The 60,948-nt window shown below is 47.3% G+C and overlaps 1 protein-coding gene across 1 annotated transcript; it reads right to left on the reverse strand.

Moving 5' to 3' along the window:
• Nucleotides 1-17,625: 17,625 nt before the first annotated feature.
• Nucleotides 17,626-58,452, reverse strand: prdm5 (PR domain containing 5). The gene is given in 17 exon segments (XM_061825731.1): nucleotides 17,626-19,491; nucleotides 21,334-21,438; nucleotides 26,198-26,283; nucleotides 38,648-38,741; nucleotides 43,358-43,518; nucleotides 45,743-45,836; nucleotides 46,378-46,535; nucleotides 46,610-46,694; nucleotides 47,898-47,977; nucleotides 48,719-48,840; nucleotides 50,158-50,321; nucleotides 50,969-50,980; nucleotides 51,428-51,480; nucleotides 51,483-51,582; nucleotides 54,563-54,685; nucleotides 55,637-55,720; nucleotides 57,994-58,452. Coding segments are annotated over 17 exon segments (1,794 nt in total). The 5' UTR covers nucleotides 58,102-58,452; the 3' UTR covers nucleotides 17,626-19,326.
• Nucleotides 58,453-60,948: the final 2,496 nt, after the last annotated feature.

Here is a 60,948-nt window from a genome sequence, read left to right on the forward strand (position 1 = left end):
ACCCCCTACTTTTGGTGTTGCAGTGTCCCAAAAAGAAGCAAAACTGTCGACGTCGCACTTTCCTTGAACATAAAGTCTGAATTTGACACTTTCCTCAAAAGGAGACCAAATTTGGACTTTCTCAAAAAGAAGACCAAATGTGGCGTCAAACTTCCCTCACAATAGACGGTAAAAATGGTCGATGTGGTACTGACTGAAAAAGGAAGCCCAAGTCCGGATCCGGCACTTTCCCAAAAGGAAAAGATTCACTCTGGAGTTGAGACTCTTCAATCTAATAGAGAATAAACTGTTATCGTTTTGAATATCACGCCAAAGAACAGCGGCTTTATGTTTTGCGTTTTGTTTCCGTACTCTCCCCGACGTGAACGGACCCAACCGTGGCCTGAAAACCAAGTTCTCAACCAAAGTTCTTTAGCTCGGGATGTGGCCCAACCCGAGGTTGGTACGACCTCGGGGGATAAACGTTCCAAAACAGTTCTGGAAACCTTCCGTCTTCAATTGGGGCCTTGCTAACACATTGACGTCGCTTCGTGTCTTCCCGCGCTGCGAATCAATGACAAATGTCTCCAGCGCAAGGCCTCGTCGAAAACGCCGCAACCTCTGGGAAAAACGCTTCTGGAAGGTTCCACGTGAAAAGCTGGTCGGTGGGGGAGCGAGGGGGGAAATTCCCATCTCGCCAAAAATGTATCCCGGGAGCGCCATCGCCTACTGTGTAATTAGCAGATGAGAGAAGCCACGTTAAGACCTCACACACGCGTGGAACGAAAGAAAAAAAAGAAAGAAAGGAAGAAAGAAAGTATCGGTGTCGATAGACGGACGCCAACGCGAGCTCGACTGGGCCCGTGACAAACGGCGTAAAGGAAACAGACGCTTCCCCCGAAGGCGCATGAATCACATTGCATGTTATATTCATTAATGTGTCAATCTCGCCGAGAATTTTCGTTCCGGGCTCGTAAATATCATCGGTGATAAATTACGCTTGAAATGAACTCGTGTAAGACAAACACTGCACCCCCCCCCCCCCCCCTCCTCCCCACCGCCGCCGCCGCCGCCGTATATTAAAGTCGAGCAAAAAGTGAAACATGTTGTCAAAGATATCCGGTGGGAACGTCCTCGGGGATTTGCGGGTGGGATTATTTTGGCTTTTTTTTTTTATTATCTGTAAGGAAGTTCTCGTTGGGAAATTTCACAAAAAGTAATCCCTGCACTTTTGATTATCATTTCATTCGCGCAACGTGAGATTGTTTTGTTGTTCCCGTACCACAAAGTGGCCTTTTTTTTGGGGGGGGGGGGGGAGAAGGCTGCCCTAACCCTAACCTGACCCTAACCCTAACCCTAACCCCCAAGACCTAACCCTAACCCTAACCCACCAACGTATTGAAGTCAACTCTTCAGATATCTGTTATCAAATGTCGGGAATAAAGTCCATCCATCCATTTTTCTTAGCCGCTTATCCTCGCAAGTGTCACGGGAGCGCTGGAACCTATGAACCAGAGTGCCTGGAGAAACCACGAGGAGAACATGCAAACTCCGCACAGGCGGGGCCGGGATTTGAACCCACAGTCCTCAGAAGTGTGAGGCCAACACACCGCCGGAGTAAAAGTCAAATGTCGTAAAGCCCACTTCTGTATGAAAACTCTTGTGTGTGATGGAGTATTTGTACTCAGTTACTTCGAAGCGCCGCCACCGATTGAGTGCTGGCGCTCGCGACGATCCAGATGTTCCCGAGTGGATATTCGATCCGTTGCTTATTAAAGTGAGCTTATGTGTAATTAAGCCTTTTGGCCGGGGGACGGGGGGCTCATTTTTAAGCCCCCCTCGCTCCGGCTGTCGCCCGCCAGCGTCGAGTGAGGCGCGATCGGTTTTATCGGGTGGCGGCGGGAAAAAATGACAGGCTGTTGAAAAGCCGGCGGCGGGCGGCCGTGGGGAGGATTTGCCCGCCGACGCCATCCACTTACTCCCGAATTGTCCTCAATTCACCTGAAAAATAGTCACATTCCACTTCCTGTTTTACTGGGTCTCGGACTTACAAGTACTTACGACAGTTTTGGTTACGAACTCAGTTTTTTTTATGAATTATTTGCTTCGTATTGTAGACAAAAGCTGAGGATTGAGCAAGTTTTAGATATGCCGCACTAGGGATGGCGTGAAGTTTCTTGAGTGCTGATATCGATTGTTAGTTATTAAGTAAGCTAATAACTGATGTTTCCATTCAATACTCATTTGGAGTTGAAGACGGAATCCAAAATAAAAAAAGTTTTTGGACTGTTTATTTATTCCTTTTTTTTTTTTTTTGATTTGTGGGAGAAATTTTGACCCAAAAAAAGTCCCGCAAGCTAGCTAGCATGTGTGCTGTTTGATGCGCTCTTTGATGTTTATTCCGACGTGAAGAAAAGTGCAGGAAGTTCCCTGGTGAGCTCTTTTCCATTTCCATACTTATACAAAGGCGCTCCTGAAGTCGTGACGTGTGTCTTTGTGGTCCTTTTTTGGATCATGTTTCATTTCATTTTGTTTTCAGCTCCCTCCACCTGCCCGTGTCTTGTCCAGGCGTGCCTCGTTGTTCCGTCACTTTGCTTGTATTTAGTCGGCCTTTTTCTGTTTCTCGTCGTTGTCACTGGCGCTTCCTCGGCCGTGTCTTGTTTCTACTTTTCGTGAGTTTATCATCATTGTTTATTACGTTAAATCTTTTTTTTTTTTTTTTATTGTTGTATCTGTCTTGTTGCCCTTGCTCTTTTTTTAATTTTTTTTTTAAATCTCCCGTCTTGACTTTGTCACCAGTTGGTTCACCAGTTTCAAGCTTGAATTCAATCTTCTGCTCCTTGTTGTCAGCACTCACTTTCTTAGGTTCTTTGCTTCGAATAAAGAAAATTCCGATTCAAAAAAAAAAAAAAAAGGAAAATACGAGCGCAAAACTCAACAGTGGACTGATAGGGACCTCGTGCTGCGAAAGTCGCTCATGGAAGGAAATATCTGCCACCAAGATTTGAATTTGAAATGGAAACCGATCACATTTTCAGTAGTTGTATTTCAGTGTAACTTTTCGGTGTCAACAATTCAACCGGCTACAATTCGCTGTCTAAAATTCACCGTCTGTGCCAGCAGGCAGGGTTACTTCAGGTCAGAACCGAAGTAGTACGTGACGTAGTTTGTGATGTCATGTGACCAAGAAAGCGGAACTGCGATTGGCTGGCTGCTCGCTTCTGACCTCAGGTAACCCTGCCTGCTGGCACGGACGGTGAATTTTAGACAGCGAATTGTGGCCGGTTGAATTGTTAAGACTGAAAAGTTCAATTGAAATACACCTATTGAAAATTTGACCACTTTACATTTCAAATTCAAATCCTCTTTCCTGCTGCATTTCAAATTCAAATCCTGACGGCACAGATTTACTTTACTTATTTATTTACCACGGTCGCAGTTAGTAAGCGAATGTCAACCTGCAGTCAAACGACTTGGATGGGGGGGGGAGCCACTGAGAAAACTAACTATAATATAATAATTCCCTAATTTCAGGAAAAAAATTGAACGGAATAATTGGATATGTGGTTGATTTAAAAAAAAATGTCAGTCTGCCCATTGGTTGTCGTGGTAACAAAAGCTGTATTCTGCAGTAAGAGGATGGCGGGGACTGGCCCCTCGAAACGGGCTAATTTCTGCAACGCAAGAAAAAGAGGGTGAAAAGTGTACGTCCTTTTTTTTGGGACGACAGCGAGGGACACCTGTGTTCTGTCTGAAACTGCGGAGAAAATTGCATAATACGTCTCCTTTCGGTTGACGTCAGAAAATGGACTCTTTTGCCGAGCCTTCCCACGAACCCGACGGCCGGCCGCACCTGCTGCAGCGAACTTTTTTTTCTTCTCCTCCTTCTTCTTATCGCTGGCATCAGCGCTACGCCCCGGTCGGGCCGACAAGTGCGGCTTTTTCCGCCTTTCTGTTTACAATCAAGCGGACGTGAGCAACTGTGAACAATTTGGCTGTTACGCGCGCAAAGCAGCTTTGGCCAGAACTCCGTCGCTAACGTCAACTAGAGAAGCGGCGGGTCGCCAGAACTGGACCGGCGTGTGACCATTTCGATAGTCTGTATGAGAGCATGAGAGTGAGCATTAAAAATATTAGTGTAGTGTAGTATGCGAGTGCACGTTGTATGAGAGCATTTTGCCAGTGTACGTGGGCTTGAAAAAAACGTTTGATAGCATTTAGCTAGCGTATGAGAGCACTTCCTGTCGTGCCGTGAAGGTTAGAATTCAAAATTTCAGCTATGGCGTTCACGCGACCATTTTAGAAGTGCACGTCAGCGTCACGTATGAGAGCATTACAGTAGTTCGCGAGAGTGTTTTTTGTCGCGTAAGATTGTTTCGGTAGCACGCATGTGAACATTCAAATTTCCGAAGTGAAGAAGTTTCCGTAGCTTGCGCGGTTTTGATCCCACATTTTGGGCGGGCGCCATTCGATCGCTTTTGCTAACGACATCCAGCGTGCGTCCGTGCTGACGGCTTCCATGCTACACTTTGCTTGCAATTATTATTATTATTATCTTGCCGGGTGTCTCGTTCCCTTGCCGCAAACGCGCCACTCGAGTGTCTTTGGCCACAAAAAAAGGAAGGAAAAAAAAACATGAAACGCAAGCAATTTAATAGTTTCTAATCTAGCCACTTTTTTTTTTTTTCTTGAAACACGCAGTTTATTTTTACAATCTCCAGCTGGACTTGCGCTGGAAGTGTGTGGAAGCAATCAGCAAACACACAAAAGGGGTAATGGGGGGCGGATGGGTGGGGGCGGGTTTCGGGTTTTGGGGGGTGCGGTGGGGGGGGGGGGGGTCAGTTGGTGGTAGGTTGCGAGGGCGAAATGTTCGCAGATTCAGATGTGACGTTAGCCTGAGGGATAAAAAGGCACAAATTCATCCCGGCTCAGTTTGACAGCAAAGCAGCTCACATGTCACACAAAGCAAGTCACATTTTATTTTAATAAACTCCGCTGCGAACACTTGAATATTTAATGCAAATATGACTTTTTTTTTTTTAAGAAAAACTCTTGATTAACAAAGTAGAATCAAGAAAAATACCTTTCTCCAAAATGAGCACGAGAAGCAAACTCATCCGGGACTAGCAGTCGACTAGCTGACGTTTGGGTTTCACTGTCATTCATTTTTCGTTCATTCATTATTCATGTGATCGTTTTTGAGAGCAAATATTCGATGTGAACGTGCTCCGTAAATCTAAACAATTCCCAAGAAGCCGCAAATTCGCAGGTGGCTAACGTGCTTACAAAGCTAATTCATGTTTGCATGATACGTTAGCATAAATGTCATCATTCAATCATTTCATCATAAAATGGTTGGAAATGTTGTTTCAAAATCCATCCGTCCATAATCTCCAGCGCCTATAAAACGTTTGCTTTGTGTTTTACAGTAAACCTAAAGCCCCGCTGACAACGAAAAGCATGATTTTATTTTTTTTTTTTTTTGGTATGTTTTTAATAATTAAACAAAGGCAGCTTTTTGTAACTCCCACCATGAAAATCCTCTCGAGGGATTTGTTTTCGAGAGGAAGCAGGAAGTGACGTCGTGGGCAAGAGTGCACTCGGGCGGTCTCGTGTGTTTCTAGCAGTTTTACCTGCGGGACGGTAGCTCTTTGTTCCTTCGCGTTAGCCAAAAATGCCGGCTCGTTGTATTGCTGGATATTGTTCCGGAGTTTCGTGGGTCCCAAATGACAGGTAGGTGCATAAAGAGCTATTTGAAAAAAATAGTTGGGGGGGGGTGACGGAATCTTCTCAGAAGTAACAAAAGATCCGCGTAGGTAAGTCACGCGTGCTAAGCCGCGCTCGGCCAACGTGGACGGCCTAGGCGGCGCTGCGTCTGCCGCGGACGGCTTCCTTAGGATTAGTTGGAAGTGATCCGCATATCATCTAAACACGTCTGGAAACAGGAGGGCAATATTGCCCCGGTCACTTCACTCGATTGTGAGACGTTCTCTTCTTGGAAAAGAGCTTCCGTGTCCCATCGTAGGTGCCACTCCATCTTCACCACGGCGGACAGAAGATGCAGGCGACGGGGCGACCACTCGGATGTCGAATGAGATTTCCGCAACTGTGCGCGTGGGTGACGGGCTCTCCGCTCGTATAGACATTAAAGTGAATCATGTTATACTGTGTGTATTTGTCATGACAATATCTATTTTCCAATGTATATGGGGACGTGAGCGGCGCTTGAAGTAAGTCGGCTTCGCACCTTCCGACCGTCTTCTTTTGAGCTGAGATTAGCATGAAGCTCGGCTGGAGCTTTGCGCGCAGATGACGTTGGAGTATTCTTTCAGCCAAAGCCTCCCGGAAACATTTATGCCGTCTCCTTGATTAACTTAACTGAAGCTCGCACGAGCGGGCGAAAAGTAGCGCGAGAACCGGAGCAAATTTCACTGACGAGACAAAGTTGTTGTACTGACGTGATGAATTGTCTTACTAGTGAGGACAAAGAGGATACTGGTATCTCCATTTTTTTTTTTTTTTCTACTTTGCTTCGTTCAAACTTGATTTTCCTTTCTTTAGATTTGGATTAGTAAATCCATTTTGCCAGGTCCCACCGCCCGTTTGCCTAAAATCCACCACGACTAACGCGTGGACATTCAAGTCCCGACAAATTGTCAATATGTCTTTGAAATGTTTCACACCACGGAGAAGTATGTTGCTCGCAAAACTGCCAATTTGTCATCGTTAAATATGAAATGAGGCCTCAAAATGGTGAAAAATTGAGCCGTTGTGTCCGCCAAACCAATCAAATATCAATTCTATGGCCTGGAAAATGGATACTGCTTCGTCTCGCATCTTTCTTATGCCTACTCATAACTGCATGATTGAACTGAAAAAATACATCTGCTGGCGAGAACATAGCATATGGAATATACGGGTTCCCGCACCATGACAATGAGGCGCTCTAAAATGGCTGCACGGCAAGTCTGGCTTTTAAAAATAAATAAAAAACGTTCCCGCTTTTCCGCCTTCCTCCCCAAGTCGTGCGCGCACTCAGGGCAGACTACGAGGCACTCTCGAGTATAGCGACCCCAGCCTGGAGCCCCCGGTCCACATGCAGCTGTTAAGTCCGTCTGTCTTTTTTCAGGTCTCCCTTTCTTTTGGTCTCCTCACGCTCCCCCGTTGTCACTCCGACACGCGCACACTCACAGGCGACCACGAGGCGCTCTACGAACTGTCCAAAGGGAAGATGCATTTTCCAGTGAACGGATAAACTAATCTCGCTAACTGCTGATGCAAGTGAACCCGTTCAAGTTTTTAAATGATGAGGGAGAGGATGACTTGAAAAAAAATAATAATTCTGTCTCTCCACAATGAAGTACTACATAATGTACTGTAGTTGTAAGACTTTAGACATGTAGCATGTATTCCGAAAGACATGTCTGGACGCACTTTAGACGGTCTCTCAACGGGGTACCAAGGACGCGCGCGTCCCCCCCCCCCCCCCCCCCGGCCCACCTGATGGATGTGCCCCGTCGGCCCCCCGAGCGGCCCGCCACTTTCGTCGTCTGCCGAGACGGAACATCGGCGGGTTCCCCGGTGCCACCGGGGACAAAACTGCGTTCACGCTTCTGCACGGGTCGTCGTACATCAGCATTATGGAGGGTCTGATGGCGGGGAGCAGCAATGCATGCTGGGAAGGTGACGGCGTTTTGGAAGGTTTCAGCGGGACGCTCGCATCGTCCTCGGAGATGTTTCGTGTGATGTCACATGCCGATGAAGTCGCCACAGAAATGTCATGCGCAGCCTTAAATTGTCGTATTTGTGTCACGGAATCATATTCATGCATATTAAAATTGGGATTCTTTATTTAACCAATCTGATTTCTGATTGGTCAGCCTGCTTACCGATCCTCTGTGACATCGACATCTTTCCGTCCTCTGATTGGTTGGGCCTCTCGCAGCTCACTCAGTGCACAGCGTGTAAAATCGGCCCTGACGTCCGACTTGAACCCATCCATTTTCTTAGCCGCTTATCCTCACGAGGGTCGAGGGGAGTGCCAGAGCTTATCCCAGCTGTCAATGGGCAGGAGGCGGGTGGGGTACACCCTGAACTGGTTGCCAGCCAATCGCAGGGCACATAAAGCCAAACAGCTGCACTCACAATCACAATCAGACCTATGGGCAATTTCGAGTGCCCAATTAATGTTGCATGTTTTGGGGATGTGGGAGGAAACCGGAGTGCCCACCCGGAGGAAGCCCACGCAGGCACGCGGAGAACATGCAAACTCCACACAGGCGGGGCCGGGATCGAACCCGGGTCCTCAGAACTGCGAGGCCAACGCTTTCCAGCTGATCCACCGGGTCGCCCCCCGAACCATGCAGTGCTTTTTAGTTGTTCTTGCAATTCAAGACCACCCCTGCTGAAGGTGAACTCTGTGAAGTAGTGACCACATTTTTCTGAGGTCCCAGGTTCAATCCCAGACCCGCCTGTGTGGAATTGGACGCTCGAAATTGCCCCTAGGTGTTATTGTGAGTGCAGCTGTTTGTCTCAATGTGCCCTGTGATTGGCTGGCAACCAGTTCAGGGTGTACCCCACCTGCCTCCTGCTCGTTGACAGCTGGGATAGGCTCCAGCGCTCTCCGCGAGCCTTGTGAGGATAAGCGGTGAAGAAAAATGGATGGATGGAAGAATCTCCTCGTTCTCTTATTGATGCCCTTCCCACACTCATATCAACCTCTGCCATACTCTTAACATTTTCTATAGTACACACATTTTAAACTCGTATATATGCACACGACATACAATAAAATGTACACTCTGTACATTTTAATCCTCGTGATGTTTTGATTTTTTTTTTTTGTCAACAAAAAAATTGCATTTAACTCAAAACCTGAAAAAAAAAAAAACGAAAAACCTCAAAGAAGTACTGTTGGAAAAATTGCGATCCACCTGTAGAGCACATTGAAATCGTCGTTTCTGCCTCACATCACACAGATTTCCTGCACTGGCAGCGTACGCAGGCTAAAGTCTGCATACTGAACGTCATTCCCAGGATCCCGAGCGTGCGAGGGGTGCGTGCTCAAGTGTGCTTTTGCGGTGCGTCTGCGGGGCCATATGGAACCAAACTGCTCAGCGGCCCCCGCGAAAAAAAAAAAAAAACAAAAAAGTGGAAACGCAGCTGGATTAGCTGGAGCCTGCTCGGATGCCCCCCCCAAAAAAAATTATATTGGACGCCCGGCTGGGAACGACCTGGAGCGGGCTGGCACGCACGTGGAGGAAAGCCGCGGAAAACTGGGGAAAGATGGCTGCCGACTTTCGGAAATTAGAAGAAAAAAAAAAAGGAATCATACAGAACCCATTTCTCAGAGTTCTCCGGAAAGAACTGGTCGACAGTTTGCCAAAATTCTGTTCAGTGCAACCGCGCGGTGCTCATATCGCACAAATTTTCTTGCACGTAAAAGCAAAACAATTTTAAAAATGGCTCCTGTAATTCGCGAGTCTGGTCGCTCGTATCTCAAGGCACTTTTCAAAAGTTGTTCCAAATCATCTTTTCTGGTTTTTCACTTGCGTAGGAACCCTGTGGACCCCCCCCCCCCCCCCAACATGGACTTTGGAGTCCCTTCAGCACCTGCGCGCCAGATGCACACGACCCTTCAAAGAAACAATCACGGCCACTTATCGGCACAAATAAATGAATTTTATCCACGATTAAAACCGTTTGCGCCGTCCAGCTGTTTGTAATCCTGGCGGAAAGCTGTTTATACGAGAGACCCCCGCGGCCCCCGAGCTCCCCGACCCCCCCACCGGCGAAGGCATCTGTCCCTTAATGCCGCTTTAATGAAGGTCATTGGTTTTAATAGCCTCGTTTCAAACGCGGCTAATTAGAGCTGGCCCGGCCAGTCGGGCGCGAGCTCCGTCGGCATCTGCAAATAAACGACCCGACGCACCAGGGGGAAACTGTTACGCTTTTGAAAAAGCCTTTCCGACACACGCTCAAGTTGTCTTTTGCTCGGTACAAGCGGTTTCACGTTGAGAAAAACAGCAGTGAAGAACGATTCCAATCCCAAAGCGGATTTTTGCGAGTTTATTTTGGGTCTAAAAGAACCCGGTCTCCAACAACGCCAGTATTGTCGACACAATCTTCTGCAGCAGATTCGAAGACAAGTTCCCATTGAAGTAATGATTATTTTTCCTGTCATTTCTTGAGTGATCTACTCATTTACGCAGAGAGGCTGTCAATCACTAAGTCACCACGACCCCCCCCCCCACACCCCCCCCATTCCATCCACACACATACACACCCTCCCGGCTCGTCCACAGCGAGTGTCGCTGACGCTGACAACGACCCATCTGGAAGCTCTTCCCTGAGACGTTTCGGCGCTCTCGCCCTCCCGGGAGGCCCGCTAAGCCCTCGCCTCGCCTCTAATGATGTGAAAAAAAGGGGGGTTTTGGGGTGAGGTGGTGGATTTGCAGACATGAGCAAACGATCCCTCTCTCGGATCACTTTCCCCTCACATCAAAACGGGAGCAATTTGCCGAGGGATCCGTCACGTCGGCGGGGGGCTCGCTCCTTCGCCGCCGCGTGAAAAGGTCGGAAAAGCCAAAGCCGAGGTGACCCGTGCCAAGTCAAATTGTCATCAAGTGTGTGAGACGGAGACGTTCTTTTGGTGGGCTGGGGTGGGGACGCTCATCGCGAGTCGCGTCTGGAAGCGGCACCGTTAGAGCGCTTCCTGTCTGGAAAATCTCTGCAGAAAGTTCGGGCGAGGCACAGCGACATTTACCTCGCAGCCAGTCAAACATTCCTTGAGTGACGGCACTCCCGTGGAAATTCTGCACACATAATCAGCACTTTGGGTCATTGAGCAGGGACAGCATGACCTGACGGATAGGTAAGCGGGAGGGTGGGGGTGGGGGCAATAACACAAGACGAGGACAGCTGTTGGAACCCGGTTTCACAACTTGAAAAGGGGAAAATAGACCACAAAAAGCAATAATAAAAGACAAGAACACCTGTCGGAGCCTGCGCATGGAGTCTTGGGTTAAACAAGGTGAAAAGACAGAAGGAAAAGTAACACGACGACCATTTTTCTGCCTTGAACATCTTGGGATAAACAAGGTGGTTTTTTGTTTATACCGTAGATACCCTGCGATTGCCCGGCGACCAGTTCAAGTTGTACCCCTGCCCAGAGTCAGCTGGGAAAGGCTCCAGCGTACCCACGGCCCAAATGAGGAGAAGCGACACGGAAAATGAATGCGTGGATGGATTCTGGATAGGGATAGCGAGGCTAAGAAAGAGTACAAAAAAGCTCCCAGTGAAGACGAGAATCTCAAATGACTGAACCTGGTTGAGGGGAACGAAAAGAAGGAAAGCTGCAAAAGAAAAACCTCAAGACCAACACGAAACCAGTTGGAACAAGGTTGGAGTAAAGAAGGTGAAGAGAGAGTCCAAAAAGCAATAAACCAACAACCCCAACAACGGTTAAAACCAGGTAGCAGAACCTTGTGTCCAACAACGAGAAAAGAGTATTATAGCGATAAGACAAGACGATAACCTCAAATGTTGGAGCCTCGTTGGGGTGCCTGAGGCTAAATGTGGAGAAAAGAGAAAAAACTGATTTTTTTTTTTAAGGCGCAGGACAACGTCAACAACAACTGGATGGGGAAGCTCCCGATGAAATAAGAGCACAACAAGCTACAAACACAAGATGATAACCTCACCTGTTGGAACCGGCTTGTGGAACCTTGTGTTGAAGAAAGAGGAACGAGAACTCAAAAATCGAAATCACGAGACAACGGACACAAGAACGCCTGTTGGAACCGGATTGTGGAACCTTGTGCTGAAGAAAGAGGAACGAGAACTCAAAAATCGAAATCACGAGACAACGGACACAAGAACGCCTGTTGGAACCGGATTGTGGAACCTTGTGCTGAAGAAAGAGGAAGGAGAACTCAAAAATAGAAATTACGAGACAACGGACACAAGAACGCCTGTTGGAACCGGATTGTGGAACCTTGTGTTGAAGAAAGAGGAACGAGAACTCAAAAATCGAAATCACGAGACAACGGACACAAGAACGCCTGTTGGAACCGGATTGTGGAACCTTGTGCTGAAGAAAGAGGAAGGAGAACTCAAAAATCGAAATCACGAGACAACGGACACAAGAACACCTGTTGTGAGCTGCTTGGGCAGCTCGGTGGTCAACGAGGAGAAAAGAGGGCACAGAAAGCAATAACCCGGCCTTCCACGAAGGTTCTGTTCCGATCTGCTTCCAGTTACCTTGCACCGCCGTTCACGTCAGCCGTCGACAAAGAGCCTGATCCGATTTCAGGACGCTCTTTTCATGTAACTCACATCGAAACATGTTTTTCAATCGGAGAACAAAGTTGCGAGACTCGGCGTTGTTACCCAAGGTGACCCGTGCTTCAGAAGGTCCGGCTTTCCCAAAACAAGGCCCTCGCAAAGTCTCCAGTTTCCAGCCTGACAAATTTAGCCCAACCTTTTGGTTCTCGTGCTGTCTCGAGTTTCATCTTGTTTGGAAACATTTGGTCTAAACAAGCGCTTGGGTTTCCTCAGAAGTCCAGAGATGAAGAGAATGTGTAACAAAAGGTACAAAAGCCCGTCGGTCAGCAGAGTCACGGTTTTAGAGACAGAGGAAATAAAGCTAGCTAAAACGGACTCGAGTACAGTCATCAGATGGATGGACCGACAAGTAAAAGGGAGGTCATTTCGACATACTAGAGGTTCGCCGGCAGATTGGCACCAAGATGGATCTTAAGTGCTGTAGTTCGTCGGGTAGTTTGGTTGACGTTACGTGTCAAACTGATTACTCAGCGAGTCGATTTTACTACTCTGCACTGCTTGAAGTCCACATAGATTGTTTTTGTTCTCAGACGAGAAGACAAAGTTCTAGGCATCGGCTGTCGTCTGCCAGTTACAGTCCTGACGTCGCCTCGTTCCACCAGTGAGCCGTTGCGCCGCAAGACCGGTGAAGGGCGCACCCACTGAGCCATAAAGAGACAATCGAGAACCGAAGAAGCCTTTTGGATTACGGGGAACATCTTCAAGAAACAAAAGCAGTCCATTTGCGTTGATTCAAGCTTTGCGGGTGACCGAGGCCTTTTCCACTTTCAAATTCAAATGACGCGGTACGACGCAGAGCCGCAGCTCTAAATTCAAAGTCGCGGGTTTGCCAAGTCAACTTGGCCACCACAGAGCGTGCGCAAGGCCATCAGTGCAGGAGTTACAACGTCTGGAATCCGGACCCGGAGCGACCGGTAACTCCTGAGATGTTGCCGCCCCGGCAGAATTTCAGGCCCCCCTTTTCCCGCTTTATTTATAACAAGCATGTAATTTACGAGCCCGTGAAGGTCCCGACTGGTGCGGACCCTCATCCTTCAGTCTGACGCGTGACTTATGGGATCAAGGCTGACGCGTGCCACGCTATCTTCCGACTTCCTGATTCCATCAGCCTTCGGGAGGACCGCCGAACGGGCGCGATAAATCTCGCAAACTGTCGCCGGCCGAAATTGCTCATCTGTGTCGCGCGCCTCGCTGCCATTTTGCTCGCGTGGCTGCCATTTCTGCGAGCCGAACGCTTCTCGCTGCCTCGTCAAATTCAACATTTTTCGCGATGTTTGCCAACGACGGACAATCGGGGACTCGCCGCACGACCGCTGACTTGAACTGAAAACACATCCAGGTACTGTAAACCCAAAAATATGTGGCACGTAAACAAGCTGTGCTCATATTCTCCATTGAAATATTAAAAAAAAAACCTGCTTGGCTCTGATTGGTCCGTATCACTCGCATAACTAGGTCAAAGGCTGTTACCATCCACCTGTTTTTTTTTTTGTTGGCATTTTCGTTCAATCGGGTAGAAATCAAACTTAAAATATGACGCAGGCCCATTTTGAGCTCCAGGGTGTTAAGCATAAAGCGGTGGAGAAAAATAGATTCAAACTGAAGTTTGTCAATTGATGAAAACTGTGAAGAGAGACGTCTCTTCATGTCCAAAAAAAAAATAACAAAAAATGGTGAGATTTGAATGAGAAATATTGCACTCTGCAGTATTTTACCAGACTTCATAAAAAATCATGCGTTTGTGCATCACGATAATTCAATGGGCATGGTGCCGTTCCTTCAGATGCAGGCGACGTAAGACGACTTCAAGTCCAGTCAGTGTGAATTCGACGCACCGCCGTACCGAAAGCACAAATCCACTCGGACTTTGTTACAAGATGCACGTTTGTCAGACTGTCAGCGCGTTTGTGCGTCTTTGCATGCGGTCAACAAAAGAAGAACGTCGGAGTCGTTTGGTTTGTTTGGCCGACGACTTCCTGTGCAAAAATCGATGTTTGGACCCAGCAGCTGGTCGCCATCACGCCAGCTGAATGAAGTCGGGTTTTCCGGTCCGCGCTAGCGTTGGGAACAAAAGGGTTGCGTTTTTGTCACGCCAGCCTCGGAGTTGCCAAGCGGAGTTTGAAGACACGGTTAGGGTTTGATACAAATTCCATATTTGAACAAAGGTTAAGATTGGAAGTGAGGGTTTGAAGATGGCTGAGTGGTCTCGTGGATCGGGGGTCTCCAGACGGCTCCGACTGAAGCCTTTTAAAACCGCAGTTCAAAGCCACAATCAAGTTTGAAACCTTGAGTTGAAGCGCGTTCGGGTCTGAAGTCCGGGTTGACGCTTTCAAGAAAAGTTAACGAGCCGAGGTTTGGCTTTCGGTTCGGAACCTGCTCTGAGGTTCGAATCCATCCCGTTTTGTGCGCGCCCGCGTGGTCCGGGTTCGGCGGTTAATTGGCAGGCCGCAGATGCGAACCGTCGTCCGGCCTCGCGCTTCACAAGGGACAAATCGAGCGGGGGTCGGGGGGTAAGGGGGTCTGGGGGCCCTCGCCGCAAAAGTTAGCACCCCCCCCCACCACCACCACCACCACCACCACTCGTGCTCATGTGTGTGGTGCGGGGGCTCAGTCGTGCGTAGCGCAAATCGGCACATGAAAGGTTGGGGATCCGTTGCCCCCACGCCGCCCCGGCACCCCGACAGGAAACGGCAGTGTTGCGTTTCGACCGCCGGCGACGGCCAAATCTCAAAACGTGACGCGATGACAAAGTTGTGTCACACAGCGCTGGCAAATTATGCAAATACACTTTGTTCATTCACGTTTTCTATAATGTGTCACAACACGGGCAAATTCTTAAAAGATTCTTTGGAATAACTGTTCCCGTTTTCAGGAAACGACGGCTCCGGGTTTCGAGCTCGCACTTTTCGACGAGGGATTTGAACCGAGGTTCCCTACCTGGTTCGGGTCAGGCTTTCAAATTGGGGTACAGATCTCCAAGTCGGGAGTCCGGCCATTCATTTCAAGCCCGGTTGGGGGGTCGGCTTTTCAAACAAAGGTTCGGACCTTAAAACCCTCAAATGCTAATAATCCCCATAAATTCCTGTTTTGTGGACTTTGTTGATCATTTCAGTGCGGGCGATTATGGATATTGTACACAATATCGCAGAACAACACCCGACTGCATGACCATAAAGTATATCTGATGCATAAACTACAGTATTTGACACTTTTGCGACGCAGTGTATGAATGAAAAACGTAATGCTAAAAGATAACCCGCTACAATAGACAATCTTTCTTCCAGATACATTTCATATAATTTGGACGCATTTTTAAATGCTGTGCATAATGGACCACAATATTAGGCCCACCTGTGCAGTCCATTTGAGGCATATCACATGTTTTATGTTTTCATAAGTAGCACTCGAGGGACGAGCGCCTCCGAATGAAGTTTGGCAGTAAGCGAGTGGGCCTCAGATTGAAAACATGTTTTGGGGTCGTCCAACCCCGCGGCGGCAAAGCCTCCCACCCCCAAACTGTTTTTGTTGTCGTTACCACGGCGACCAGGTGTCAGGGCCCAACCCGTCGGTTAACTCCGTGGCTCCGGCTACCCGTTGCCACGGCAACACCCGCCCCGCAGGCTCAGGTGGTGGTCGGGGTCGGAAAAGTGACTTTTCCACCGCAAACGTGCAATTGAAAGGGCAGACGAGGACGAGGACGACCTGCCGAGATCCCGGCGGCGGCGCGCTTGCCTGGGGAAGTACCCGCGAGGAGAAAACTACGTGTCGGCCCACCTCGTGGAGCTGCACTGCACACTCACATACCGCATGCGGTACAGTACTGAACTGCACAATTGCGCGACACAATACTTGAACGTCTTCTTCACGACACGTCGCACTGCACTACACAAAATGACACATTATTATCGACTATACTACGTGACACTCTGCTGTGCCGTACTACGCTATCGTCGGCGTTTGTATTTTGCATTCCGTCATACTTGGCTACACAATGCTGCGTTACACTTTGTGATACTACTACTACTCCGCTGCCCTGTACTACAAAATATCCAGCTATACTACTGTGCACTGCATAATACTCGGTCATACTACGCTGCTCTCCTATATTGCATCACACCTTGCTATACAATATATTTCATTTAACCGTACCACACAATATTACGTGTACATTGCTAGACGTCACTATACTGCAGTCCACTATATTCTGCTAAACTCTACTGCACTTTATGGTAGTACTTGGCCATCACTCGATACTTTGCCAAAAACACGAAACTAAACTAAACTTTCACGATACTGCATTGCATTCATTTCAGATCTGCCGCTACCGGCTCCACGACTTCAAGTCCAGAGTACTGCAGTCCACTGCGGTGACCTCGTCCCCCGATTCCGGCCCTCTTGCGGGAAGACGACATGTTGGCGTGCGTCCGTGGGAACACTTTTATTTATTTGTTGTCATTTTTCCGGTCACTGGGCTGACGCTAAGTCGGCGTGACGCATCTTCCGTCATGGCTGCCGCCGTCCCCCCGTGACGCAGACGCACGATTTATTGACGACGGAGGCGGCATCTTCTCACGCCGCCTAAATGCGGCGCGCTGGGAACTGGCGGAGATCAGAGAGGCACCTTAGCGTGACGCGGCGAAGGCCTCAATTAGTCGGGCCCGGAATAGAAGACGGATGAACAACAAGACGCAAAACGCTTTGGGTCGGGCTCGAGCCAACGCGCCGTTACGCCGACCGGGCCAAAAGGCGCGAGGAGAAGCGTCAGACGTCGCCCGTGAACGCGCCGAGCGCTCGCTTTTGCTGCCACGTAAAAGTCACATTACGACACACATTTGTGACTTTGTTCCAAGAGGTGTTCGTGTTGTAAGGTGAAATTATTTAAAATGCTAATTTGCCACGCTAGTTCCAGACGGGCCACTGATGCTGTAGTGCTACGCTTTGCCGTGCTTTGGTGCGGGCAGCGTGGGATCGATTCCCGCTCCGTGATGGGGTCGATTTGTGCCCTGCGACTGATTGCCGACCAGTTCAGGGTGTCAGCTGCCTTTCGCCCGAACCTAGCAGGGATAGGCTCCAGCTTTCCCGTGACCCTTGTGAGGATAAGCAGCTCGGATAATGACATGACAGTTCCAGATGTGACGTAGACATGCTGTAGTGCCAAAATATTTCCAGATGCAAAAGATGCTTTCACGTCATCACAAATTGATCACATTATTTCAAGACAGGCGTTGACATTTTGTCAAATTCTGATTTTATTTCAATGTTTTCACAACCTAACGTGAAATAATTGTGAAAGTAGTTCTAGGGGAGTTGTTTTCACGTTATAAAAGAAATGTATTACATTGTGACGTTATATTATGAAATTCAGCACTTTTTTTTTCCCCAGGATGTTTATTTACATGTTGCGAACGCGTCACTTCAAGATGTGTTGTTGTGTCAGAATGTGAAACTATCACAATATTTGATATGCTTTCAGGGTTATTTCACGGTTCGATGACAAGATGAACAATAAAGCAACGTTAAAGCTGCACATGAAGAACGCGGCTCATTCGCAGCGTTCAATTAAATTTGATTTCATTTCGTTCATCATTCGCTACTTCCTGCTGTCATCATTTCATAACCGTGGAAGCATCCAATCCCGAAATAACTCAAGTTGACGTGAGAAGCCTTCGTTACGACGACGAAGGTTTTGAACTGAGCTTTTCGGCAAACCGTACGCATCTGAACAAATATGAAATTCAATATTTCCAATACCTGCACGTACAAACACCAGGCACCGAGGTCCACTTGGAAGAAAAACAAAACAAAAAACGTTCTTCCGCACCGCTGAGCACCGAGCGGCGCCTTCCACAGAAAAAAAAAAATTAAAAATGTTCAGAATGTTTGTAAACAAGAGGCGCCGGGTTACTTCCGGGTGGCAGAAAAAAAAAGGGGGGGTGAAAAGAGTGACGAGCGCTGTCCAGAAATATTAAATATATATTTAAGGGTCGCGCAGACAGACGAGCCTGAAAAATAGAAGACACTGGCCGAACTCCACTTTTCACTTTGCTTTGTTGCGCTCGCCATTTTTTTTCCTGCTTCATTTGTGCAACATCGGGCCGAGTCCAATTCTCGAAGAAAGCGCGCCGTAATATTGCACTTTATAAAAACATACAGTCGTTATGTAAACCATCGTGAGCGTTCCCTCCGCCTTCCGAGCAACTTGCCTCACGCACATTTTTCTTTCATTTTCCCCACTTTATGCTTTCCAACTTTCTCTCCTTCTATGTGCGCAATTGAACCCATTTAACAGTCGACGAGTTTTTGAAAAGTCGCCCGGAAGCGTCGCGCACATGTGACGTCACGACCACAACCTCGACAATGTCACAAATTTGCATCTGCCGATTCGCCGAGACGCACATTCATTTTCTGCAGGAGGGAAAAACACAGGAAAATGCTTATTGCCGCTGATTAACGAGCGTTTGGCGATCAATAAATATTTTAAAAAATATTGAAATTTGTTTTAAAAGAGTTTTCAATGCAATTTACATGGATTGATCCCTATCTCTGCGAATAGCGGACCCCCGCTGTACACACAAGAGCCCCAAGCTGAGGAATGTAGCATTGTAGGCCCTTTTTTCGGGGGAGGGAGCATTAAATGCTTTACAGACGTCGACCTGCGATCCGGCAGATAAACGTCATCCCCCGGAGCGACGAGCACCAAAGATAAATAACAACAATAACAAGCGTCGGCCGCTTGCGTGTTGCGCCGAAAATCGGCGCTACATACTTGGCACACGTACAGTACTGTGAAAAGAGTCCGTGAGGCGCTTTGAAGGCGTCGTCAGACACTACGCCATTTCGTTGAGGATGCGCATAAAGGTGCTGATACGGGAAATTTACCTTTTCCGCTTCCGATTAGTAGTCGCAAGGAAGTGTAACGAAAAAAATGAGGCACCACGAAGGCATCGTGGTGAATTGACGCTCCCGATCGAGGACGGCGAGGCGAGGCCTTCTCCCGCGAGTCTACGCGTCCGTCTCGCCGTGGACGTTCTCCATGTGCACTTTGAGGTAGTCGTTGCGCGTGAACTTCTTGTGGCACAGCTGGCACTCGGCCATGGGCCGGTTGGGGTTGTGCGTCAGCTTGTGCCGACTCAGCATCTTCTTCAGGCTGAACGAAAGGTCGCACACCTGCACGACAGACGACGACGACAAACGTCGGCATGGCGTATTTGACGCTTATGAGCTCACGATGCCACTTTTATTTTGATAGATTTCCAGATTATCTAAGGAATGGATATTCAAATATCGGGTTGGAAATATTCCTTTTGTATTGACGTTTCAGGAAAAAAATCATCTTATTTCGGTTCATTTGCGATTGCTCAATGGGTACACGAATGCAAATTTTTCAAACGGGAAGTGTTCTGTTCCTCTGCTGAAACTTTTTGGGAAACTGAAATCGACTTCTTTAGCACTAATTCGGGATTCTAGTTTCACTTCTGAGGTTGCTCGCTTCAGTTTCAATTACACACACCACGATAACGATTATTTCCGTCATACTGCATATAAAACTATGTCCTCCATCAATTGATTCTTTCTGATTGTTGTCACCGATTTGGTCGGTAAACGGTCAGAAATTGAGCCAAAATGTCGAAAGCAGATCTTTGCAAAAGTCGCATTTCAATCACGTACAAAAGATAATCGCTGTGCTTTCATCGAAGATGGCAAAAAGTTGAAGAGATTTGACGAGGCTGAAATCTGAGGATTTAGACAATATGAATAATAAATAAAGTGGCTAAATGATTAATCGGTTCTTAAAATAATTGTCGCTGATTGGTTCCGGGTCTCACGTATTGTGACACGGCTCATTTGTACTTTCTGGTTTTGTTTCGTATTCACGTGATCGCTTTCAGCTGCATCTTTTTGTCATTCGATTCGGGAAGACGAAAAATGCGCCGTTTGGCCGCCACATGCTCGTCACTTGTGTTCCGCGCGATCCGCGTTGAGAAAAGCGTGTGCGGGGGGGGGGGGGGCAGGGGGGGGAGGGGTTCTACGTTTGGCGGTGGGTCATTTCTCCCCGCGATCACGTCGGCATGTTTACTGATCGCCATCGGTCGCGGCTCCGCCCCACATCTGGGTTGGCTCCGGAGCACGAAAAGTGCTAACGTGCTAACGGTCGGTAGGCTAATCGTGGTTTTGTGGGACGACGCGGAAATTTCGAAAAATAAAAACGGAATGAGACCTTTTCCAAGTCCTCCTTAACAAGCACAACCTGGAAAAAAATGACAATTCATAACGCGACAGCTGCACGATTGATTGATTTTACGGCCCACGCGGCTCTTCTCACCAATCATGTTCAATTGGCGCTAATTCATTTGACTTTTAGGGCTCGTGACGCCGTTTTCATTTTTTATTGTCATTTTTTTTTTTTTTTATGTCGGCCCGCACGAAGCTAAGACATTTCAGCCAGTTGGTAAATGTAAGTAGTTGAAGTGTTGTATAATAATTCAGTTTTTTTTTCAATAAATGAGATCATTAAAACTCAATTCCCGCTGTGTCGTACTTTCCAGCCATCCGCAGAATTTTGACAAAAGTCATCTTGGAGAAATCTTGTCACGGGGCTAATTCTACTCTTTTCTTCTTCTTCTTCTTTTCCTTTCGGCTTGTCCCGTTAGGGGTGGCCACAGCGTGTCACCTCAGATGAATTTCTTTGCACAGTTTAACGCTTCCGGACGCAACCCGTCTACATTTTAGCCCGGGAGGGGTTTCATTCTAGACATTAAGGTTCAAAGTTAATGTCAGGTCAGGATTAGGCCTAGATTGGGGTTAGGTCCAGGTTGGATTCGGGTCTAAGCCTCCCTCCCAACCCCCCAAACGCATTAGCAATCATTTACTCATCGCAGCAAAGAGATTTTTAGCGGACATTTGGGGCAATCTGCATTTCGACAGATTTGACATTTTGGGGAACGCTACTCAAGGTGCCCGCGTAAAGAACGGCAGCCGGCGTACGTTTGGCGGGTGAGGAGGACTCACGTCGCACTGGAAAGGCTTCTCCCCCGTGTGCGTCCTCATGTGCTCGTCCAGGCCTCGTTTCTGGCTGAAGGCCTTGTTGCACTCGCTGCATTTGTACGGCTTCTCCTGCAACACCCGCACAAACGCGCACAACGTCAGACGCCGCCGCTCTCGAGAGCGCCTCCGCGTTTCCGTGGGTATTTACGATAGTTTTGTTGAGTTCTGTCGCGCGTGGTGGCCGTTAGCATGACTCACCGGCAGGGGACAGTCACAAAAGTCACTTTTGAGTCACGAGGACCTCAGTTTGGGTTTTTCATGTTACAAGCAAGTCCCGAAGCGGTGCAATTGGGGTACTGGGAAGTCCCAACTGGATGAGTAAACTAAACCACAACAAAAACCGAAATAATTTCTTGGGGCAATAAAGAAAAGAGGGTTGCTGTTCTTGCTTGCTGCCTTACACCGTCTGAAGACCAGATCGAGAGCGAAGGCTTTCCTGTGGCAAGCGGACCAGGAGATCTCAAGTGGACTTGACTATTGTCACGGTCTTCTGACTGAGCATGAAAGAGCCTTAAACCGCCGCAGCTCGTTCAGAACACCGCAGGCTCGGTCGGGTTCTAACCAGAACAAACAGGTCAGAGCATATGAGTCCAGTCACTGGCTTCGGGTCAGTTTTAGAACAGAGTTTAAAGTTCTGCTACTGGTCTAACCGTCACTAAGTGGTTTAAGTCCTGAACACGTGAAAGAAACGCGTACGGAATACAAACCCAGTAGAGCTCTAAAATCGGCAGACATGTTGAAGCAGCGTTTAGCTATCATGTTGCAAAAATATGGAAGAAGTTGCCAACAGAGGTGAGGTCAGCCCCAAGTTTTCAAATCCACGTCGATAATAACTTTTCTTTTTTCTCCCGCTTTTAGAGTACTTCCAATTTTCAGTGATTTCACTCACACGAAAAGCCGTTTTAATTGTACTTTTTATTTTCAAATGTTTTTATTTTTGTATCTGAATGTTTTTTAATATGTAAATTGTATTAAGTTACCTTGTGTATGAAATGCACAATACAAATACATTTGCTTTGCTTACTAGTGAGGCAAAACCATGCGCTAGTTGACATCTGCGACCCACTAGTACTACGACTGAAGCGCTGAAAGAATTTATAATGCCACCGGTACTACTAAAAGCATACATTTCAATTTTTCCTTACTAGTAACTTGTACTTGTCTAACTAGGGAGGAGAAGGAGGATACTAGTGCATGGCCTTCGGCTAGATAACAGGGAAATGGGGAAAATGTTCAAACAGCTCTACAGAAAGCAGTTTGACAATTTATTCCAAATCCTTGATATCAGTCTAAAGGTACTACTAGAAGCCCAAAGGTACCTAGCGCTAATAGTAGAGGGGAAAATGTTACTCGTGAGACAAAGTCAAATTAGTTGTTTACTAGTCAATAAATGCTTAGAAGGCTCAAAGGAAATCCCTTTGAGCATTTATTTGACATCATTCATATCCAGTTTAACTGTTCTTGTAGGGCTGAAGTGGCGCTAGTAGCTTGTAAGACAAAGCCTTTGTACTAGTGCGCCGTATTTCTTCTACTAGTCGATAAACGCTGGGGAGGCTCAAAGGAAAATCCATTTGACATCATTCGTATCCAGTTTAACTGTACTTGTTGGGCTAAAGTGGCGCTAGTAGCTTGTAAGACAAAGCCACTAATGCGCAGTAGCTGTTCTACTAGTCGCTAAAATGCTTAGACGGCTCTAAGGAATTCCATTTAAGCATTTAGTCAATATTTTCATATCCAGTTTAAGGTTGTACGGGGAGGCCAAAAGTGGCCCGAATAGTGGAAAAAAACATTACTAGTGGGGAAAAAAACAAAACAAAACATCATTCTATATCTGTGCACTAGCAGTTCTACTATTCAGTTGAATTGTCTTATTAGTAAGGACCAAGACAAAATTACTACTTGGATTTTAAACTCTCGTATTAGCAGCTGAAAAGTGGCACTAGTGGTGGAAAACAAAGAAAAGAACTACTGTAGTCCATAAATACTTGGACCGGTCTGTGGAAGCTCCCTCAAGTTTTTTCCAGGAAGCCGTCTGAACACGTATCAGGGCGCAAACCGCGCCCGCGACGGCGAAAAGATTTGTAGAGCTGCGTCGTCACGGCAACGGGGCCGAATGCAGGAAGTTGAGGGCCTGGGAAAAAAAAAATAAAAGCGCTATCGCGTGGGCGGGGCACGGCCCGCACGGGATACAAAAGGCCGCGGGTGTGTGTGTGCGTGCCAAAAAGCCGCCATCTAATTCAGGGGTGTCCAAACTTTTTCTTCCAAGGGCCTCACACAGATAATTTGAGGCCACTTTGACATCGTTGACCTTTCAACTTATTTACCTCTCTGAATCGAAAGAGTTTTTGAAAATCGAGAAAACATCTTTGTGGTGATTATGTGAGCGACGACAACAAAGTCTGGCAAAGGGCGGCAAACGGTCCCCGGGCCGTAGTTTGGACACACTGGTCACAAGGAATTTCGTTTGGCCGTAAATGGAAGAAGGTGAAAGTTGAAGGGTCAGGAAACACATGGACAGGAGGGGGGGGGGGTGCTTTTAGCGTAGCCACAATGGACCCGGGCTTTTAGCGTGACCCCTGCTAACACGCAACATCTGTACCTGCTGACCTTCACTCTCCGCCAGCTGTTGGCCCGGGTCACCTTTGACCCCACGGAGTCTGTTTGTTTACACGGAATAAAAGCTGACTTCCTGGCGCGGGGTCCTCGTTTGTAAAGCGGCGCGCAAACGGGAAACGGCGACCTCGAGTCTGCGGACCTTTTCGGAATGTTTGTAAACAAATCGGCACCGCCGGGGCACTTCCGGGGTGGCAGCGAAGCGAGCAAAACCATCGGATGAATCGAAACGAGGGTGCGGCTTGTTTGGGCCGGCGGTTTTGCTGTTATTGCACCGAGCGTGCGGTGGCGCGGCTTGTCATTTTGCGGCCTTTTTTAAACATGCGCGGCGGCATGCGCTCGTCTTTAATTGAGGTCGACGCGGGTCACTCTTCAGAGTGAACAAAAACATTTGAGCCCCGCCAGCCGCCGAGGCAGCGCTGACCGTAAACGTCGACTTGTTGCGACGATGCCATTGCCAAAGCTGCGCGGGCACTTCAAAAATAACGTTATTAAAAAGCGGCCAATGTGTTTCATTCTGCCCGGCCCGCTGATGTGGTTTTGCACCCCAAACGCACGCGACAAAGCATCCCCGTCTGACTCGTGTGCGCTAACGCTACTAGCGCGCCAAATGCGGCGAACCCCCGTTCATCGCGGCGGGATACCAGAAAAATCCACAGTAAAAAAAAAAAAAAAAAGCGACAGGAAGGGCCCCACGGCTGTTCGTGGGGTTGGGGTCGCACCGGCAACGGGAAAAAAAATAATCCCGGGATAATTGACGTCTTCTGCAATTGCGCCGATCGCTCAAATTCTTGAACACGGGCGGGTGAAACGCCTCGATGCCTTTCCAGGGTTGCTTCACACCCCAGAAATGATCAAACAAAAAGAAAAATGGGAAAAATATAGCAACTGTGACAATGCGGGTGTCCACTGAGTATTTTTAAAAATCCTACACACTTTAAATTGATTAAAAAAAAATTTTTTAAAAACATAAAGTGTAGAAAATAGACGTGGAAATGGCAAAAAAAAAAAACCACTGGAATGTCCACAAGTAACCAAAATGTCAGAATTATGGCGTCTTTTTGTGTACGGGCCGTTGACATTTTCCGATGGGTCTCCTCATTATGGCCTCGCCCACCAAACGTGACGTTTACACATCCGTTTTGAATCCATAATCCCAAACGCGGGAATGCGATCGCGTCTGGATTTTCCTTCGTGCTGCTCAGTGGCTCGAACTCGTGAGGAAAAGTTCCCAGTCGAATGTTTACAACCAGGGTAAACATTGGCTACTTTTAAGCACGTCAACGCATCGCTCGACGCGCGGACCGCGTCTGGCTACTTTCCCGAGCTTGTATATACAGCACAAATATATATATATATACATATATATATATCCATGTATCGAGGTCGTGCCTCAATATGGATAAACGCTCAAGGCGCGCAAACCTCAGTTTTTTTTTTTTTTTACTTCTCCACAGGCGACTTTCTTGCGGCTCAGACGAATCTTTATTGGGGTAAATGTGCGGTGAGTCGGTTAGCGTGAATCACGAGGTGACGGCGGGGTCGCGGCGAGGCCGGGCGGACAACGAAAGTCGGGCGAAACTGATTTCCTGCCTGGCGCTCCAGGCGTTATCGCCATCATTAAATTAAAAAAAAAAAATGTAAACATCTTAAAAGGTACTGCTTGCTGTAATAAGTTTAGGTGTATTTAAAGCATGTGGGAAGGGTAAAACCTGCAAAAACAACGTAGAGGATAATGCGGGTCTGGAAAACTGCTGACTACATTTGGAATATTGCTACTGTATATGTTGGAGGTCTGTTGTGATTGGCTGGTTTAGGTTTCAGGGGTGTGGCTTAACAAAGGTCAACGCACGTTCAGCGGTTTTCAAAGGTCGGTCCGGTCCGGTCCGTCTCCGTCTGGCTTCTGATGAAGTTTTTAGCAACAACTGCAATCGTACGGCGGGCGCGTAAGGACAAACAAGACCTTGAACAAGGATTTGACCAATTCTTGGAGTCGTTAGATTTGCGATTTCGGGCCGTTTTCTGCCCGGAGCAGCCCTTGTAGAAAGTCTCTCCGTGGATTTCAGCCATCGCGGACGAATCGCTCACGTGGTGAAAGTCAACAATTCGGCCCGACGCCGCGGCGGTAACGAGACGATCCAGATGTCCGACGTCGCGTCGAACCGGCAGAAGACAACAAAGCCCAGCTGGCCCGGGGGGGGCGGGAAAAACTTACCCGAGTGTGCGTGCGGATGTGCATCTTCAGACCGTCGTTCTTGCTGAAGGCTTTGTCGCAGTACGGACACTGGTAGGGACGCTCGCCTGCGGGACGCATTGAAAGAAACACCGAAACATTACTTACGACCCGAAGTCTGCAGAGCGCCTCTTCAACCCTCCTTTAACTGGACCTGAGAAACCTCGCGTCAGAACCGCGCAGACGCGACAAAAGTGCATTCACAACGGCGCACCAGAACTTGTCTTTCAGTCTTGTCCCGTTAGGGGTCGCCACAGATGAACGGCAGAGTTTTTACGCCGGACGCCCGAAGAGGCCTCCGGGGAGTTCGATCCCCTGGTTTACCAAAACCACGCTTGAACCGCTGAGCTACGGCGCCTCTACCGGAACTCGTCCAGTAAAAAGCAAAATTGGCCTCGGAGAAAGCTTCAGATGGACGCGTGGAGAAGTCATTGAATCGATCAGAACTTGGTCTCTTTGGTCTTCGTCGGGCCAACAACATCAAACAATTCTCTTCAATTAAGTCGACACGGCCGTCGACTATCGTGCGTCTCGTTGTCGTCAAAGCTCCTCCGCTGGCCCGACGTCCCCGCTTTTTTTTTTCTTTTCCTTTTATTGCATAATAAAACTCAAAAATGTCAATAAAAACCTCAACCACAGTTGATTTGAAATCTTTCGAAAAGTAGGGAGTGAAATTCAAGTTGTCGGAAAATTAAACACTCAAGTAAAGTAAAGTTTAGCTAAGTGGGGAAAAAAAAAAACAAAACTTGTACTGAGTTACTTTCCACCAGTACACTGCAAAACTCGAAATCTCATCGGGAATATTTGTGTGATTTCTAGTCGGAATTAATTACGATAAGACTCATCACCTCTATCCACCCGTCCATTTTCCTTGCCGCTTATCCTCACTCACAATCACACCTCGGGGCAATTTAGAGCGAAGTTTAAGTGTATTTCATGTAAAAAATAATCTTGGGAAAACTATATAAAAATAGTTGTTGTTGTTTTAAGTGAGGAGTCTGATTTCAAATGGAATGGGATTGTTTTTTGTTTTTGTTTTATATTCTTGGTGAGATTTTGCAGGGTGTTGAGGAGGCACAAAAGTGAGCCGGAACAGGTGAAAGTGCGACGTTGTGCCCTGCCGCAAATCGGACCCGCTCGCTGGAAAACCAGGAGAGCTGCGTAACCTCCAGAAAGGCCGTTGGACCACAAAACGTTTTTCCATCCCAAAACGTGCGTGCGCGAGTGCGCTTTATCGCCGCTTTGAGCCGCGTCGGCCTCCGGAGAGCCGCCGGGCGAGCGTTCGCGTTGGCCAGGCGGGGAAAAAAAAAAAAAAAAAAAAGTCCCGGCCCGTCGTGCCTGCGCTTCGAGGGGAACTTCACAGGTGGGCCGAGTCGGAGCGAAAAGCGACTCCGGCGCGCAGACAAAAAAAAAAAAAAAAACGAAAGAAAATCCCCCCAACTGATCCCCATCTGAGCGCACCCCCCCAACCCCAATGATGACAAAGGGGAAGTGACAGGCTGTCAGTCAAAGGCCGCACGGACACATGGCTCTATTTTAGTCCGCGCTTGATCCGCTTGCGCCGCACTTGATTGCTGAGCTTTTAAAAAAACAAAACAAAACCAAAAAAAAAAAAAAATGGAAGCATGAGGTCACTATTTATGAGCCATGAAAACTTTTTTGCCAGCATCCACTCAGAACGATCCCGGATTGACGATTTATCGCATTGCGAAGATTGCACGCAACCACGTGTGACGCTAATGTATCAGATATGGCTTATAAACGCAATAAATGTCAGCACGGCGGACTTTCAAGCGTACGCTCGTCTGCGATGCCAGATTTGAGATCAGCGCAGCGTTTGAGTCGAGGGAAAGATTAGGGGGGGGGGGGGGGGGCAGGTTTAGGCAGATGTCGCCCCACCGGGGGCAGGTTTAGGCAGATGTCGCCCCACCGGGCCGTTCGCACCCCAAATAGCTCAAATTCACGGCCGTTAGAATTGTTGGGGGAAAACAACTTCAACTTAAAAACAAACGAAAAAAATGCTTTCGGAAGTAACCCAACAATAAATGTTTGAGGGCTTGGTTCCAACAAACCCCCCCAAAAAGGGGCAGGCAGGTGAACGCTATACACAGACAAGTTACATGTGGCGATCACAAAAAAAGATGACGCATTTCACGACATTGAATGAAAACAAACAAACAAAAAAAAAGGTCCGACGTTCAACTCGAGCCACGCGGTGCGTCGCACATGCTGCGGCTCTTGGTTGCATATCTGCACAAATGTGCCGCTGTACGCTTGTTTTTGTTGAGGTATTACAAAAGGGCGGCGCGGTGGATCAGCCTCGTGTCCTGCTCGGGGCCATCCATTATCTTAGCCGCTTGTCCTCACAAGGGTGGTGGGGTATTTTTTTTACTATGAATTATTGTTGGGCGGCACGGTGGATCCGCTGGTAAAGCCTTGGCCTCACGCTTCTGAGGTCGCGGGGTTCGATCCCGGCCCCGCCTGGGTGGAGTTTGCATGTTCTCCCCGTGCCTGCGCGTGGCTTTTCTCCGGGTGAGCACTCCGCTTTCCTCTCATATCCCAAAAACTTGCCCACGGGTGTAATTGTGAGTGCGTCCGTTTGTCCCCATGTGCCCTGCGATTGGCTGGCGACCAGTTCAGGGTGCGCCCCGCCTCCTGCCGATGACAGCTGGGATCGGCTCCAGCACTCCTGCGACCCTCGTGAGGATAAGCGTCAAAGAAAATGGATGGAAGTAATGATGAACCTTTAATTTGAATGCAGTCGTGCTGTTGCATGAAGTTCAGGGCGTGCTCCGCCTCCTGTCCGGCACTCCCCGCGACCCTTGTGAGGATAAGCGGTGGAGAAAATGGACGGATGCGTATTACAAAAGCAAATATTAGTATTTTTTCCAAATAGGTGGAATGCAGGGCTTCACTGCGTACACGTCAAGCTCCTCCCAAAAACATCTCCTCCTCCTCATCCTCATCATCCTCTCCCGTCAGCGGCTGAGCAAGCACTTTTTTGGAGTTGCGGTTAATAAGCTGCGTTCGCTCTGGGATGCGCCACGCACGCAAACGTGCTGATAAAAGCCGAAGCGTCGCGGGGGAAAGCGGTCCGGAATGGCCTCCTGGCTTCCTTCCGCACGACGCCTCTTTCACGTTATTTCATTAAAGTCCAATTAGCAAGTTGTGACGGCGGCACACGCGTTGACCTTGAAATTAGTGGAAGAGGCAGCAGCGACGCTGAAAAATATGTTTATGCCCTCCCGTTTTGCTCGCGTAGCGGGTGACGGCATCTAATTACTCAACCGCAGAAGGGAATGAACGTCTATTCGTCTATAATAATACTGTGCTATATCATCCAAAAAATATGGTGCTATCCGGGACGAAAGGCATCAAATTTAGTTCAAACATGGATTCCTCTGAAGACAAAGATGCCTTTGTATTTGCACCCGGCGATTAAGGAAATACTCATGGCAATGAAAAATGTCCCGTCCAGTCCATTTTTCTATTTTCAAACATTCTTCATCGCTGGTCTTTTCACCCAAAGCCGACAAAAGCTCGCAGGTCAGAAAAGTCGCCGCGAGACGTCTTCAAAGGAGGAGCGGCGTGGCGCAACGCCGTCGTAAAACCCGCAACCGCACGTCGGCGTGCAAACTTGAGCTTACGACGACGCACCGCAGCGTGTCCCGAAATTCCCCGTCCGCCGGTGCGCTTTTTTTTTTTTTTTTAGCTTTGTTGACAAACAGGAAAATGTGAAGTCCAGATGTGTTTCGAGTGCGAGTCAACCCGATGCCTCGCGTAGCGCGTGAGCGTGCGTGCGGACCGGGGGGTGGGGGGGGGGTTGAGTCCTGGCGAAGGACACGCACGAACGGCCTACGGGAGCCGAATCGGACCTGCTAGCTAGCTAAATGCGAAGCGCGGAACGGAAACCGGAACACGTGTAACGACATTTAAGAGAACGTGTTTGGACATTAGAAAAAGTCTTTTGCTATCAAACAGTTTCCGTTTTGATTAGTTTGTCTTCATTTTTGGAGAGCACAACAGCTACAGTTTGTCTTTTGCAACATCAAGCGTGTCCTCTTTTTAACAAAAGTGGTACATTAAGGTTGTCTCCTTTTTTGAGAGAGAGCAACGCCAATAGTTTGTCTTCGTTTTCAGAAAGTAGATCAACACTTGGTCTTTGCTGGAATAAAGTGCAAAAGTTTGTCTTCTTTTGAGGCAAGTGCAAACAAAATTGCGCTTGGTGTCAAACTGGAATCGCGCCGTAGTTTTGGCGGATCTCCCTGATCGGGGCAAACGCAGGAAGACAAACGCGAGCTGGCGAAGAACCGAGCAGGGTCGGCTGCGATGGAGCTGCGCGACGTCTGCGGCCATTTGGAAGTGAGCGGCCGTTTTTAGCAGATCGTTCGGTATTTCGAAACAAACGTACCCGCTAACCTTAAAGGTTAGCAAGCTGAGTCTTCTTCCGCATCTCGAGACGTCACCACGCGAGAGGCCGTTGTGCTACTTTTCGAGCGAATCAAAGAAGCCACAAGACTGCCACTGAAGACGGCTGTGACGACACCCACCGGTGCAGACGTCCCACTTTCGCGCCAGACCGCAAAACTGTGTTTAGCCTTCCTCCGCGCAAGTATTTTTACATGCAAAACGGCACAAAAACAAAGAATATGTCAGTTTTTCAGCAGTGTAGGTTCTCCGGAATTTACAAATGCGGAATCCCAAACGTGGGGGTGCACTAGTGACGAGATACCGCCAAATCTGCTCTGTGCGAAAATGAGCGACAGGATATTCGACGCTTCAGGAAAAAAAAAAAAAAAAAAAAGTTGTATTATTTCTTCCAGTGAGTAGCGAGGGATCCCCGTAATAGCTTTTTTCCTTTTTCCTGGCTCAGGTTCCCGGCGTTTTTCGGGGGGGGGGGGGGGGGGGTCGCCAGATCAGGGCGGAAGTAACAACTGCACCGAGGAGCTGCGACCGCGCCGCCATTTGGCGCGAACGTAACGGGAAACCTGCACTTATTCTCCAGATCGAGCCAGATTGCTCGGGGATTACGAGAAGCCGGCAGCGGCGGCGGCGGCGGCGGCTTTTACGAGGGGGCGACCACGCTAAATGATTTAGCATGTGCTGAAACGGAACACCGTCTCTTTGACCCCCGGACGTCTCCGCGCAACGAGGCCCGCGACCCCCCCCCCCCCCTAAAACCTCCACCGCTGTGGCCCTCGCACCGTTCGTCTGATGATTGATCCGTTTGGCGAAATGGCAAAAGTACTCAAGTAGAAGCGCAGATACCCGAATAAATTACATACATACACACATCCAAATATTGAGTGTAACTACAAGTGGAGTACCGCGCTCGCGCAGATTTGTGACGGGCTACAAGCGGGTACCGGTTTGGGCTCGCCTGCTTGACAACGAGTACGAAGTCCAGATGCGTCTCCTCAATTGTACAGAATATCAGTTTGAAATGAAAATGCAAAAGTACCTGAAAAAAAGTACTTAGATCATGAAAGGAGGCACTTGTATTTCATGAGCAGATCTGCCTCGCCGTCAAGATGTTGCGGGTTCGACGCTCGAATAGAAACTCAACTATAGTGTTTCACATAACAATTTGAAATAGTTCCCACGTGTCTTAATAAAATGTCAACGACGCGCTTTCGTCAAACCGGCCGAGGATGAAGATTTATGCGACTCTTCCCAGCCTCTCCGGTAACGGAGTATTTGTATTTGGTTACTTCCCGGCGCCGTCCGCGGATCTGTTTAGCAGATGCTCGGGTTCTGTCGTGCGCCGTCGTTGCGGGGAGGGTTTTCGGAGGCTTCGGGGTCTGAAAGACATTAGCGCTGTCCGTCACGATTAATCCCCGACTTCCACCGCTCGAGCCGCGGTCCTGTCGGTCGGCGGGGGGGGGGGCTGCCCGGGTAACGCGATACCCTGGATGCGAGATTGCTTTTGATGCGCCCCGAGGAACGCCCGACAACTTTTTCAACTTGACCTTCGCGCTGGAAGGAGCGCCTCCGCTTCCGCAAAGCCCATCTCGGACCCGGCACGCGCGGCACGTCCGTGTCGGACATTTGAGATTTTCTACAGCGGTGACGCCTCCCCCCCCCACAGGGGCTGTTACCGTGACAACAATGGCGACAAAACAATCCATGTTCCTGATGAAACTGTCTTTCCGTACTTTGTTTCAAGTCCAGCCCAAATGACAGCGAGATGTGGACACCGTTACGTGAACTGGCGACTTTTGGAAACCAGGACCCCCGCCGCCCCCCCCCCCCAACCCCCCCTTCAGCTTCTTTATTGGAAGTTGTGTCTCCCCAGCGAAGGGAACATTTGCACCGGGTGGCCTCGCGATGCGCCGCCAGCGCCGGCTCGACACGCAGCAGACGTTTGTGGGACACTCGACTCACTGACGAGTTTGTTTGTGTAATTATGGCGAGTTTTGCTAATCTTAAGTGGCAGCGCTTTCCTCCATTTTTTTTTTTTTTTTTGTGTAAACTCTGGAACAGCCCCGTTGAGCTTGATTTGGAAACTGGCTTTTACGCCGTGATTATGCGGCACTTGACAATGGTGCAGCGGTTCGAATAGCGATGACCCGGTTGATCATTTGGATTTGCCGATGTCGTGAAGATTTGGATGATGTCAATTACTCTCAGTATCAAATCTGGAGCGGACTAATTCCTGGGTCAAATAAAGCACTGCGTTAACCGCGGATGGACTGGCGTGCTCCGACGTGTCGACCTCAGCAAGTTGAATGCGGCGTTTACATGTTGCCGGCGGTTACGGCGAACACGTTTCGGGCCACCCGGGACGAAATGGGACCGACGTGAGCTGAGGCGACGGGCTGTGCTTTGGAAACCGTCACGAAGGTGGCGCGCAACAAGACGTAACCTGGGGGCGGCGCGTCGCGGCACGGGAAATGTTTTTATTGTGCCGAATCACTGAAACTCTTCTAAAACTCAGCCATGTGGCTTCATTTTCCAGCGTTGGCGGTCGCGTGCGATTCGGCGACGCGCTTGACGAATTCTTCTTTTCGGGGCATCTAGATGATACCGAAGATAACGACGGCACTACAGTTGCGTCGTCGTATCTTATCGATATCAAAAGGTGCCGTTTGGCAAAATGGATGGATCTGAGAGAATGCACAAGTGCTGCCAGATTACTCACTCAGGATCTCCCAAAAAAATCCCCAGATTTTATTGCCGCCATAAAATACGAAGTGTCTCTCCTGCAAAACGACATCAACGGAGTTAGCCCGCTGTAGTTCTCGGCGGCTCAATGAAGTCGCTCGCTGGCAGTCGCCTGTTCTCTGACTGATCCACGGCATTTTGTGTCGCATGACGCTATCGGCTCCGAACCAACCGAGAGAAAGAGTAGGCCATCGTCTTTCACCCCCAAAAGAGTTCTCATATTTTTCCCCCTTGTAATGTGCAGTGGAACCTGGTTTGCTTTCACCAAAAACAAAATGTTTACTGCGCTTGTAAACACATCAAGTAAAATGGCGACTTTGGCACTAACATTTGACCAGACCAAGAACGGTAAAGTGGTTTTTGTGGGGGGTACTGGTACACGCACAGCGTAGCTTGTAGCCATTTCCAAAATGGACTTTTTCACGAACATTCGCCGGCGCTTTTCGAGAGTTCCGGGAAGCACGAAAGCCCGATTTGTTCAAACGCGGTTCCCGGCCGGGGTTTACGCTGCAAGCTGTTCCCGAACGAGACTTTTCCAATGATGTCAGAGTGACATTTGAGTTACGGCCGTCCCGCTTTTGGTCGCCGGCCACGTTCTGTACAGCGCAAGCTGGGAAAATCCACCCTCGCCGCGTTTTTGATGTAGCGACGGAGCCATTTTCTGCCCCAGCGAGGGCCAAGAGGATAAATTAGCGAAAGGATAGAAAGATCCATCAGGACTACCGAGTTGCACAAGGTCGGCGTCCGGCGCTTTCTGACAGCTGGCGTTTTACGGCTTGTCGGTGATCTCATAGCGGGGCTGCCGGGCCAGGCCGCTGCGGGACGACGGCTAATTTGTTTGACTTCAGCGTGATCAAACAGCATTAAAGGGAAACCAAATCCAAGCTAAATATACAGCCACCAAGCAGAGATTTACGGCTGCGCATTTTCCCTCTGTTCCCTTCCTCGGCTCGACACGCTTCTCTCGTCGGCGGAGGGAAGTAACAAAGTACAAATACTGCGCGACTGTACTCGCTGGGGCCAAACTCTGCAAAAAAAAAAAAATAAGCCTTGCGGTACTTTTTGTACTTTCCATTTCCAAGTGCGTGCCGCAGACCAAACTCACCGGTCCAGGTTGTCGGACGAAAGCCTCATTTGCTTGGCTTGCTGCTCACCACGCATACCACCACGCGCGCTTTCCCTTCCAGCGGTTTTATGAAGCACGCGCTTTGTTCTGCCCCACACAACCGAAATGAATCGTAAAACTGCGCTCAATCATCGTCAAAATGGTGACGGATTGCCGCACCCGTTTCGAGCTTGCGTATCAAGCGACGCGGGAACCGGATCGCGCTCTACACTTTGGATTTGCTTTCATTTTGCCGACAATCTCTTGTTGTCAACTTTGAGTCCCCTGACAACCGAAGGTTAAATGCCCAAACGGCGAACGGTAGCACTACTACACCGACTCCGTCACCGACACAAGTGCCTTAGGCTGTTTCCATCTCCGTATTTTTCACGCAAGTATTTGTACTTTTACTGAAGCGGAGAAAGTGGCACCTGCGCCTGTCGTGCCACGGGGGGGGGGGGGGATTCCTCGGAAATCAAAACTGAGAAACGACCGCCGGAGACGTGGTCCCTGCGCGGCAGGAAGACAAACAAGACCGGGCTTCGGCCGCCCGCTTCCGAGGTCTTCGGCTCAGCCGGAGGCCGTCTTTGGCACGTTGCTGACGGCCGGCGATTGGTCAATGTAAGACAAACAGGGTTTCTTTTTGAAGCTTTCCAAAAGTGGTCACGTTGGACGCTGGGATGGAAAAACAATCCCTGCGTGCGGGTTGACACAAAATCTTCATTGGAGATCAGCGATTCTCCACGGGTGTGTCCATTTATTTGTACAGGATTTGTATATTTTCATGATAATGAGCACAAGTATTGACCGTGGGTCAATTTGATCCGGCGACATTTTTGCGGTTTCCGACGGAACGATGCATGCTTGCAGTATGCCCGGGTCAATCTGACCCGTCAACGTCGTTGTTCCTGAACGCCACTGAAGAGTTACAAGTTTGTTGGTTTTGAACTACATTAACTGAATATGTTTAAACGTCGCTACATTAATTTGACGTGTCGTTCCGAAGAAAACCGGCGTGTTTGCGGCTTCAACTGAAATAACAAAGGAGGAGTGTTACTATTGTGTAATAATTGTGTTTTAACATGTCCGTGTCGAATCGACCCGTGAACATTATTGTCTCTGAAGCAGAGGTTTGGTTTGGGTTGGGTTGGTTTTTTTTTTTAAACGGTATATAAACCAACGTAACAGGAGGGTTGCAAGTTCTTTCTTTTGCCCTTGTCCATTCACAAATGTTTTAACCTGCCCGGGTCAATCTGACCCGTCAACATTGTTGTTCCTGAACACCACTGAAGAGTTACGAGTTTGTTTGTTTTGAACTACATTATCTGCACGTTTAAACGTCCCCACATCAATTTAACGTGTCGGTCCTAAGAAAACCGGCGTGGAAGTGACATTTTTGGGGCTTCAACTCAAATAACAAAGAAGGATTGTTTCAGTTATTTCGTTATTACTGCGTAATAGTTGTGTAGTTTTCACACGTCGGTGTCAAATTGACCCGTGAACATTGTTGCCTCTGAACATCACAGGAGAGGTTTTTTTTTTGTTTTGTTTTGTTTTTGGTTTTACGTTGTATGTTTAAACATTCCTGGCTTAATTTGACATCTCGCGCCTGAGAAAAGCAAGAAAACAGGAGGGTTGCGAGTTCTTTCTTTTACCCTTGTCCACCCGTTTTAACATGCCCGGGTCAAATTGACCCAGGAACATTTGTGCTGTAAAAAGTTCTGGCTGCTTTCAATACGCCGAGAGTCGATTTGACCCGGGATCTGTCGACGCAAATTCAACCGGAGGCTTAAAAGTTGCTCCTAACGACACGAAGGCGAATTCCGACACGACGGACCAGGAGTCTTCCTTTTCGCCGTCTGAGAACAACGCGACCTTGTCGGGACGGGCGCTCCGGGAACGAGTCGCGCCTTTCACCGACGCCTCGCGCACAACAAACACGAGCCATAGAAGGAGGGGACAGATTTACAGCCGGCCGGGGTCGCGGGTCGTCCGGCTGGATGCTTTCTTGGAGTGTTCTTTTCTCCCTTTGCGCCTCGCTTTCTTTCTTCGAGGTGTCCCCCCTCGGCTCCCGCCCCTCCCCCCCGGCATTCCTCGCCTTTGTTTATTCTACATAAATACATTCAGAGCGGGCCACACGGCTTTACGTCGGGCCCTGCCTCCCACACGCACAAAGGAAGCCGTTGACAAAGATGCAGACCACACCGAGCGTGGCGACACCTGAAGGCGACCAATGGGACGGAAGATCCGCCGATGATTTCGGTTTGGGGTTTTTCCACACCTAAGCCCGGATGCTGGCACAACGGCGTCCCGTTGGATCATTTCGACTTACAATTTGCGCCATTTCTCATCTTGTCGAAGCCGTCACGGCTCCGAGGTCAAACTCCCGGTGTTAAACTTCGCACCTGTGGGCGCCGGACTGTTTGACACGGAGATTCCGGGCTATCGAACTGAGCAGCTCGGGAATGGAACTTGGGGAAGGATCCGCTGAGAGATCCGAAGACAACTATCGGGATCTTCAACTGAATTTTAAGTGGCACGGGCGGCCAATCCCTGAAGACCCCAGCAGCAGCGTTTGAACCCAAATGGAGACGTTTGAGGGAGGACTGGCGGACTCCAAAGTCAAGACTCGATGGATGATTCTGGCTTCTTCTCCTTTGGCAAAACCTTCCTCCAATCAGCTACGTTCGACGTCGTAGGCCTCCCCCCCCCCCCCCCCCGAAAAAGGCCCCCAAGACGAGCTCACTGGCAGGCCTGATACCTTACCCCAGAATTCCATTTTTTTTTTTTTTTCTTTACAAAACAGTCCAAAGGTTGAAAGGTCTTCCAAAAGTTGCTGGTGTGAAAGCGTCAGGTGTTTTTCCAACATGGAATTCGCTTACGGTTCCTTCTTTCCCGCAAAACTCTCAAGAAAGAAAGCGGAACCGGGCGTTTCCACGCAAAAACGGAGCAAAATTTCTCATGATGTGATTCGGGATGAACTTCAAACCTTTGAACCCTTTACAGGTAAACTTGACTTGAGCGTCTGTAAGTGTTGAATCCTAACTGCAAAATCGACGGCAGCGTTTCGATCATCCGCTTCGACAACTTTCTGTTGCTCGCGCTCTTCCAATCGCATCTTTACGTTTCAAGTACTTGTTGGAGAGTGAGGATGGCTTTCCACGCGACGGAAATGTCACAAGCTGGTCCCGGTATTTCGGTACATTCGGGGCGTCCTCACGCTTTTGTTGTGGCTGTGGTGCTTAGAACCAATTCAGGTTCGTTTTACAGGCGCTGTAAAAAGGCCTTTTGCTGTACCCAAGTCATAAAGTTAATTGACGGGCGGGTAAAGTCGTCAGCGGACGCTTTGTGGTCAATGTTTGCCATCCCGAAAGGAAGAACGGCAGTTTTCAGGCCTTTTTCACGTTGGGAAAGTTATGCCGCGATACGCCTCTTTTGAAATATTCGTAAAGCAAAAAAAATGTCCGGATACTTTGGCAGGGGGCGAGCGTCTGCTGCTGACCTGAACCGGACCACGGCAAAAACTGGCGTCACCAGAACGACACGCCACCGACGGACCGGGCAACTCCCAACTCGAAAAGTCCAACGTTGGAGGTCACAATCTTCTGGTTCTCACCTCGCGCCATTTGCATAAGTGCGCACACCGGCAGGTAGAAACTGACAACGTTTGTCCCGACTTGCCAGGGGAGGGCTGCAGACTATAAAGATTGTGTCGGGGGCTTGGCGGGGGCTTGGCGGGGGGGGGGGGGGGGGGGGCGCAATAATATGTGCGTGTGTTGGTGCCAGGCCTCGGGAGACGCGCAGGAATGCGCGGCCTTCCGGTTTTAACGCCGTTCAATGAACATCCAAGTTTCGAGGTCATCTTTGCGGCGCGGAAATGAGCGTTCAAAAACATTCGACGAATGGGAAATGTATCAAACGAGTCGACGTGCTTTCATTGGCGGTTGCTTTTTTAAATACATTTTCAGGCTTAGAAATGGGCTGACTTCAGCAAGGAATACTATTATTATTTTGAGAGCGCAGACAGACTTTTAATACACCCGGGAACTGCTTAAACGCAGACAGATATTTATCTGTAATGCTACGCGCATGAAACACTTCAGTTATGATATTAGCAAGTAGCTTGAGCTCTTTGCCGGAGAAGCTAACATGAGACGACTGACCTGTGTGACTGCGGATGTGGACCCTCAGCGTGCCGTTGCTGGCGAATTTTTGTCCGCAGTACGGGCAGATCTTCTCCTTCTCGCCCGTGTGTGTCTGAAAAAAAATGAATATTTGCATAAAATAAATATTTGATACACAACGCGAGAGTCATTCTTTCCAGCAGTCCTGCGATACAAAATGAGAACGCTTGCAAGGAGCTGCTGTGGGCCACAGCTCACACCCGAATGCTCACACACAGACACAAGTCAAGCTCCTGATGTCGCTCGCGAGGCCACGCCTCTCAAAGGTACACATTATCCACTTTAAGAGACCATTGTAATTCTCAAAGCGTTGGCCTCACAGTTCTGAGGACCCGGCTTCGATCCCGGCTCCGCCTGTGCGGAGTTTGGACTCTGGTGTCCTCCCACATCCCAAAAACATGCAACATTAATTGTACACTCTAAATTGCTCGTAGGTGTGATCGTGAGTGCGGATGTTTGTCTCCAAGTGCCCTGCGATTGGCTGGCGACCAGTTCAGGGTGTTCCCCACCTCCTGCCCGCTGACAGCTGGGATAGGCTCCAGCACTCCCCGCGACCCTCGTGAGGATGAGCAGCAAAGAAAACGGATGGATGGATGGATGGAATCCTTTTTATAGAATGCATGGCACGTTTTGTTTCTTTGTTCCATGAAATAAAGCCTTGTATTTTTATTTTTTTTTATTTTTTGAGGGGTGGTGTTGTTAATTTAGCGTTTGCTTCAAAATGATCCCTAATTGTACCCCCTTTTTTGGGGGGGGGGGGAATGTTTTGTAGGATTCGCCGGCTCCCCCGCTTGGCGTCTCCTGCTGCTAAACTTGACACTTTATCAAAATCAAATTGAACTCGCCCGTCGCTGTTTTGTACTCGAGTCAAATCCTTGTAGTATTGCTTTGGTGCCATTACGTGGCAATCGGTGCCAAGGAACTACGTCGACGTGAGCCGTTTTGATCATTTGATGCAATAAAGTGCCGCTTTTCGTCATTAAAAGCAGGGCTAGACGGGGTTCGAGTCACGTTAGTTCATTTCAAAGTGAAAAAGTGGATTTGACATCGAGCGGACCCCCGCTATTCGTGGCGCTTGCGGACCGGGCCCCGACGGCGAATAGCCAAAATCTTCCGATTATCAAAATGGGGAAAAAAAGTGTGTACTCGTGGGAAAATACAACCAAAGAGTGACTTTCACACACACACACACACACACACACATACGCTGAAGGAAACGTAAATTATGGCTTGAATACACAAGTTGAGTTACATTTTTTTTTCATTTTTTTTTTTTAAACGAGGGGGTCTGGAAGTGCACTTCAACCGCCATGCAGTGCAAGTACATTAAGTGAACGTGAGGTATAGGAAATATTGCGCAGACGTGAGGTCATAACCTTTGGGCAGTGAAGGCCGGGGCGGCACATGTGCACGCCCACCCCCCCCCCCCGTCACCAGCCACCTTTGGACAACAGACCCCCCCCCCCCCCGCCCCACCGTCCACAACGTGCTTTCCGAGCGTCCCACAAACGCACGCAACCCTCACATTAGTCATGGCACGTCGCCCGTGTTCCCGCGTGTGGTAAACGCACCGCCGTGGGCGCGCGTGCCAGGTGTGGGGAAGTTTCTGGAAAGATATTTTGTGGACGCCAAAGCCTCGACAAGGCAAACCTGTCATTTGCACTCCTGACTGACACGGACGAGATCGTCGGGCGCCAAACGTGCGACGCGTGCACGTACACGTTCCCGCCCGAGAGGGAAAGTACCGGCCGTCCTAGCAGACGGCGCTTCGTGCTGTATTTTTTGCACCCAAACAAACGCGTAAAATATGTGCTGCGTGGTTTTAATCGCAGCAGAAGTAATACTGCACTTTGGCAAAACATTCAGCCATGACACAACTCAATGGAATGTTTCAAAAAAAAAAAAAAAAAAAAAAAAAGCTTTTTGCTTTAACTCAATACACATTGCGGCGTTCCTTGTGATGTTCGCGCCTCGGCCACACGGGGGCAGTATAACGCAGACAACCACAAAGACAAATTTGCCGAATAATTCAGCAATCTGCAGGAATATCATGCACTTTTTTTTTTTTTTACAGAGCACAAAGAATCAATGCTTGTGTGTATTATGTTGTCTACACCGACGCCGATGTTATTCTTTAGCCTGTCTATGGCGTTTTTGCGCTCTCTGCCAGGGTCTTTGACAATCTCACCATGTTTTTGTGGTTTGTAACAAAATAATACAGCCGTGTATTTTCTTGTTTGCAGTACATGCGACAAAGTTGCTGACTTTTTATTTTTCGACGGTCGACACCGTCGATGTGGGCGGGCTAAATTTCCTGCACGGCGTAAAAGTTTTCTTCAGAAAATATCGTAAGAGCGCATTTTTGTCTCTCCTACAGCAAAAACAACTTTGAGTAAATGTTAGTGTACTTTGCTTTTAGCGGCAGAGCAAAAACTGTTGGTTTCCGATGATCCGGGAGCGTTTCTTGGCAGCTTCGGCGCGAGCTTCCCCGACACGCCGCTTATTGATTCTTATTGCAATTGTTTCTGGCGAAAGTATTCGCCGCTCGCTGCGTGGCAACTTTTTTAAACCAGCTCCAGATAGACGCCGGCCGGGTGAACTTCTGAAGACATTTTTCATTTGTACAAAGTGGTTTGTCAGTCGAAACAAACGTTGAACGGCCGGCACGGCTCCCGAGGCGCGCTTTTGACGGCGACGCGCAACTGGGAACGCGCTTGGCGCTGTTTTGTGTTTGCCGTCACTCTCACTCGCTGCCATTGCTTTGGATTTGCATCACGCAGAGTCGCCGCTGCTTTCCCGACGGGCAAAGTTTGCGGCCACTCTCATTTGTGTATTTTCCATCTAGTATGTTATGGTTTTATTTATTATTGAGTGTAGTTGATTTTTTTCTTAACCCTCTCTGGACCAAAAAAAGATTTTGCAGAGAGAAAAATCTGATACTTTCAGAAAATTATACTCTGGAACTTAAAATTTTCAATTATATTAAACCTGTTGCAAATTTGCAACCCCTTAATACCACGGTTGTTATTTTTCACAATATTGATGCCTCCGATTATTGCTTTTCAAACATTTGTGTATTTTTTGCCCAATATTTTTGTCTTAATATTTTTGGGGGAAAACTCATATTTGGTCTAATTTTGTTGCCAATATTTTTTCCCAACATGTCTTTATTTTCCATTGCATTCCAGTGATTTTCCTGTAATATTTTTTGCCCTTTCCATCTTGTTTGATATTTTTCCCAGATTCTTTTGTGTCTGTGGCATTTTTCCCAATTTTCTAACATTTTGAGCACAAAGAGCAACGAAAGCGTGCGGATCCTGAGCGAACCCGGCATTGATGAATATCTGGCATTATTTTCGGCGTGGCAAAGTTTTGCAGCCAGCGGGTCGTCGTCCGAGGCGCGAGGGCCACTTTGATCCCGACCCGAGCCCACGCGGCGGCGGCGGCCTCCTCGCCCCCTCCCCTGCAAAGCAGCGAGCCTCGGCGGTCCCCGCTGTTCCGAGACGACCGTTCGCCGCCGACGGGTTCAGCGCGGGTGCCAAACCGCAGTGGACGCCGTCAGATCAGCGACTGGATCGGTCCGGGCTCCCGCGACCCCGACGGAGCGCCTGCCGTTTTCAATCAGGCGAGAGATCGATTCCGGGCTTTTATCCGGGCCTCCCCGGGTGGAGATGGACGCTGGTGGGACTTTTGACAGCCGTCAACGGTTCTGCGCTTTGCACGTGGCAGCTAAATGGCTTTTGTGGCCAAATGCCGTGGCAAAACCTGCTTGAGAGAAATTAGGGAAGGCAGGAAGAAAACGCGCCAAAGTTCAAACAAAGCCGCCTCGCTCTCTTTTTACTGCTACAGGCTTATCCAGTATTGTTTTCCAACATGGCAAATGTCATTTTTCCCAGTATTTTATTGCACTATTGTTCTATTTTTGCATACGTTTCAAAAAAAAAAAAAACATTCATTTTAGGATGGTTTGCTGATTTCAAACTTTTCTAAAACTGGTGTGTGTTGTTTTATTCATCCATCCATTTTCTTAGCCACTTATCCTCACAAGGGTCACAGGGCATACCGGAGCCCATCCCAGCTGTCAACGGGCAGGGGGCGGGGTACACCCTGAACTGGTCGCCGGCCAATCGCAGGACACGTGGAGACAAAAAGCCGCACTCGCAATCACACCTTGTGGCAATTCAGAGTGTCCAATTCACGTTGCTTGTTTTGGGGACGTGGGAGGAAAGTGGAGTGCCCACCCGGAGAAAAGCCACGCTTGCGGGCACGGGGAGAACGTGCAAACTCCACCCGGGCGGGGCCGGGATGGAACTGATCGAGTCCTCAGAACTGTGAGGCCGGCGCTTTTCCAGCTGAACCGCCGTGCTGCCTGCGTTGTTTTCAATATTTTTACATTTTGTGTTGATTTTTTTTTTTTTTTCTTCCGAGTATTTAGTTTGCAACATTTTTGAATTTTTCAGCGAAATATTTTTTGCCCTTTTTAAAAAATAGGATTGTATTTTTTTGCTGGTCTTTCTTAAAGTTTTGTCAAATTAGTTTCTTTCTCGGACATTTGTGTTGTTAGATTTTGTCTTTTTGATGATGACGCATGACTGCGTCTCGCTCTCTCTCTCTCTCTCTCTCTTTTTTTTTTTTTTTTTTTATCTGTCTGGGTCATTTTTGGACCCGGTGGTCCCGCCCACGGCTCACCTTCTTGTGGCTCTTGAGGACGGAGGGCGTGACGAAGGCCTTCTCGCACAGGTCGCACTTGTACTTCTTGTGGCCGTCGTGGACCACCTGGATGTGCACGTTGAGCGTGTCCTTGCGCTTGAAGGTGGCGTTGCACTGGTCGCACTTGAAGGTGCGCTCACCTGCGGCGACAAAGATTCCGTCAGCGCGAGCTTCTTCTTTTGTCTGAGGCCAATTACGCCGTCCTGTGTCGTGTGCGGGTGTGACCTAAGCATGAAAGTTGTTGTTTTGGTTTGTTTTTTTTTTTTTTAAATCTGGGGCAAAATGGAACTGACAAAGGCAGAACTCCAGACAGTAAATTGGGCCACAATTGCAGCGTTTCTCTTCCTTTGACCTTCTTTTTAGAATTGGTATCAGGAATGATATCTCTGGGTCAAAATGACCCGGCCAATGTGTTGAAAACATACACATTTAAAATTAAATTACAATGTGTTGCTCATAACATGAGCAGTTAAACTAGTCAGACAGAACTTGAACCTTCTTGGTTCCATTTAGCAACAACAATAATGGGCCTGGGTCAAATTGAAACGATACATATTTGATTCTTTAAAAGTGTCAGACACAAAATAAACCCCAATAATCGTTTATGTCTCGTCATTAACTACAGGGTGACCAAAAAAGATGCGCACCCATATTTTATTCGATAAAAAAAAAAAATCCATTTTTTAACGAATGTCTTTTCTGTTGCAGGACGTGAAAGGTGAACCGATGGATGATCATTTGCAGCTATTGTTGCCCCGAAAATGTCTTGGACAAATCAGCAGAAGATATTCTCCCTGGAGAAGCTATTTTGCGACAAAACCATGCCAGAGTGTACAGATTCAAATCCACAAACAATTGAAGAACTGAAAACTGCCAAAATAAGAGCCATCCCGAAAGAGGAGTGTATAAAAGTGATTCAAAACTTGGCCAGACGAGTACACGTTTGCTTGCAACAAAATGGTGGACGTTTGGAACACATCTTGGGAAAGCCATAAAGTGACTGAAATAGCTGAAACTCTGGCGAATGGTCTTCCATAAACTGAATAATGTGTGGTTGTAAGTTGAAATAAATAGCTTTTTAATCAAAGCCACAATTGAAATTTCCATTAGTTAAAATATTACATTTAAAAATTCATAAATCCCCCGCCGAAAAAAAACATCCTTTGTATCGTCATTAACGACATAAAATATTACAGCTCACAGATTGAATTATTTTCTTGTAGTTTCTCAGCAACCACAATCACGTCTCTGGGTCAATTTGACTCAAGGTGTGTCCACCAATCCGAAAGTGTCGTACACAAAATATGTCAATTTTATTTCTTTTTCCAAACGTATTGAGACTTTTTCAACGTTTTTGTGAAGAGAAGGTGACCGATTGGATGTCACTGAGCCGCCTCCATGTGCGGGAGGTCCGCTATCTTAGCTTTAGCCGCCCTCGTCACCCCGCCCTGAGAAAGGCCCCGAGCCGCGACGCGTCTTTGTCGTTCGACCGCAAACCGGTTGAGTCGCTCGGACCAACGGCCAACAGATACGAGTGAGTTCTGCGAGCGACTGACACTTTTGTCACCGTAAATTCCCAGAGAGAAAAAAAAATACCTGGCACCCAGTAAAAATCCTGGCTTGCTATCTTGCTGAATGTTAGCACGCCAACTGTTAGCATTTGAGTTTTTCCATCCATTCATTTTCCGTTCCGCCGATCCTCACTAGGGCCGCGGGTGTCCCGCGGCTTACGCCCTGAACTGGTCGCCGGCCAATCTCGGGGCACATTTAAGTTATTCTCTTATTTAAGGACGGTATTCTGTTCTCAGATTGCAGTCTTGCTATATGTTAGCGTTCATGACGGTACACAATCGCAGTGAGAAATGTAAAAAAAAAAAAAAAATTCAAAAAATTTCAATCCATTAATCTGTCGCAGCACTTTCCCTTTGCAGGTTAGCACCTCGTTAGATATCGGCATGCCAACAATTATTGTTAAAAATGTTGAGGATAGTCACGAAACATGACCAGCTAAATACGGAAAAATCAAGCAAGCTGTTGTCAGAAGCAGCATTCTGTCGTCTACTCTCGTAGTGCCTTGCTCGGGTTAAAGTGACTTTTGTCCTTTTTAATAGCCGTGGATGACGGGTTTAACAGCTACTGCTCTGGCCGCACGTCATCAATCGCGTTCTCGGAGCTGCCGGGACTTCCCAAAGGTGTCCCGCTGGCTTCTGTACTCGGCCCGCTGCTTTTCAATATTTCCATCAACAACACTCATTCCGTGCAGGTCCAGTAATTCTGTTTTTTCAAGCAAAAGCAATCGCGTCGAATCTTCTTCAGTGTCTTGAAGAGAAGCGTCAAATTGGATATGATATAGCTCGTCCTTACTGTTGTGGATGAGTAGATGGCGCTGTAGAGAGAAAGGGGTGCGGAAAAGGGCCTTGCACTCGTCGCACTGGAAAGGTCTTTCCTCCGAGTGGGTCTACGGGTGGAGACAGAACACAAGAGAGCGGCGTCAGCGTGTTTATCGGAGTTGGCGCGACGGGGATCAGCCGCGAGGCTCGCTACTAGCGCCGCTCAGCGCCGGCGACTTGACGAAGACGAGCGAGCGGCTCGGAGGGGATTAGAGTTCAAAGTGCTTCTGTTTTGGCTCCTCTGCCACGCTGCCCTCAATTTATCCATCCGAGTGACACCCCGACCCCCAAAGTAAACACGGAGGGCACCGAGGGGTCACTCGGGAGATTTCAGCCACCGACGGGACCCTGACGGACAGCCGAGACGGTGACAGGACGGCGCTCGCTAATGAAAACTGCTCATTAGCCTGAAAATGTCATGGGGAAAAAAAAAAAAAAAAAAAAAAAAAAGTCTCTCCGAGGACTGTTGACCTTTGAGTTGAAAGAGTGACGACAGGCACGAAAGAATACTTTGCACTTTGTTTGAATGTGTTTGAAGCGCGCGAGTGTGGTGAAACCACCCGTAAATAAAAATCCCGCCGTCCACTCGGGGTTGTGTCGCTCGCTCACCTTCTTGTGATTCTTGTAGACGTTGCGGTGGGCAAATTCCTTGGCGCACAGTTTGCACTTGTAGGGCTTGTCCTCGCTGTGGATGATCTTGTGCGCCGTCACCTGGTCCAGGCGCTTGAAGGAGCGGCTGCAGATCTCGCACGTGTACGGACGCTTTTCTGAAAACGCCAAACGTGTTACCCGCGCCGGCGAAAAGTCGGCGGGTCGGCTCGAGCGGACTTTTGGAGCTGACCCGAGTGTGTGATCATGTGTCGCTTGAGCTGATTGGTGGAGATGAACTTCTTGTCACAAGCGTGGCAGTCGAATATTTCATGGATCTGTTCGCAAAGGGTGAAAGAGGACCCTAGGTTTAGCATCGGTAGTTGGGAACTTTTCATGCGAAAAAGAAAATCAAGCAGCAAAAATGTCAGTTGGAAATTCAAAAAATATTACTCATCACTGGATTTTGGTTATTATTTCCTTAAATATAGTGTAGATATTTTTTTAGCATTCATTTCATTTATTTATACTCTATATAAAGTCTTTGGAACAAATGTACTTTTTCCAACTGGTGTCAGTATCTTTTTTGTATTTCTTTATTGTTGTCTTGGAAATTTAAAAAAAGGTTAATGTATAATAATAATAAAAACTAAATAAATATAATGATGCATTTTTTTTTTATTTTTCCCTTACATGCATTGTATTTTTTTGTCATACATTTGTATTTTCATTTTACGTTCTTTTTTTTTTTTTAGTTCTGTTTGTTTGTCAAAGACTTATTGTCTCTCGAGCATCTACATGTTTGTAATTTTTTTAAATCATATCTTAAATGATTGCATCAGAATATTTAGTAATATTTGCAAACGAATACTGAATCATAAGGACTATATTTTCAAAGTTACCTTTGTATTTTTTTACGATATAATTTGGGTTTTAAACTGCTGCTAGAAAAGCTTACGTAGCTAATGTAATTTTCGAGCTATTACGGTACAACTCAGTTTTTCCTTCAGCTTGCGGTGCGAAATTAGCTGTAAAAACGTCAAAGTGAGAAATTATGTCACCAAAAACAATCTCGCTCAGCTACTGTTAAAACTTGGATGTCAAAAAAAAATGGAAAATCTTCGTTTGAACGCAAACCTGGAAATGGAAGTCATGAGGTACTGGAGACCCGTTCGGGTGCTGAGGTAAATGACACGGAGCTGAGTGGAAGGCAAGTACGCTCATTTCCCGAACGTGTATTTTCAGTTTTTTTTCCATTTCGCAAGCGTCGACTAGACGTTGAGCATCCACGCGAGTTCACAAAGCTGCACTTTTACGTTTACTTTCGTGAAGTTTTTAAAAACGCAAACACTTTTCCGTCTACAAACTCAGTAGAATTTTTGTATTTTTCAGTACAACGATGGTGATGATGATTATTACTATCTATACATCTTCATTGGATATTTTTGTATTTTGCATTTGGTTTTTTTGGGGTATCATTGTCAGGTGTTGCGATTTTTTTTTTTTATTTTGTTGATGTAATATTTTGATCGATTTCTTACCTTTCTGTGTTCTTGTAGATTTAGAGATGACGAGCACTTCCTGTTGCATATGGTGCACGTCAGCTTCCTTCTGGCACTTCCTAAATAGACAAAGGAAAATTATGATCATATTTTGTACACACTGCTGCTCCTCGTGCTGATCTCGCAAGTATTTGAAGATTTATCACTGTAAGATGAATGCTCATTTCTATGATCCTATCTGTGGCGTTTCGTGCCGTACGTTCGCATTTGTTCGACGAATCGATATATTTTGGTGGAAGAATTGATGTTTCAGTCAACAATCCCTAAGTCTTTTTTTCTTTGTTTTTAGGAGTGACGTTCACAATAAACTTCAAGTGAGAGTGACAAAGTGTTTCATGCAATCACAATATTTTGACTGAAAAAGCGTCAGAAGATAAATCGTTAAAGTTTCTTGTGTCAAATTTTGTTTCATTGTGGTTGAAGAATGTGGGAGGAGTAAAAGTACACGATCCTAAAAACCCCCCTAAAAAAAAAAAAAAAAAAACACACATAAAATGAATAATGACATCTGCCTGTTTTGTTGTTGTTTTTTTTTTTTTTTTTACGTCAAATGTAGTGTAAAGGCGATTAGGTGTTATTTGTCGCCGGCGTGACCCCAATCCCTCCCGTCTGACGCACTCCCCCCACCCGGGGGACCCTCGATCTCCTCAGATATCAAAGTCTCCATCTGGGCTCACCCGTGGCCTACATCCTGGCCTAAATAGGCAAATTATCCGGTGCCGCCGCGCAATTACGTGCTAATTACAGGCGAACGGGGCCGAGCTAGCGGGGGGGGCGTCGAGGCGCCCGCCGATGCCGACCTGTGTGAACGTTCCCTTTGTGTTTCTTCAGCGCGTCCTTGCTCTTGAACCTTTTGCCGCAACTCTCCTCCTTGCAGATGAAGCGGGCGTCGCCTTTGCACGCCTCCTTGTGCTGCTCGAAGCTGCGCGCAAAAACAAAAAAAGTCACAAATGTGCGAGCGGTCGACGTCGCACCATCGCCATCGGCGGAATTGAAATGAATTACATCGCCGGGAGAAATCGGGTCACAAATTTCCACGATTACATGGGAAAAATAATTTGGACACTGTCGCAGGAAGGCTGGAGGCAATCCCGCCTCTCATCGGCCAGGAGGCGGGGCGCACCCCGAACTGGTCGCCGGCCAATCGCAGGGCACATCGAGACAAACGGTGGCACTCACAATCACACCCAGGGGCAACCAATGTTGCGTGTTTTCGGGATGCCGGAGGGGCCTGCAAAGTCGGGATTCGGACCCCGGTCCTCAGGAGTGGGAGGCCAACGCTCTGGCAGGACGGCGTTTGGACCCACCTGGACTCGGAGCTGAAGGAGCTGTGGCACACGGAGCACTGGTGATGGGCTTTGGCGTCCCCCGAAGGGCTCAGCGCTTCCGAGCAGTGCAACACGCTGGAGGGAAGGCGCAAAATCAAATCGCATTCAGCTCCAATTTAGAAAAATCCCAAGACGCGAGGAAACTTCGGGAACGTTTTGGCTTTTTTTTGTTGTTGTTGTTTGGTTTTTTTTTTCTTTAATTTTGTTTTTCATTGATTTGCTAAAACGATGACGCTTGCTATTTAGCAGAGCTTAGCGTAAAAGCACAAATACTTTAACGTACTGTGTGTTTGGGTTTTTGATATTGTGTATTTTTCTTCTCAAAGCTTTCTAAGATCTATCTATTAAAAATACATAATTCAGTTGATTGTGAAATACATATTTAGTTTTTTTATAGTCTTGCCTTTTTGTATTTCACACAAGTCTGTTTTTGTCTAATATCTGTGTAATATTTTAGTTTTATTTCATTTTATTGATAAAAGAAGTAGAACATATTATTCTGGAATATCTTTCTATGTTTTCTTTTTTTTTGTACAATCTTTTTTTAGTCAAGCATTGTTGCCTTTTCTTGATATTTTGTGTACTCTTCATCCAATATGTTACCATTTTAACTTGGATCTAGACAATTGTTGATGTATTTCCATTTCTGTTTATGATATACGTTGTGTATTTTTTACGTACATCTTTCTATTTTTTTTTTTTTTTTTTTTTTGTCGCGCTACTTTGGGGCGATCGTGGGCTCGTGCAAGTGTACCTCACGTTCGGCGTCACTCCCGTGAGCAAATCCCCGCCGCGTAAACCTTTCAGTAAACTTTGTGGGCGTCGGGCGATCGTTCGCCGTCACGATGACGAGCTCCGCCGTTTGTCTCGGGCGCAAAACGGAAGACGGACGAGGCGGCGTTTTGGCTCACTGGCGCTGCAGCGCTTGCTTGACGGGGAACTTCTTGCCGCAGTTGCTGCACTTGAAGTCCTTCTCGTCGGTGCCGGGCCTCTGGTGGAGACTCTGCAGGTGGGCGGCCAGGATCTCCTCGCTGGGGAAGCTGCTCTCGCAGAGCAAGCACGGGTGGTCCTCCTTCTTGATCACCAGTTCTGGAGGCGCAGGATTGCATTTTTTGCCAGATTCAGCGCTTACGGCAGGGCTTTGTTTTCATCAGGTTGGCGCCCAGTTAGCCGTGTAACAGTGTGAACCTTTACACAAATCTCACGGCTATTTGCTTTTTCTATAAGAGAAGCGGAGGAATAAGTCCAAATCGACAAGTGTTGGGATTCTAGCCTAGCCTAGCCTAGCCTAGCCTAGCCTAGCCTAGCCCAGGGGTGCTCAACGCGTCTTCGATCGCGGGACGGTGTGCCAAAAAAAACAAAAAAAAAAAAACACGTCAGCCGAGCTTGCCTCTAAACTGCGTTGCGCGCAAAAAAAAATGTAATAAAATAATCCAATGCAAATTGAAAGTACAACATATAGGTGTTCAGTTTGCGGTATTTTGCAATGTGATTCATTGAGTCAGGGATGACTGGTTGTTACATCCAATGGCACAATTCACATACGTGCTGTCAAAAATGAAAAGAAGAAGCCGCTGGTTTCTTTCAGGCAACTCACTGAACTTTCTTTAACAACAACCGCTGCTCCGCCACACTCTCTTTTTCCTAGTTTACCTTACACCCGCTCCCCCCTCCCCACTCTTAAAAACGTACACTCATAATTACAAATGTTACAGTACTTACGCAGCCCATCTGCTTTAGTTAGCAACACAGTCTGGGCAACGTAGAGCAAAGAGGAGCGAGACATGCTGCTCATGTTTACTTTCAAAGTTAAAAAAAAAGAAATGCAGTTGTTTTAAGATGCAGAGCATGTGAAAAATTGAAGAAAAAGTAGTTAAACTGGAAGAGATTTTCCTCTCTTCCGAGTGGGAAAGGTCTGGTCTGAAGCCAAAGTGGAAAGTGCAGAAAGTGAGATGGCGTGTCATTTTTAAAATTCCACCTTGGCACAGCCTGATCCAGGATGAAAGCACAGACAATACAGTGCACAAAAAGCTAATTCTGTATTTTAAATATAGGAGAGGATATGTGCTTGAAAAGTAGATCTTGGGGTTAAAAAAAAAAAAAACCCTGGCCTAGCCCCAATCGACGGTGACAGGAAGTGGGCGTTACCCATCTCGACCAGGTGCTTCGCCTCTTTGCTGCTCTCCTCCTCATCTTTGTTGACCTCCTCCTCTCCTCCTCCTCCTCCTCCTCTCCTCCTCCTCCTCCTCCTCCATGTCGCTGTCCAGGAAGCCGATCAGGAGCTCCGTGTCCGTGTCGATGTCGTCCACGGCCAGGTAGAAGATGTTCTCGCCGTCCTGAAACCAAAAGGCCGCTTTCAAGAGGCTCCCCGAAACCTCGACTGCGGCGGCGCTGTGGGTGGGGCAATCGCTCAAATGCTCACTAAAATGGAGGATCATCTTTATTAACCCTTCCGTGGTGTTTGGACATTTTCTTGCCCCTGACGACGCACCTGACCACAACCGTCTGAGCATCCCACACTTCCTGGCTCAGAAGAAAACAACAACAGCTTTTTGCCATCAAATACTGGAACAATTGCTATCGTACAGGGCAGCAGCGCTAGCGCTCGTATGCCCAGGTACAAGTGTCTCTGTATAAAAACAATTGTAAAATCTATTTTTTTATATACTGTACAAAGTATAATATCCCAATCATGTGTTTTTGCTCGTATCTTTTAGTCAAAACAGTTTTTGCCTCAGCCTTGCCGCTGAAAGTTCACATTGACACGTGTCTGCGACAAAGTGATGATCCTTCGGCAGGGGGAAAAAAAGAAAACACTCGAGTGCATCAATACGCCAGACGGTCCACGTGATTGCTCGCCGAAAGGTCAACCGCTGGAGTCCTAAAGCTCTGCCTTTCGTCAGCGCTGACATTTATCGTCCCGCTTTCCTCCTCTTAATCGTTATTCACGCGTATTTGGAATCGCCTCCGTTTGGACAAAACCGAGGTTTGATGTCGTTGGCCGGGCAAAGTTAATGAAGACGTTTTTTTTTTTTTTGGGGGGGTTGATCTGGTGAACTTTGAACCCGGCTCACTTGTCACTCAGCACCGTCGTCACGCTCGCGTCTCGCTCACCTTTGAGTTTGCTGTGTTCCAAAATAGATGAAAGTCCCTCGAAATTGAAAACAAATATGCACATTTCTGTTATGAAAAACATTGAATGGTTCAAAAATTGGCCAACTACATACCAAAACAAACCCTTCAAAAAACATTGTTTTGTTCCTTTTTTTTTTTAAACTCTTTTCACCTTGTCGTGAACTCGCGGCCGACGACGAGGCACTCTAATGCATCCACACCGGCCCCAGGCGCCAGACCACATGCTGGCTGGGAAGTCAGACTTTTAACAAATAATAATAATTCAAAAAAATAATAAACACCCTCCTCACGCTTCCGAATTTCTCGGCACGCTGCAAACTCATGGGACTTGATCCCCGTCCACTCTCGAATGGCACTTCCGCCTTCTCGTGCGTAACGGGGCACTCTAAAGCAGCAATGGTAGCGCAAGGCATCGAGCCACGTGGTGGCTGTGAAATTTGATTTTTAAAAAAAAAAAAAAAATATCTTCTTTTTTGGATGACGAGTATGCATTCACGTCTGACAACGGGGCGCTCTAAAGTGGCCACGCCAGCGTGTAGTCCCTGTCCATGCGTTGCATGTCAAGTCAGACTTTTGGAAAAAAATGTGCCACCCTTGTCAGTCTTCCGGCTTTCTCTGCATGACGTGCACTCACTCACGGGAGACAACGGGGCGCTCTAAAGCCGCCAGAGCAGCTAGAAGCCCTGATCCACGTGCTGGTTTTACCCCCACCTTGCTACTGCCGCTTCGGTCTTTCCTACCATGATGTGCACGCCCTCGTGGTCAACAACGAGGCACTCTAAAGCAGCCAGTGAAGCACTGTGAAAACTTTTCTGCAAGCCCTGAAAGTGCATCCAGGAAAGTATTTGCTGCTTTCCGCTTTATGATTTTTAATAGTTGCAGTTTCATTCCTCCAAATTCTACACTGGACAATGACACACGAAAAAAATGTTTTGTGTGAATTTATTCAAATCTAAAAGGGGAAAAAAAAAAAAAAAAAAAAAAATCAAAAAAATTTGCAGGCTTTTCTCAATATTGATGAAGACTTGATGTACGTTTTGCAGTCCCGAATCTTTTTGGACCTGCTGCCACAAGCTTGGCCCGCGTGTCTTTCCGAGCTGCCCCCAGAAGTCGGCAACGGGATTCGAACGTGGGCTCCGTCCGGGCCCCACAAGGACTCGCCGACGGCGGTCCCCAATGGGCCTCCTCGGATCTTTTGTTCCGTGCGCGCCGGCGGTTGAAAGCCGAAGCAGTCGAACGCGCTCTGGAGAATACTTACTGCGTGGATGGCTGTTTTATGATGATTATTATTATTACTCAAAAGAAAGTTGACCTCATAATTATGAGGTGCCGTGTGTCGAATTTTGAGTGAAGAAATGAATTTAATCCATTTTGGAATGAAGCTGCAACTAGAGTAAAATGTAAATAAAGTCAAGTGCTGTCAATATCTGACTTTGTCCTTTTTTTTCAATAAAATTCATGAGTTCAAACGTAGCTATTCCATTTTTTTTTCTTTAATTTGTGTGGCTGATTATTGTTGTAAATAACACAAGACAAATAATTCATACTGTATGTACATTTAACATTTAATCATGAAAGTCAAAGCGCATGTCTGACACCTCAAATATTTTGTTTTGGGTTATTTCGCCATTTTTTTTTTCCTTCTTGAAAAGCAATTTTCGCACTCTGTTTGCGCCACACAAATCGAGGAATGACAATAAATTGATATCATACCATAATTGGTGAATTAAATTACATACAGAAATTGGAAAATTGTCATTATTATACTGTTAAAATACATAAATACATACACATTTTAATGGCCCCTGAGAACAATTTGTGTATGTAATTGACAGTAAGAATTCATTTTTCTTGATGTACTGTTGTACTACATTTCATTTTTACGTGTTGACTCGCTACTTCTACTCGGTCTTTTTTCACACCGGTATCTGTACTTGTACTCGAGTACAGCGCGTGAGTACTTTTGCCACCACAACGAGAACTTACTAAAATACATAAAGTGCCTTTGCGAAGATAAAGGGAGGTGAGTCCGCTTGCCAAACGACGACGATAATCATAATCATCGGAACGCTGAGACACGCAGGCAAGCTATTGTCTGGCGTGACTTATTAAAAGTCATATTAAAAGGCTCCGTCGTGTCCGTCCGTCCGTCCGCCCGCCCGCCCGAGCGAGGAAACGCACCTGAATGGCCGCCAAGTTCTTCTGCTCCTGCGAGGGCGCCTGGTGGACAAAACGCAGCCAGTTGGCGTGGCGCGGATTGCTGGCGTCCAGGATGTACAGCACGTCACCCTTGCTGCCACGAACCTCAAAAAAAAACAACAACAACAACAACAAAAAAGTCCATTTCACTCGTCCGCTTTCGCCAGTGAAATGAAAGGAAACGCCACTAATCAGTTCCAGAAACGCCGACAAAATCGGGTCGTGTGTGTTTCAGGAAAAGAAAAGTTGAAAAGCATTCGACTTACTCGGCAGCATCATGAATGCCGCATACGCCTGTTGGGATTCTTATACGCTTCGTCCGCAGGTGTTGCTGCACCATTTGTGTCCAAATATCAGTGCTTCAAAGGTTTAAAACTGGAAATTATGATAACATTGATGGTAGTTCTGTTCGTCAGTCTATGGCATTTGTCTTTGTTGTTTCAGCACGAAGCTAGCGGACTTTCCGATGGTAAAGTTTGCTGAATGTTTAGTTTACGACACGTCAAGCGGGAGTGGCAAGAAACACTTTGAAGCGAAAAAAACAAAAAAAAAAAAAGAAGAAGAAGAAGAATATGTTTGGGCTTGGTCGTTGGCATGACCTCGCGGCGACCTTTGCGAGCCGGGAAGTAGCCTCTTTGCTCTCTTACAAATAAACGGAAACGGGCGGCACGGTCTATCAGCTGGAAATCGTTGGCCTCGCAGTTCCGAGGTCCCGGGTTCGATCCCGGACCCGCTTGCGTGGAGTTTGCGTGTTCTCCCCGTGTCTTTTCTCTGGGCGCTCCGGTTTCCTCCCACATCCCAATTGGACACTGTAAATTGCCCGTAGGTGTGATTGTGAGCGCGGCCGTTTCCCTCTTTGTGCCCTGCGATTGGCTGGCGACCAGTTCGGGGTGTACCCCGCCTCCCGCCCGATGACAGCTGGGATAGGCTCCGGCGCTCTCTGCGACCCTTGTGAGGATCAGCGGCTAAGAAGACGGCTGGCTCGCCCCTACTGGATTTCCTTTGCTTGAAAAAATTAAGCGAAAGAAAACCCAAAGGGGCGGAATGTGCGCTCACCTCCCACATGAGTCGGGTGTCGGCACTTTCGTCCAACTCGCACGGCAACTTCTTCTCCCCTGCGAAGGGCCCAAATTTTTCTCCCTTAGAACACAAAACATCACATTGGTAAACTTTTTTTTTTTTTTTTGTTCAGTCTCCAAAATTCTCAATACTTGAAATAACTTGAAAATGCAGATTTACTCTTGTAAAATAACACATGTAATCTGGGAAATATTTGACTTTTTATGTTAAACGTGCACATTTTAACTCGTAATCTGACAATTATAATGTTAAAATATAAGGTTTTTTTTATGTCAACACTGAAGAATTTATTCTCTTAAAGTTACAACTTTCATTTCTCAAAAAATGGTGTCAAGCTCAAGCCCGGGGGCCAAACCTGGCCCAAAGCGTCACGTTAAGTGGCCCACCAAAGCGAATTATTTACATTGACTTGTGTGATTCTTGCTAAAATCGCTCCCGAAATTCTCAATCGTCTTATATAATAAATAATCGCAGTGAGATATTGCAAGCATTTTTGAGGGGGGTGTTACCAGCCCCCTTTTTCCAGTAACTTGGGGGGAGGGGGGGGGGGGTTAATGTTAAACCACACTCCACCGCTGCAAATTTCTTGGCTCTGCGCGTCAAACATTTAACGAAGGTCGTCGACGCGCCCGAAAGTGGAAGTTCCGTCATACGATGAGACAACCAGAGATAAATTAAGTATATAAAAATGTATATTTTTCGGACCATATCCTGCTATGATTTTTAAAACATTTTTTTTTACTTGCATCCTTTTCAATGTGATATAGTGGCACCCCAGCGCCCCCTGTTGAGCAGCTGCCACCAAATATTACGACAAAATTTTGATATGGTTTCACAGGTAGAACCGACAAAAATGAGCTTGGCAGCCCAGAAGTTGAAAAAAAATCACTTTCTTTTGTGGATGATTTTGCAGAAGTCGTTTTCCCCAACACTTCCGTGTAACACCTGAACGCATCTTCAAGTCCTGGCTGGGGGGCGCGGCCACCACAAACGTCATATTTTGCCCATCTTTTTTTGTTTGTTTGTTTGTTTTTTGGGGGGATATTCCTGATCTAAAAAAAAAAAAAAAAAAAAAAAAGACTGGATAGCTCATTGGCCACCAAAACTGAAGTCGCCATCCGCCATCTTGATCCTCCCCAAACAAGCATGATGGCCTTTGCAGTGTTAATCGCCAGTTGGGTGGCTGTGCGAAAACATTCCACGGGTAAGTTTGAAAGATTTACTTTGACGCTGTTAAAGTTTGTTTTTTTTAAAGGGTTTTTTTTCCCCAATGAACTTAATTCACTTGAACAAAGTTTTGTTTGCGGTTGTTGTTGTTCACCGTTCACTCTCTGCTTCACCTTTCGCAAAAAAACAATGTCAATATTTTCCCAAACTTCATCAGTGAATAAGCAAGAAAACACTTTCTGTGAAATTTTTGATGAATTTCATAATACAGAACTCTGCAAATTGAATTTGATTTTCAAATGCGTGGAAACAAGTTGAAATTTTCTGTCACAGAGACAACAAATGAACAACGCGTTTTAGCATGTATTTGCCCATTGCGAGTCCTTATTTCCTAAAATATATCCAACTGATTGACTTAAAATGTATGTTTCTATGACAAAAATGCTTAGTTTTTTTTTGCTATGTTATGATGACAGTGCTTCACAGCGTATTTTGGGAAACATGTCACAAAAAATGGGCCCGGGGTAATATGCGAGGTTTCTTGCTAGTCGCGGTGTTCTACGTCTTTTGCCTTTGCCTGTTTTGGCTCACCGAGTCGAATTAAAAATCCTTCATGTTACCAGAAGTGGAAAAAATGTCAATCTCACACGATTAGTTTGAATTCTGCATGCCAAACTTTGAGGAAAAACTCGCCATAATCCAAGCTGTAAACCATGTCCTCCACTTGTTTTTGGGAGTACCAAGATGGCGGCCAACTGGCTTCACCCATATGTATGCGCCATCCAGTCATTTTTTTTTTTTTTTTTTTTAGGTCAGTGATTGAACCAGAGCGAGGAGATGCTCCTCCGAAAGTGACTTCCGGGACTTTTCTTTACTCGTAAAATCTTGTAAAGTTTTTTTTTTTTTTTTTTTTTGCGTCGAATTGATGTGAATGCGAACTCGGAGAAGGTGAAGAAGGTAAGAAAAAAAAATGAGTGAGGGGGGAGGAAGAAGAAGAAGAAGAAATAGTGGCGGGGGGGGGGGGGCGTTTGTGTTGCTACGTGGCACGTCACGTCACAAGTCGTCGCGTTTGACAGCCACTTTCAAAAGAGGCCAAAAGCGACCTCGAAACAAAAGAGCTGCGAGTTGCAGTAAAAGTTCCGTGGCGGCGGGGAAGGGGCACGAACCTTTTTGACCCGCCGCGCCGTGAACAGACCGATTCCATCCTGGACTTTGGACGAGCGCAGGGAGAATCTGTCCGGCACGTACATCCCCAACATGCTCCCCGTCTTCATGAAACGTCACAAAATGGACGCTAGACGGTTCGGAGGCGAGCCGGCATCGTCGTTTTCGGGTTCGGAGCCCGGTCTCGACGGCGTCCGCGGAGACGGGGGATAGTCCGGGTCGCGGTCCAGGTTGGACTTGTTGCTACTCGGCTCGGGGCAGGAAAGGCGACGGCGCCTTCTGATTGGTCCAAAAAGTTTGTAACCAGAAGCGCTACCTTTTGCTGCAGCCAATGAAAACGCCGCCTCAGCAAAATCCAAATGCTGGCCAAATCCAACACGCAATACAAGAAATGGATGCATTTGTTTTATTTTTTTCATCGTTTCTATGAATGCCATTTATATATTTGCATTATCGCATCAATATTTTTTAGTTCAGCATATCGTTCCAAATATTGTAAGTTTAATTATATATATATATTTTTACTGTCATTTCTCTTCATAATTTGTTATTGTTTATTTTGAAACATTACATCACATACATATTACATAGATGTTTTTATGTTGCGGCTATATTATTAGCCACCTTTAGTTTAAGAAGAAAATATCTTTATTCTGAAAATCTAAATATTTGAATTCCGATAGTTTTATAGTACTTTATTTTCATGATATTATTAGTCAACAATATGAATTAAAATGAAATGGAAAAAAAAAATACAAAACACCAGACCTTGTCTACGTTATACTGGGATTGTTGTTATTATTATTATTAACATTATCAATGTTGCGATTGTTCTGACTTGCACATCTACCAGCGCGCCACTCATTTGAGAACATTTTAATATGTTGACGTACGTTTGCGGCATGTGGGAGGGGCTAGATAATTTTTCGAAACGCTAATTCATTTCTCGATGGCAGATTTTCAGATGGGTTTGGAATCCACCAACGCAATTCTCTGAATGTCACATCAGTTTGTCGCAAAGAAAACCCAGCAGGACCAGGAACTGCAGTCCGTACCTCCAGCCTTTACACCGCCCGCCCCCCCCCAATCTGTCATTTCATGTCACATTTTGCCACAAATTGCTGTCCAAACAGCCCACCGGCAACAAAAGTGAGGACACCCCCGAGTGAAAACGTCCAAATGTACAGAAAGAAGCAAAAGTGTCCACTTTCCCTTCTCTGAGTCATGTGACTTATTTGTCTCGGGGGGGTGTTAAATTTGCTGTTACTGCGCTTGGACACTTCTCATCCATCCATCCATTTTCTGAGCCGCTTATCCTCACCAGGCTCACGAGCCTATCCCAGCTGTCAACGGGCAGGAGGCGGGGTCCACCCAGAAAATACTTCTTTGTTGTGGGGGAAATTCCAACATTCTTTAAAAATATATGTTTTAGCCTTGCAAAATTACGTCAGTTTTCTATCACGGAAGCGTATTGGTGCCACACCCCACCAAAAAAAAGTCCACTATCGCATTTTAGGGTGAAATGTTTCATGTTACACGGTAATTCATTTCAAGTTATAACATGAAATGTTCACATTGCAGCATGTAATCAACCATGTTATAGCATGATGTTTTCACATGATAACATGAAACATATCACATTATAACGGGACAGTGAAGCTTTTTCTTGGTGTGGCCGCGATACGCTTCAGTAGATTTTTGACAAAAAGTATCAAAATGAATAAATTGTTCATGTGATGAAATAATTTTCCAAAAAGGAAAAAACGGAGCATTTCTGGCAAATTTTCCTGAAAAAAATGGCTCATCTTTTTTTTTGTTTGTTTGTTTGTTTGTTTTTCCTCCCCAAACGTTGAGCTCACCAGAATGACGTCGCCGATGTTTTGCATTTCCTCCAACTTCCGAATTGCACGAATGTCTCGACGGGCGTCGGTCGCATTCTTTGGCTGAGAAAAAGCAAAAGCGCTGAAGAAAAAAAAAGTCTTTCAAACGCCGGACTTTATTGAAAATCTCCTCGGGGAACCGGTCCAAACGTCCCGAACCGCTTCAGCCCGACGGACGGCGACGCTATCGGTCGGACTAATTGTCGAAGCAGACGACAGAGACGCATTTGTCTATTAATGAACGACGGACTCTCCGGGACCGTCGCCAGACCCCAGAACTCAGCGCTTTTTCCCCAAACCGCCGGCGGCCAAAAACGACACAAATCGCATTTAGGACCCGGCGGAGAGGAGATTCTTTCAGACTGGAGCAAATATTTTCTCTGGGGGGGGGGGACCTCCCGTTTGGCCACCGCACAAATGCTTCCATACACCATTTTCCAAAATTGATGTGTGCAAACCTGATACCGCTACGACGGGAGGGGGCCCCGGCCGCCCCCCGCCTGGCCGCAACTCCCTATTTCAAGGCTGAATAAAGCATTTCCCGAAGCGGCGAGGTCACCCCGTTTTCACTCGACCGCCCTTTTGGGGGAATCGCAGCTCCGACCGAGCGTGGCAAAACCGCCGGACCGCCTTTGTTCTTACGCGGCTCCGTTTTACACAAACTCTCTCGAGCGTGTCACTCAAGAAATGGATTTCACCTTTGAACGTGACGTTTGAAATTGATAAACCTCACGTTGAAATGGGCTGAATTTTAGGAACGTGGGTTTCAATCCACTTCCTGTCTCGCTAAACCGTTGACTCGTAGAACCCCGAGGAAAGGTTTCTTTTCAAAAACTGTTCCTAAAACAAATCGGCGGTGAAGCGGGTCCTCCGTAAACCGGGGCCGCGATCGAGCTCATTTCATCCCGCGGTCATCCGGTGTCGCGGAATATGAATCGCTGCCTTTGCCTGAATTCGAGTGGATGTGCGTCGAGGCCTACAACTAGCGACCGCTCACTTGGACGCCGTCACCCGAGAGAGACCCGGGCTGCTCCCTGGAAGCTCCTCCGCATGACTGCGAGGCAACGGGAGGTTAAT

This window comes from Syngnathoides biaculeatus, chromosome 7 (assembly GCF_019802595.1).
Source record: "Syngnathoides biaculeatus isolate LvHL_M chromosome 7, ASM1980259v1, whole genome shotgun sequence".
Classification (NCBI taxonomy): domain Eukaryota; kingdom Metazoa; phylum Chordata; class Actinopteri; order Syngnathiformes; family Syngnathidae; genus Syngnathoides; species Syngnathoides biaculeatus.